The sequence below is a fragment of the Protomyctophum parallelum genome, assembly GCF_964188405.1.
Source record: "Protomyctophum parallelum genome assembly, chromosome: 12".
NCBI classification, from domain to species: domain Eukaryota; kingdom Metazoa; phylum Chordata; class Actinopteri; order Myctophiformes; family Myctophidae; genus Protomyctophum; species Protomyctophum parallelum.
Genome location: NC_139712.1, coordinates 42833975 through 42906063, shown reverse-complemented (window position 1 = coordinate 42906063; position 72089 = coordinate 42833975). Strand labels below are relative to the sequence as shown.

Below are 72089 nucleotides of genomic sequence, written 5' to 3'. Positions count from 1 at the left end.
TTTTAATTTTTTAATTTTTTTCAAATCCTCAAAAATGATGAAAAATGGCGTGCTATAGTATGCCATACGATATGGGCTATAGCCCATGGTCCAAAATGATGAAAAACGAGGATAAAAAAAAAATCTAAATTTCAAAAAAACAATGGGCTATAACCCATCGTTTTTTCATTTTTTCATTTTTTTCAAATCCTCAAAAATGATGAAAAACGGCGTGCTATAGTATGCCGTACGATATGGGCTATAGCCCATGGTCCAAAATGATGAAAAACGAGGATAAAAAAAAAATCAAAATTTCAAAAAAACAATGGGTTATAACCCATCGTTTTTTTTCATTTTTTCATTTTTTTCAAATCCTCAAAAATGATGAAAAACGGCGTGCTATAGTATGCCGTACGATATGGGCTATAGCCCATGGTCCAAAATGATGAAAAACGAGGATAAAAAAAAAATCTAAATTTCAAAAAAACAATGGGCTATAACCCATCGTTGTTTTTCAATTTTTCAATTTTTTTTAAATCCTCAAAAATGATGAAAAATGGCGTGCTATAGTATGCCGTACGATATGGGCTATAGCCCATGGTCCAAAATGATGAAAAACGAGGATAAAAAACAAAACAAATTTTCAAAAAAACAATGGGCTATAACCCATCGTTTTTTTCATTTTTTTCAAATCCTCAAAAATGATGAAAAACGGCGTGATATAGTATGCCGTACGATATGGGCTATAGCCCATGGTCCAAAATGATGAAAAACGAGGATAAAAAAAAAATCTAAATTTAAAAAAAACAATGGGCTATAACCCATTATTTTTTTCATTTTTTCATTTTTTTCAAATCCTCAAAAATGATGAAAAACTGCGTGCTATAGTATGCCGTACGATATGGGCTATAGCCCATGGTCCAAAATGATGAAAAACGAGGATAAAAAAAAAAAAACAAAAAAAAAAAAACAATGGGCTATAACCCATCGTTTTTTTCATTTTTCCATTTTTTTCAAATCCTCAAAAATGATGAAAAACGGCGTGCTATAGTATGCCGTACGATATGGGCTATAGCCCATGGTCCAAAATGATGAAAAACGAGGATAAAAAAAAATCAAAAATCAAAAAAACAATGGGCTATAACCCATCGTTTTTTTTCATTTTTTCATTTTTTTCAAATCCTCAAACATTATGAAAAATGGCGTGCTATAGTATGCCGTACGATATGGGCTATAGCCCATGGTCCAAAATGATGAAAAACGAGGATAAAAAAAATATCAAAATTAAAAAAAAACAATGGGCTATAACCCATCGTTTTTTTCATTTTTTTCAAATCCTCAAAAATGATGAAAAGCGGCGTGCTATTGTATGCCATACGATATGGGCTATAGCCCATGGTCCAAAATGATGAAAAACGAGGATAAAAAAAAAATCTAAAAAAAACAATGGGCTATAACCCTTTTTTTTTTTTTTAACCTCGTTTTTCATCATTTTTGAACATGGGCTATAGCCCCTACCGTACGGCATACTATAGCACGCCATTTTTCAACATTTTTGACGATTTGAAATGAAAAAAAAAAAAAAAAAAATGGGCTATAACCCATCGTTTTTTTCATTTTTTCATTTTTTTCAAATCCTCAAAAATGATGAAAAATGGCGTGCTATAGTATGCCATACGATATGGGCTATAGCCCATGGTCCAAAATGATGAAAAACGAGGATAAAAAAAAAATCTAAATTTCAAAAAAACAATGGGTTATAACCCATCGTTTTTTTTCCCTTTTTTTCATTTTTTTCAAATCCTCAAAAATGATGAAAAACGGCGTGCTATAGTATGCCGTACGATATGGGCTATAGCCCATGGTCCAAAATGATGAAAAACGAGGATAAAAAAAAAAATCAAAATTTCAAAAAAACAATGGGCTATAACCCATCGTTTTTTTTTCAATTTTTCAATTTTTTTTAAATCCTCAAAAATGATGAAAAATGGCGTGCTATAGTATGCCGTACGATATGGGCTATAGCCCATGGTCCAAAATGATGAAAAACGAGGATAAAAAACAAAACAAAATTTCAAAAAAACAATGGGCTATAACCCATCGTTTTTTTTATTTTTTTCAAATCCTCAAAAATGATGAAAAACGGCGTGATATAGTATGCCGTACGATATGGGATATAGCCCATGGTCCAAAATGATGAAAAACGAGGATAAAAAAAAAATCAAAAATCAAAAAAACAATGGGCTATAACCCATCGTTTTTTTTCCAATTTTTTCATTTTTTTCAAATCCTCAAAAATGATGAAAAACGGCGTGCTATAGTATGCCGTACGATATGGGCTATAGCCCATGGTCCAAAATGATGAAAAACGAGGATTAAAAAAAAAATCAAAATTTCAAAAAAACAATGGGCTATAACCCATCGTTTTTTTTTCAATTTTTCAATTTTTTTTAAATCCTCAAAAATGATGAAAAATGGCGTGCTATAGTATGCCGTACGATATGGGCTATAGCCCATGGTCCAAAATGATGAAAAACGAGGATAAAAAACAAAACAAAATTTCAAAAAAACAATGGGCTATAACCCATCGTTTTTTTTATTTTTTTCAAATCCTCAAAAATGATGAAAAACGGCGTGATATAGTATGCCGTACGATATGGGATATAGCCCATGGTCCAAAATGATGAAAAACGAGGATAAAAAAAAAATCTAAAATCAAAAAAACAATGGGCTATAACCCATCGTTTTTTTTTCATTTTTTCATTTTTTTCAAATCCTCAAACATTATGAAAAATGGCGTGCTATAGTATGCCGTACGATATGGGCTATAGCCCATGGTCCAAAATGATGAAAAACGAGGATAAAAAAAATATCAAAATTAAAAAAAAACAATGGGCTAAATGAAAAAAAACGATGGGTTATAGCCCATCGTTTTTTTCATTTTTTTCGAATCCTCAAAAATGATGAAAAGCGGCGTGCTATTGTATGCCATACGATATGGGCTATAGCCCATGGTCCAAAATGATGAAAAACGAGGATAAAAAAAAAATCTAAATTTCAAAAAAACAATGGGCTATAACCCATCGTTTTTTTTCCCATTTTTTCATTTTTTTCAAATCCTCAAAAATGATGAAAAACGGCGTTCTATAGTATGCCGTACTATATGGGCTATAGCCCATGGTCCAAAATGATGAAAAACGAGGATAAAAAAAAAATCAAAATTTCAAAAAAAACAATGGGCTATAACCCATCGTTTTTTTCAATTTTTCAATTTTTTTTAAATCCTCAAAAATGATGAAAAATGGCGTGCTATAGTATGCCGTACGATATGGGCTATAGCCCATGGTCCAAAATGATGAAAAACGAGGATAAAAAACAAAACAAAATTTCAAAAAAACAATGGGCTATAACCCATTATTTTTTTCATTTTTTCATTTTTTTCAAATCCTCAAAAATGATGAAAAACTGCGTGCTATAGTATGCCGTACGATATGGGCTATAGCCCATGGTCCAAAATGATGAAAAACGAGAATAAAAAAAAAAAAAAAACAAAAAAAAAACAATGGGCTATAACCCATCGTTTTTTTCATTTTTCCATTTTTTTCAAATCCTCAAAAATGATGAAAAACGGCGTGCTATAGTATGCCGTACGATATGGGCTATAGCCCATGGTCCAAAATGATGAAAAACGAGGATAAAAAAAAAATCAAAAATCAAAAAAACAATGGGCTATAACCCATCGTTTTTTTTCATTTTTTCATTTTTTTTCAAATCCTCAAACATTATGAAAAATGGCGTGCTATAGTATGCCGTACGATATGGGCTATAGCCCATGGTCCAAAATGATGAAAAACGAGGATAAAAAAAATATCAAAATTAAAAAAAAACAATGGGCTATAACCCATCGTTTTTTTCATTTTTTTCAAATCCTCAAAAATGATGAAAAGCGGCGTGCTATTGTATGCCATACGATATGGGCTATAGCCCATGGTCCAAAATGATGAAAAACGAGGATAAAAAAAAAATCTAAAAAAAACAATGGGCTATAACCCTTTTTTTTTTTTAACCTCGTTTTTCATCATTTTTGAACATGGGCTATAGCCCCTACCGTACGGCATACTATAGCACGCCATTTTTCAACATTTTTGACGATTTGAAATGAAAAAAAAAATAGCCCATGGTCCAAAATGATGAAAAACGAGGATAAAAAAAAAATCAAAATTTAAAAAAAACAATGGGCTATAACCCATCGTTTTTTTCAATTTTTCAATTTTTTTTAAATCCTCAAAAATGATGAAAAATGGCGTGCTATAGTATGCCGTACGATATGGGCTATAGCCCATGGTCCAAAATGATGAAAAACGAGGATAAAAAACAAAACAAAATTTCAAAAAAACAATGGGCTATAACCCATCGTTTTTTTTATTTTTTTCAAATCCTCAAAAATGATGAAAAACGGCGTGATATAGTATGCCGTACGATATGGGATATAGCCCATGGTCCAAAATGATGAAAAACGAGGATAAAAAAAAAATCAAAAATCAAAAAAACAATGGGCTATAACCCATCGTTTTTTTTCATTTTTTCATTTTTTTCAAATCCTCAAACATTATGAAAAATGGCGTGCTATAGTATGCCGTACGATATGGGCTATAGCCCATGGTCCAAAATGATGAAAAACGAGGATAAAAAATATCAAAAAAAAAAAAAAACAATGGGCTAAATGAAAAAAACGATGGGTTATAGCCCATCGTTTTTTTCATTTTTTTCAAATCCTCAAAAATGATGAAAAGCGGCGTGCTATTGTATGCCATACGATATGGGCTATAGCCCATGGTCCAAAATGATGAAAAACGAGGATAAAAAAAAAAAAAAAAAAATCAAAAAAACAATGGGCTATAACCCATCGTTTTTTTTCATTTTTTCATTTTTTTCAAATCCTCAAACATTATGAAAAATGGCGTGCTATAGTATGCCGTACGATATGGGCTATAGCCCATGGTCCAAAATGATGAAAAACGAGGATAAAAAAAATATCAAAATTAAAAAAAAAACAATGGGCTATAACCCATCGTTTTTTTCATTTTTTTCAAATCCTCAAAAATGATGAAAAGCGGCGTGCTATTGTATGCCATACGATATGGGCTATAGCCCATGGTCCAAAATGATGAAAAACGAGGATAAAAAAAAAATCTAAATTTCAAAAAAACAATGGGCTATAACCCATTTTTTTTTTCATTTTTTCATTTTTTTCAAATCCTCAAAAATGATGAAAAACTGCGTGCTATAGTATGCCGTACGATATGGGCTATAGCCCATGGTCCAAAATGATGAAAAACGAGGATAAAAAAAAATCAAATTTTCAAAAAAACAATGGGCTATAACCCATCGTTTTTTTCATTTTTTCATTTTTTTCAAATCCTCAAAAATGATGAAAAACGGCGTGCTATAGTATGCCGTACGATATGGGCTATAGCCCATGGTCCAAAATGATGAAAAACGAGGATAAAAAAAAATCAAATTTTCAAAAAAACAATGGGCTATAACCCATCGTTTTTTTCATTTTTTTCAAATCCTCAAAAATGATGAAAAACGGCGTGCTATAGTATGCCGTACGATATGGGCTATAGCCCATGGTCCAAAATGATGAAAAACGAGGATAAAAAACAAATAAAAAAAAAACAAAAAACAATGGGCTATAACCCATCGTTTTTTTCATTTTTTCATTTTTTTCAAATCCTCAAAAATGATGAAAAACGGCGTGCTATAGTATGCCGTACGATATGGGCTATAGCCCATGGTCCAAAATGATGAAAAACGAGGATAAAAAAAAAATCTAAATTTAAAAAAAACAATGGGCTATAACCAATCGTTTTTTTAATTTTTAATTTTTTTTCAAATCCTCAAAAATGATGAAAAACGGCGTGCTATAGTATGCCGTACGATATGGGCTATAGCCCATGGTCCAAAATGATGAAAAACGAGGATAAAAAAAAATCAAATTTTCAAAAAAACAATGGGCTATAACCCATCGTTTTTTTCATTTTTTCATTTTTTTCAAATCCTCAAAAATGATGAAAAACGGCGTGCTATAGTATGCCGTACGATATGGGCTATAGCCCATGGTCCAAAATGATGAAAAACGAGGATAATTATTATTTTTTAATAAAAAAAAACAATGGGCTATAACCCATCGTTTTTTTCATTTTTTTCAAATCCTCAAAAATGATGAAAAACGGCGTGCTATAGTATGCCGTACGATATGGGCTATAGCCCATGGTCCAAAATGATGAAAAACGAGGATAAAAAACAAATTAAAAAAAAACAAAAAACAATGGGCTATAACCCATCGTTTTTTTCATTTTTTCATTTTTTTCAAATCCTCAAAAATGATGAAAAACGGCGTGCTATAGTATGCCGTACGATATGGGCTATAGCCCATGGTCCAAAATGATGAAAAACGAGGATAAAAAAAAAATCTAAATTTCAAAAAAACAATGGGCTATAACCAATCGTTTTTTTAATTTTTTAATTTTTTTTCAAATCCTCAAAAATGATGAAAAACGGCGTGCTATAGTATGCCGTACGATATGGGCTATAGCCCATGGTCCAAAATGATGAAAAACGAGGATTTTTTTTTTTTTTTTTAATAAAAAAAAACAATGGGCTATAACCCATCGTTTTTTTTATTTTTTCCAAATCCTCAAAAATGATGAAAAACGGCGTGCTATAGTATGTCGTACGATATGGGCTATATATATATATATATATGGTCCAAAATGATGAAAAACGAGAAAAAAAAATAAATAAATAAAAAAAAACAATGGGCTATAACCCATCGTTTTTTTCATTTTTTCATTTTTTTCAAATCCTCAAAAATGATGAAAAACGGCGTGCTATAGTATGCCGTACGATATGGGCTATAGCCCATGGTCCAAAATGATGAAAAACGAGGAAAAAAAAATCAAAAAAAAAAATAACCCATCGTTTTTTTTATTTTTTCCAAATCCTCAAAAATGATGAAAAACGGCGTGCTATAGTATGCCGTACGATATGGGCTATATATATATATATATATGGTCCAAAATGATGAAAAACGAGAAAAAAAAATAAAAAAATAAAAAAAAACAATGGGCTATAACCCATCGTTTTTTTCATTTTTTCATTTTTTTCAAATCCTCAAAAATGATGAAAAACGGCGTGCTATAGTATGCCGTACGATATGGGCTATAGCCCATGGTCCAAAATGATGAAAAACGAGGAAAAAAAAATCAAAAAAAAAAAAAAACAATGGGCTATAACCCATCGTTTTTTTTCATTTTTTCATTTTTTTCAAATCCTCAAAAATGATGAAAAACGGCGTGCTATAGTATGCCGTACGATATGGGCTATCGCCCATGGTCCAAAATGATGAAAAACGAGGATAAAAAAAAAATCAAAATTTAAAAAAAAACAATGGGCTATAACCCATCGTTTTTTTTTAATTTTTCAATTTTTTTTAAATCCTCAAAAATGATGAAAAATGGCGTGCTATAGTATGCCGTACGATATGGGCTATAGCCCATGGTCCAAAATGATGAAAAACGAGGATAAAAAACAAAACAAAATTTCAAAAAAACAATGGGCTATAACCCATCGTTTTTTTTATTTTTTTCAAATCCTCAAAAATGATGAAAAACGACGTGATATAGTATGCCGTACGATATGGGCTATAGCCCATGGTCCAAAATGATGAAAAACGAGGATAAAAAAAAAATCAAAAATCAAAAAAACAATGGGCTATATAACCCATCGTTTTTTTAATTTTTCCATTTTTTTCAAATCCTCAAAAATGATGAAAAACGGCGTGCTATAGTATGCCGTACGATATGGGCTATAGCCCATGGTCCAAAATGATGAAAAACGAGGATAAAAAATAAAAAATAAAATCAAAAAAACAATGGGCTATAACCCATCGTTTTTTTTCATTTTTTCATTTTTTTCAAATCCTCAAACATTATGAAAAATGGCGTGCTATAGTATGCCGTACGATATGGGCTATAGCCCATGGTCCAAAATGATGAAAAACGAGGATAAAAAAAATATCAAAATTTAAAAAAAACAATGGGCTATAACCCATCGTTTTTTTCATTTTTTTCAAATCCTCAAAAATGATGAAAAGCGGCGTGCTATTGTATGCCATACGATATGGGCTATAGCCCATGGTCCAAAATGATGAAAAACGAGGATAAAAAAAAAATCTAAATTTCAAAAAAACAATGGGCTATAACCCTTTTTTTTTTTTTTCATTTTTTCATTTTTTTCAAATCCTCAAAAATGATGAAAAACTGCGTGCTATAGTATGCCGTACGATATGGGCTATAGCCCATGGTCCAAAATGATGAAAAACGAGGATAAAAAAAAATCAAATTTTCAAAAAAACAATGGGCTATAACCCATCGTTTTTTTCATTTTTTTCAAATCCTCAAAAATGATGAAAAACGGCGTGCTATAGTATGCCGTACGATATGGGCTATAGCCCATGGTCCAAAATGATGAAAAACGAGGATAAAAAAAAACAAAACAAAAAAAAAAAACAATGGGCTATAACCCATCGTTTTTTTCATTTTTTCATTTTTTTCAAATCCTCAAAAATGATGAAAAACGGCGTGCTATAGTATGCCGTACGATATGGGCTATAGCCCATGGTCCAAAATGATGAAAAACGAGGAAAAAAAAATCAAAAAAAAAATAACCCATCGTTTTTTTTATTTTTTCCAAATCCTCAAAAATGATGAAAAACGGCGTGCTATAGTATGCCGTACGATATGGGCTATATATATATATATATATGGTCCAAAATGATGAAAAACGAGAAAAAAAAAATAAAAAAATAAAAAAAAACAATGGGCTATAACCCATCGTTTTTTTCATTTTTTCATTTTTTTCAAATCCTCAAAAATGATGAAAAACGGCGTGCTATAGTATGCCGTACGATATGGGCTATAGCCCATGGTCCAAAATGATGAAAAACGAGGAAAAAAAAATCAAAAAAAAAAAAAAACAATGGGCTATAACCCATCGTTTTTTTTCATTTTTTCATTTTTTTCAAATCCTCAAAAATGATGAAAAACGGCGTGCTATAGTATGCCGTACGATATGGGCTATCGCCCATGGTCCAAAATGATGAAAAACGAGGATAAAAAAAAAATCAAAATTTAAAAAAAAACAATGGGCTATAACCCATCGTTTTTTTTTAATTTTTCAATTTTTTTTAAATCCTCAAAAATGATGAAAAATGGCGTGCTATAGTATGCCGTACGATATGGGCTATAGCCCATGGTCCAAAATGATGAAAAACGAGGATAAAAAACAAAACAAAATTTCAAAAAAACAATGGGCTATAACCCATCGTTTTTTTTATTTTTTTCAAATCCTCAAAAATGATGAAAAACGACGTGATATAGTATGCCGTACGATATGGGCTATAGCCCATGGTCCAAAATGATGAAAAACGAGGATAAAAAAAAAATCAAAAATCAAAAAAACAATGGGCTATATAACCCATCGTTTTTTTAATTTTTCCATTTTTTTCAAATCCTCAAAAATGATGAAAAACGGCGTGCTATAGTATGCCGTACGATATGGGCTATAGCCCATGGTCCAAAATGATGAAAAACGAGGATAAAAAATAAAAAATAAAATCAAAAAAACAATGGGCTATAACCCATCGTTTTTTTTCATTTTTTCATTTTTTTCAAATCCTCAAACATTATGAAAAATGGCGTGCTATAGTATGCCGTACGATATGGGCTATAGCCCATGGTCCAAAATGATGAAAAACGAGGATAAAAAAAATATCAAAATTTAAAAAAAACAATGGGCTATAACCCATCGTTTTTTTCATTTTTTTCAAATCCTCAAAAATGATGAAAAGCGGCGTGCTATTGTATGCCATACGATATGGGCTATAGCCCATGGTCCAAAATGATGAAAAACGAGGATAAAAAAAAAATCTAAATTTCAAAAAAACAATGGGCTATAACCCTTTTTTTTTTTTTTCATTTTTTCATTTTTTTCAAATCCTCAAAAATGATGAAAAACTGCGTGCTATAGTATGCCGTACGATATGGGCTATAGCCCATGGTCCAAAATGATGAAAAACGAGGATAAAAAAAAATCAAATTTTCAAAAAAACAATGGGCTATAACCCATCGTTTTTTTCATTTTTTTTCAAATCCTCAAAAATGATGAAAAACGGCGTGCTATAGTATGCCGTACGATATGGGCTATAGCCCATGGTCCAAAATGATGAAAAACGAGGATAAAAAAAAACAAAACAAAAAAAAAAAACAATGGGCTATAACCCATCGTTTTTTTCATTTTTTTCAAATCCTCAAAAATGATGAAAAACGGCGTGCTATAGTATGCCGTACGATATGGGCTATAGCCCATGGTCCAAAATGATGAAAAACGAGGATAAAAAAAAAAAAAAAAAAAAAAAAACAATGGGCTATAACCCATCGTTTTTTTTATTTTTTCCAAATCCTCAAAAATGATGAAAAACGGCGTGCTATAGTATGCCGTACGATATGGGCTATATATATATATATATATGGTCCAAAATGATGAAAAACGAGGATAAAAAAAAAAATCTAAATTTCAAAAAAACAATGGGCTATAACCCATCGTTTTTTTCATTTTTCCATTTTTTTTCAAATCCTCAAAAAAGATGAAAAACGGCGTGCTATAGTATGCCGTACGATATGGGCTATAGCCCATGGTCCAAAATGATGAAAAACGAGGATAAAAAAAATATCAAAATTTACAACAAAAAAATAGCCCATGGTCCAAAATAATGAAAAACGAGGATAAAAAAAAAAAAAAAAAAAAAGAACAATAGGCTATAACCCATCGTTTTTTTCATTTTTCCATTTTTTTTCAAATCCTCAAAAATGATGAAAAACGGCGTGCTATAGTATGCCGTACGATATGGGCTATAGCCCATGGTCCAAAATGATGAAAAACGAGGATAAAAAAAAAAAAAAAAAAATCAAAAAAACAATGGGCTATAACCCATCGTTTTTTTTCATTTTTTCATTTTTTTCAAATCCTCAAACATTATGAAAAATGGCGTGCTATAGTATGCCGTACGATATGGGCTATAGCCCATGGTCCAAAATGATGAAAAACGAGGATAAAAAAAATATCAAAATTTAAAAAAAACAATGGGCTATAACCCATCGTTTTTTTCATTTTTTTCAAATCCTCAAAAATGATGAAAAGCGGCGTGCTATTGTATGCCATACGATATGGGCTATAGCCCATGGTCCAAAATGATGAAAAACGAGGATAAAAAAAAAATCTAAATTTCAAAAAAACAATGGGCTATAACCCATTTTTTTTTTTCATTTTTTCATTTTTTTCAAATCCTCAAAAATGATGAAAAACTGCGTGCTATAGTATGCCGTACGATATGGGCTATAGCCCATGGTCCAAAATGATGAAAAACGAGGATAAAAAAGAAATCAAATTTTCAAAAAAACAATGGGCTATAACCCATCGTTTTTTTCATTTTTTTCAAATCCTCAAAAATGATGAAAAACGGCGTGCTATAGTATGCCGTACGATATGGGCTATAGCCCATGGTCCAAAATGATGAAAAACGAGGATAAAAAACAAAAAACAAAACAAAAAAAACAATGGGCTATAACCCATCGTTTTTTTCATTTTTTTCAAATCCTCAAAAATGATGAAAAACGGCGTGCTATAGTATGCCGTACGATATGGGCTATAGCCCATGGTCCAAAATGATGAAAAACGAGGATAAAAAAAAAAAAAAAAAAAAAAAAAAACAATGGGCTATAACCCATCGTTTTTTTTATTTTTTCCAAATCCTCAAAAATGATGAAAAACGGCGTGCTATAGTATGCCGTACGATATGGGCTATATATATATATATATATGGTCCAAAATGATGAAAAACGAGGATAAAAAAAAAATCTAAATTTCAAAAAAACAATGGGCTATAACCCATCGTTTTTTTTTATTTTTTCATTTTTTTCAAATCCTCAAAAATGATGAAAAACGGCGTGCTATAGTATGCCGTACGATATGGGCTATAGCCCATGGTCCAAAATGATGAAAAACGAGGATAATTTTTTTTTTTTTTAATTAAAAAAAACAATGGGCTATAACCCATCGTTTTTTTCATTTTTCCATTTTTTTCAAATCCTCAAAAATGATGAAAAACGGCGTGCTATAGTATGCCGTACGATATGGGCTATAGCCCATGGTCCAAAATGATGAAAAACGAGGATAAAAAAAAAAATCAAAAATCAAAAAAACAATGGGCTATAACCCATCGTTTTTTTTCATTTTTTCATTTTTTTCAAATCCTCAAACATTATGAAAAATGGCGTGCTATAGTATGCCGTACGATATGGGCTATAGCCCATGGTCCAAAATGATGAAAAACGAGGATAAAAAAAATATCAAAATTAAAAAAAAACAATGGGCTATAACCCATCGTTTTTTTCATTTTTTTCAAATCCTCAAAAATAATGAAAAGCGGCGTGCTATTGTATGCCATACGATATGGGCTATAGCCCATGGTCCAAAATGATGAAAAACGAGGATAAAAAAAAGAATCTAAATTTCAAAAAAACAATGGGCTATAACCCATTTTTTTTTTCATTTTTTCATTTTTTTCAAATCCTCAAAAATGATGAAAAACTGCGTGCTATAGTATGCCGTACGATATGGGCTATAGCCCATGGTCCAAAATGATGAAAAACGAGGATAAAAAAAATCAAATTTTCAAAAAAACAATGGGCTATAACCCATCGTTTTTTTTTCATTTTTTCATTTTTTTCAAATCCTCAAAAATGATGAAAAACGGCGTGCTATAGTATGCCGTACGATATGGGCTATAGCCCATGGTCCAAAATGATGAAAAACGAGGATAATTATTATTTTTTAATTAAAAAAAACAATGGGCTATAACCCATCGTTTTTTTCATTTTTTTCAAATCCTCAAAAATGATGAAAAACGGCGTGCTATAGTATGCCGTACGATATGGGCTATAGCCCATGGTCCAAAATGATGAAAAACGAGGATAAAAAAAAAATCAAAATTTAAAAAAAAACAATGGGCTATAACCCATCGTTTTTTTCATTTTTTCATTTTTTTCAAATCCTCAAAAATTATGAAAAACGGCGTGCTATAGTATGCCGTACGATATGGGCTATAGCCCATGGTCCAAAATGATGAAAAACGAGGATTAAAAAAAAAAAAAAAAAACAAAAAAAACAATGGGCTATAACCCATCGTTTTTTTTCATTTTTTAATTTTTTTCAAATCCTCAAAAATGATGAAAAACGGCGTGCTATAGTATGCCATACGATATGGGCTATAGCCCATGGTCCAAAATGATGAAAAACGAGGATAAAAAAAAAATCTAAATTAAAAAAAAAACAATGATAAAAAACAACGATATAACCCATCGTTTTTTTCATTTTTCGTCTCGCTTTTTCATCACGCTTTTTCATCTCGCTTTTTCGTTTCTTTCATCACGTCTTTTCATCTCGCTTTTTCGTCTCGCTTTTTCATCACGCTTTTTCGTCTCGCTTTTTCGTCTCGCTTTTTCGTCTCGCTTTTTCGTCCCGCTTTTTCGTCTCGCTTTTCCGTCTCGCTTTTCCGTCTCGCTTTTTCATCTCGCTTTTTCATCTCGCTTTTTCATCTCGCTTTTTCATCTCGCTTTTTCATCACGCTTTTTCGTCTCGCTTTTTCGTCTCACTTTTTCATCACGTTTTTTCATCTCGCTTTTTCGTCTCGCTTTTTCATCACGCTTTTTCATCACGCTTTTTCGTCTCGCTTTTTCGTCTCGCTTTTTCATTATGCTTTTTCATCTCGCTTTTTCGTCTCTTTCATCACGTTTTTTCCTCACGTTTTTCGTCTCGCTTTTTCATCAAGCTTTTTCGTCTCGCTTTTTCATCTCGCTTTTTCATCTCGCTTTTTCATCTCGCTTTTTCGTCTCGCTTTTTCGTCTCGCTTTTTCGTCTCGCTTTTTCGTCTCGCTTTTTCGTCTCGCTTTTTCGTCTCGCTTTTTCGTCTCGCTTTTTCGTCACGCTTTTTCGTCTCGCTTTTTCGTCTCGCTTTTTCGTCTCGCTTTTTCGTCTCGCTTTTTCGTCTCGCTTTTTCGTCTCGCTTTTTCGTCTCGCTTTTTCGTCTCGCTTTTTCGTCTCGCTTTTTCATCTCGCTTTTTCATCTCGCTTTTTCATCTCGCTTTTTCGTCTCGCTTTTGATCAAATGGAGCATACATTCTATAGTGAAATATAAATATTTGAAATGGTTCAATAATAATTAGCATGTATTATTATTAACGAAAAACATATACTAGCCTACTATATATATAATATATAATACAGTATACACCTTGCGGCCTTTCTGACATATAGAAACGGCGTTGCGCGCACACACACACACACACACACACACACACACACACACACAGACGGACCCCCGTGGACTACCGTGATCCCCAGGGGTCCACAGACGCGGGTCGGGCCATCCCGTATGTAGGAAGGCCGGCCGTGGAGCTGGTAGATCTGCTATTTTCGGTGGGCAAAAGAGGTGACAGCTCTGGAACGCAGGGTCGCCTGGGGACGGCGAAGGGCTCCACGGAACCGGACCGCCAAGGTGCACGCGGTGGTGGCAGGCCCGGGCGCGTGGGCCGTTCCCCGGGCACGATGCACGCGGAAAAAGGCCTGCTGGAACCCCAGAGAACCACTCAGGCTCGCCTGGAGACGGCGGAGAGCTCCACGGAATCGGACCGGCGAGGTGCACGTGCCGGGCCCCGGGCACGCGGCAATACCACCGCAAATGCATTTTAATTTACTTTGAACTTAAGTTCAGTACACAGTGACATATTAAAAAACAAACAGGCAGTGTGGAGTGACGGTCTTTATTTCAAAGTAGAGAGACAATGGCACGCCGTTTTTCATCATTTTTGAGGATTTAAAAAAAATGAAAAAAACGATGGGTTATAGCCCATCGTTTTTTTAATTTTTGAAAAAAATAAATATCCTCGTTTTTCATCATTTTGGACCATGGGCTATAGCCCATATCATACAGCATACTATAGCACGCCGTTTTTCATCATTTTTGAGGATTTGAAAAAAAAAAAAAATGAAGAAAAAAAACGATGGGTTATAGCCCATCGTTTTTTGAAATTTTAGATTTTTTCTTTATCCTCGTGTTTCATCATTTTGGACCATGGGCTATAGCCCATATCGTACGGCATACTATAGCACACCGTTTTTCATCATTTTTGAGGATTTGAATTTTTTTTTTAAATAACACAAGACGATACTGTCTGTAACATTAATCTGTGAGCCTGAAATAAAAGTCATGTCATGCAACCTGCTTGCTTTTCATGGTGAACATGCTGGAGACAAAAGTATACACATTATAATGGCGGCACTGTTGGCACGTGCATTTTAATTTACTTTGAACTTTAAGTTCAGTACACAGTGACATATTAAAAAACAAACAGGCAGTGTGGAGTGACGGTCTTTATTTCAAAGTAGAGAGACAATGGCATAGCTTCCCCGTAGGCCTGGAAGCCCACAGGCTCTCTGGCTGCATGGCCACCTCAGTGATCAGCCAGCTTAATGAAAACTCCATACATTTTCAGTCAGAATATATACTTTCGCAGAACACAGGAGGGCATGAATGCATAGGGTGGGGTCCAGGGCTCCAGCGTGCGACCTATTAGGTCGCATATGCGACTTAATTTCTTATGGTGATACTTAAAATTTAATGAGGTCACACCGGTGATACTCACTCTGAAAAACGATCAGTTTATTTATTTATTTTTACTCCGTCTCAACACTGAGGCACGGGCGCCGGGCGGCTATTAGTAGTGCGATAATAAAGTATTACTTTCTTTCTGCTCAATCGAATCCCCTCTCTCTCTCTCTCTCTCTCTCTCTTTCTCTCTCTCTCTCTCTTTGCCTGCCTGCCTGCAAAGTCAATGCAAAGACGATAATTGCGCAAACAGGCGCAGCGCGACCTGCCGCGGTACAAACTGGACGAACCGAGGAGAATATATATTCAGGTCTGAACGCAGTTTATCCGACACAAATTAACTAATCTTTCTCAGCTGTACAATTTCACTGGAGCGCAGCGCCCATATCTAACTGCATGATGATCATGATAAACCTGCACTGTCAATCAAAAATCAAAAGGGCACATCGATGTCCTGAGGTCAAAGGGCAGGTTCTCCAGCACCCCCTAGTTTCTATCTGTGCACGCCAATTATGTTTACACCTACACAAGCCTCAAAGGTTTGAATCACAAGTTAGAACAAGGGTCTGGCTGTCGGCTGCATGCAGGAATCTCAAATGTGACACTTCACAGGCCAGCATGTGCTATAAGCAATAAGGGCCTTTCTCGGCCCCACCCTTCTCCCATGTGTTTAGGACCAAGATGGCCGCAGCACCAGGAGGGGGTGGCCTTACTGGGCTGCATTCAGTCATTCAAGACACCTGTCTTGTGTTTGTCTTGTGTCTGTGTTTAATGGCCGCTCCAATGCATTTCCAATGGAAGCCCATATGGTTTGTACAAACATTTTGTTTGATGGGGAGGCGGGGGGCAGAACACATCCATCAAAGCTGTGTTCAGACACAATTCAAGTGTCAGACACAAGGCAAGTGTCTTGAATGTAGCTCAGTAAGGTCATATGTCGACCCCGCCCGCTCACCTCCGCCCCACCCCCTCTTGGTGCTGTGGCCATCTTGGATCCTAAAGGGAGAGAGGTGGGGCCGAGAAAGGCCCTTATTATTGAAATATGTGTACAGATGAATTATGGTTCCAAATATTCCAAAGGGTCCATTTGGTTCCTATATCACTTAGCTGAGGACCCCCTGGAACTCCCTCAAGGACCCTGGGGGTCCCCGGACCCCACTTTGAGAACCACTGCGAGCTAAGTGTATACGTATTTCCATTACTTGGCGGTGACTATGTCATATTGTCTCTTGCGCAATCATGAGTCCAAGAGTTATTGTTGTAACAAAGGCTTGCTATGAATAGCTCCTCCTCAATGTGTCTGGTGTTACTTTTAGCTTGTCTATAAGTGGACAGGAACCTGCAATGGGGGGGTTCCCCTCTTGCTGTATGACAGACATGTTAAGAAAGGAACACAGGATTTGTGTCACAGGAGCCCCTGTATAGCCTGCAGTGTTGATTTCGTCCAAGAATGTCCGTCGACTACGTTTTTTCACTGACGAAAAACTAAATGAAAACTATATGCGCTGGTGGCTAAAACTAAGACTAAATATATTGACAATTTCATCAACAAATAAAAACTAGACAAAAATGTTAGGAAGGGACTATAGTGGACAAGAGATCCAGTATGAGTAAAAGACACAAGCTATTTTACACTTGGTTGCATGCTGAAAATAGCCAATCTACAATCACGACGCGTCGCAGCGCAACGTGTTGTGAGCTTGTAGATCGGCTATTTTCAGCAAGTGTAAAATCTGTCATTACGACGGCATCAAGGCCCGCCAAGATACATTTCAGTCAACTAGATTTAGTCGACTAAAATCTTATGATATGTAGTCGACTACAACACTCCAGGTGACTAAAATGTGACTAAAACCAAATGATAACTATTCAAGAGACTTTGACTAAAACTAAAATCAAAACTGGTAGCATGGCTTACTGTGTTGTTCAGTGTACTCTGTCGTGTCTTTCACTGCAGGGCCCACAGGTTGGGCTATCGGGGTGCCAATCAGGTGTGCATTGGGAGCACCTGGCCAGTGTTTTTTTTTTTCTTTTAAACATTTTACATCAAATATTACTTTTACAAAGCTGTGTTCACATTTAGAAGAACGGAACAAAAAATTACTTTGATTGTATTGTCATTAAGGGCTGGGACTTTAACTGATTGATTGAGATTAATTCATTACAGAAACAATAACGCGATTAAAAACATTTTAACAACGCATTTAAATCGTGCATAGTTTTTCCACTGCACCGAACGGATTTCAGGCCTACCGATCATTGTTACTCCAATGCGAACTGAATTCGGTACAAACACTGTTCAGGTATCTGCCATGAACAATGGTCACATCAAATTAGTCACATACGTGACCTTGAGGGGGCCGCGTCAGGGACCTGACGGCGGAGGAGGTTCAGGGTTTGAGTGGCTTGATGGTAACCGCAACGTTGCTAGTTCAAGCCCTGTGGTCTCCCCCAGAGTTAGTGTCAAAGTGTCCTTGAGCAAGACACTGAACCCCAAATTGCTTCTGATGTGCTGGTTGGTGCCTTGCATGGTTTCCGCTGCCATCGGTGTGTGAATGTGTGTGTGAATGCACAATCTATGTAAAGCGCATTGGATAAAAGGCGCTATATAAATATATGAATGCACCATTTACCACTCCAATGTTGGCACAAACTCTGTTCACTAGGGGTTTGGCATGAGAATGGTCACATTCCAAAAAAATCTAAATTGCACAAATAATGGGGCACTGCCATTCCACAGTGTTACAGCAGTGTTACACTGTAATAACTCAACCGATAGGACTAGATTTTGAGCCTTTTTCCGGCTATTTTGGTCCAACCTAAAGTTGACAAAGCTTGAGGATACAATCTGTGTCATCATCATCACACCTCAACCAAACCTGCACATATATGGACATGGACACATTTCTAGCGTGTGCATGTGTGGGACATTTTTTTCCCCTCGCATGAATCCGCAGTGCAGGGCCACAACAACACCTGACGTCAGTTCCTCTTTCCGTTGCGTTTAAAAGCTCATGGTTCAGTCCCCTTGGCTGCATGCTTCACATCAGCCTCGTCTGGAACTGAAGGTTTAAAGCCTTGTTCTGTGTTCTGTTGTTCAACACGTTGCCAGCCTGGTCTGTTTTTCTGAATCGTCAGTTGGGTTCTTCTCATCAGCAGCAGAGATGTCCACTCCTTTCTCCCTCGTCCGATCCATTTGTCTGCTCACGTTGGTCGTCATGTGGTTTTCTGCATCCAACGGTATGTCGTGTGTGTGTGTGTGTGTGTGTGTGTGTGTGTGTGTGTGTGTGTGTGTGTGTGTGTGTGTGTGTGTGTGTGTGCGTGTGCGTGAGTAAGTGGTGTACAATGTAATCGGTAGCACATCGATATTGGCCATATTGGCCATATAAATGCCATATCGGTATCTGATCGGTCTCAAAATAATACTAATACTAATAATGACGCAATAATAATGTACCATCAATTACTGTCGCTTTTTGTTTGTTTGAAGGGAGCACAATCCATATAATATCGGAATCGGTCAGAATCGGTATCGGCAGATATGCAAAACATTCCTGTTCAGATCTCTATGACAGTTGCTCAATCAAATGTGTACTTGCGTTCGTCTTGTACTGTTGAGTGTTCCAAAGTACATGCTTTAAAAAAATACTGTTACTGTAAGTATTCAAAAACGTATGTACAAATTAAATAGGCTTTCTTTTTTTAATGAATAAATAAGAATAGTAGTGATAATAGCACACCTACAAGCTTGTAGATCTTAGAGATTGTAGTGTGTGTGTGTGTGTGTGTGTGTGTGTGTGTGTGTGTGTGTGTGTGTGTGTGTGTGTGTGTGTGTGTCGTCATACAATCCAGCGGCCAATGCAGTGTCTATAGATAAATTATGTATATGCTTTTCACAGCTCACATTTCAATGGGTTAATAAATGCAGCTTAAAACTCATTCTCTGCTAAAGACTTTGATCAGCCCATTTATACCTGAGGACGATTCTACAAATGTGGCTGCCTTCTAAATCCTAACAGTTTTCTGAAAGACCTATGACCTCGCGGTATACAGCCATATCAGACCTCACGGTATACCATATCAGACCTCGTAGTATACCATATCAGACCTCGCGGTATACAATATCAGACCTCGCGGTATACCATATCAGACCTCACGGTATACCATATCAGACCTCACGGTATACCATATCAGACCTCGCGGTATACAGCCATATCAGACCTCGCGGTATACCATATCAGACCTCACGGTATACCATATCAGACCTCACGGTATACCATATCAGACCTCGCGGTATACCATATCAGACCTCGCAGTATACCATATCAGACCTCACGGTATACCATATCAGACCTCGCGGTATACCATATCAGACCTCGCGGTATACCATATCAGACCTTGCGGTATACCATATCAGACCTCGCGGTATACCATATCAGAACTCACGGTATACCATATCAGACCTCACGGTATACCATATCAGACCTCGCGGTATACCATATCAGACCTCACGGTATACCATATCAGACCTCACGGTATACCATATCAGACCTCGCGGTATACCATATCAGACCTCGCGGTATACCATATCAGACCTCGCGGTATACCATATCAGACCTCACGGTATACCATATCAGACCTCACGGTATACCATATCAGACCTCGCGGTATACCATATCAGACCTCACGGTATACCATATCAGACCTCACGGTATACATATCAGACCTCGCGGTATACCATATCAGACCTCGCGGTATACCATATCAGACCTCGCGGTATACCATATCAGACCTCACGGTATACCATATCAGACCTCACGGTATACCATATCAGACCTCGCGGTATACCATATCAGACCTCGCGGTATACCATATCAGACCTCGCGGTACCATATTAGCACTTCTGACGAAAACGAAAGTATCTCCCACGTCTTCCCCGGAAATGACAGATTGTTACCGGAAAAGTTCACCATATGGCTCCTCCGAATAAGGGCTTACGGTGACAAGTGTGGCGTGTGTGAGGTCAACTTCAAACGTGGAGTTTTTTAATTGTGCAGTAGATGTTCATCATTAATACTGTGTGTGTGTGTGTGTGTGTGTGTGTGTGTGTGTGTGTGTGTGTGTGTGTGTGTGTGTGTGTGTGTGTGTGTGTGTGTGTGTGTGTGTGTGTGCGTGCGTGTGCGTGTGCTCGTGTGTGTGCTACAGTGCACTCCAGGGCCAGCGGTCTCCGTCATGTTGCCTCTTCGCCTCCAAAAGAAAGGTACCGCTGATCAACACGGTGGAATGCTACGAGCAGACGGACTTCTGCCGCATTCACGCTTTCATGTAAGAATAACACACACACACACACACACCCTTATCGATTAAAAATGCAGAGTCTGTTGAAGGTTTCAAGGTCTTGTTAAGACTCACCTATTTAGGTTACATTTTGTCTTGCAAACTTTTATTTTATTTTGTGTTTGCTCCTATGTGCCGTGTTTTAACTTTGTTTATTGTTTGTGTGTTGTTGTTTTTACTGTACAGCACTTTGTAACTTTGTTTTGAAAAGTGCTTTATAAATAAAAATGTACTTACTTACTTACCACACACACACAAACACACACACACACACACACACACACACACACACACACACACACACACACACACACACACACACACCACACACACACACACACACACACACACACACACACACACACACACACACACACACACACACACACACACATATTCGTATTCATGGATACTTGTGATTCTCACTCCACTACATTTCGGAGGCAAATGTTGTACTTTTGACTCCAGTACATTCCACGTGCAGTACAAAGGGACATGTCCTTGAAACACTTAAGCCTTGATTCTGTGTACTGAAAATAGCAGATCTACAAGCTTGTAGGTGTGCTATTATCACTATTATTGTATTTATTTATTTATAAAAATAAAAATAAATGTAGCCTATTTAATTTGTATTTGTACATACTTCTTTGAATACTTAAAACTGTTTGGTAGCCATAAACGTCTAGACGTCTAATTGCCAATTAAGTACCGGATGCACGGACGACAAGATGTATATATTCTTATTCTTATTTTTTTTTTTCATCCATATTTAGAAAATTCCTCTAATCTGGTGTACAGGTGATGACATGCACATTACATGCATAATAGAATTACAAATTATTTCTTTCTTTATAATGGGAGAATTGGCACTCAAAGCCTAAACTGGTGACCACCAGGTGGTGCTAGTATTTTAAAAGCATGTACTTTGGAACAATCAACTGTACAAGACGAACGCAAGCACACATTTTGATTGAGCAACTGTCATAGCGCATTTGAACAGGACCACCACTGAATAATTATTACACATGATGTCATGTGTCGTATCTCTGTTGTCTGTGCTCCCTGTCGATCTGTACAGTTCCACGTGATGTCATGTCATCTCTGATGTCTGTGTGCTCTCTGTCCATCCGTACAGTTTTGTCACTAAGAGTGAGCAGGGCGTTCAGAAGCTCCTGTGTGTGGACGTGAACACCCCGCGACTCAGGCAGACGCTGGGCAGACTGAAGAAGGTGAGAATCTCGTCCTCCAAACGCGTGTATTTTTTGCAGTACAAGTGCAAAATCAGCCATTACGACGCCAGCAAGGCCCGCCAAAATGCTTTTCTGTCGACAAAATCAGCTGTCGTTTTTTAACTATAAAACTAGACTGACGGTAAAACATTTCAAATCAACACTGCTTACGGGTCTGTGACTCTGAGAGGGGGGGGGGGGGGGGGGGGGGGGGTGGTCCGTGGCCTAGTAATAATTCACACCAAATTGGGGGTCCTTGAAATAAAAATGTTTGCGAAACCACTGCTACGGACCAGGGCTTCCGAACAATGTCAATGACTGCAAGGACCCTCACAGCCTCGATCTGGTCATTTCCTTTTGCTGGTTGTCTGTTGATTGGTACTGTATATACGTCAGTCAGTTGTTCTGTCAGCCCCAGAGATTTACGAGTGCAAGCTGCTGGTCACAGTACTGTCCTGAAGTACAGTGAGGAGTTGAGGCATTCAAGTCTTTGTCACATGACATTTTCGCTTGACAAAAAGTATGTTAATTTGTTGTTGTTTTGTGATGCAGCTTGTCGAAAAGTAGTGTTCCCGCCATGAAGTAGTGAACCCCTATATGTATTCTAAAAAAACTAATTAGCTTCTTTAATTGTTTTTCACTCTTTATTAGTGGAATATTTATTTCATTTTAACATTTAACATCCTCTCCTCTCCTCTCCTCTCCTCTCCTCTCCTCTCCTCTTCCTCTCCTCTCCTCTCCTCTCCTCTCCTCTCCTCTCCTCTCCTCTCCTCTCCTCTCCTCTCCTCGCCTCTCCTCCCTCCCCTCCCCCTCCCCTCCCCTCCCCTCCCTCTCCTCTCCTCTCCTCTCCTCTCCTCTCCCTCTCCCCTCCCCTCCCCTCCCCTCCCCTCCCCTCTCCCTCCCCTCCCCCTCCCCCCCCTCCCTCCCCTCCCCTCCCCTCCCCTCCCCTCCCCTCCCCTCTCCTCTCCTCTCCTCTCATCCATCAACAGAGAGGTGTATCTTGCTCTCCTCTATTCGGAATGCTTGACAACAAGGCCAACAACACACGATGAAAACTTTGCAGCAGCAGCTAATCTTTATTTTCAACACTGTCTATTTATTTCATATTTATTTATAGATATATATTTTGTATTTGTATTGTATTTTGTAAGATAAGATACAGTGAAGTTATTTTTTAAACTGGGGTTGTAGGCTATTGTGTTTTTGGAGGGATTATTTTATAATACAGTTGTTCTTTTTTTTTCAATTTACTTTTTATTGAATTTTAATCAGACAAACATGAAAACGAAACAACTGACAATTGACAATACAGACAATACAGAACAAGACAATACACATACAATACACACAAGGGGGAAAAAACTGCCTCTCTTCTCTATTGATGATCATAAATACCTCAAACAGGTGTATCTGCTTCTACAGGTTAAACAAATGAATTTAAACAAAATCAGGTCTCATTGTCGAGATATGAGCAATCCATCTAAACCAGTTATCTGTGAAGACTTCAACCTGGCCTCTAAAGCTGAATGTAATTCTTTCCATAATACATATACAATAGATTAAATCAATCCATTCATTTATAGTTGGTATAACATTTGTAAGCCACTTTTTTGTTAAAGGGACACTTCACCCTTTTTGCAAAAAAATATATGTTAATGACGTTTAGAAGCTTTAGATCACTTTCCTGGGGGTATTTATGTGTGTAATATGTGGTTTTAGTTATTTTAGATTGTAGCAGTGAGCCTGTTGTCTCTGATGTCATGGACACTGGTCTCACTACCTTCCTGGACTACAATTTCCATAATTCTTTGGTGCACTGCTCCTCCTTGCGGATAGGGGGAGAGCTGTCTTACTGAGACAACATGTAGTCCAGGAAGGAAGTGAGCCCAGTGTCCATGACATCAGAGACAACAGGCTCACTGCTACAATCTAAAATATCTAAAACCACATATTACATACATAAAGCCCCCCAGGAAAGTGTTCTAAAGCTTCTAAACGTCATTAACATATATTTTTTTGCAAAAAGGGTGAAGTGTCCCTTTAAGGCTTTTTGGATGCCACCAGCAATACCCTCATTAGATACTGATCTCCCAGAGTCCTCCCAGATCTGCAAAATACATAGTTTTAAAATCAAAAGGAATGACAACACCAAAGACTGCTTCCAGGACACTGTGGGCACTTCTCCAAAATGGAACCACAGAAGGGCAACTCCAGAATACATGAAAACTATTCGCCAATGTTTCCCCACAGAGTCTCCAACAGTCCGACTGATGCGTGTAATGTCTTTTCTGAGTTGGAGTGCAAAAGAAACGACTCACATTTTCCAGCTGAATTCTCTCCATGTGGGGGAACTACTCATTTTCCACTGATGTTGTTTAGCTGTTCTTATGTGAACTTTTACTGATGAATGCCTATATTCACTTAGCATGACCCAAAACGTAGTAGGCCTAGATGTTGTCGTTGGGTAATATTTTGTAATAATAATGTGTATTGACGTGGTAGGAGAGATAACAATCAAAATAACAATTCTTCTGCATTCTGCAATTGTGTAGACTTCTTGTTAACTATATTGATGGAGATGTTTAGCAATGATTTTACTCTTGAGACTGTAAAATATGTATACAGTAGTATATAGTATATCATTTTCGTTCTACAATCCCTTGTGGATGCTGTTGCACTGCCATCATATTTATTCCAAAAGTTGGTTTGGATAGATGTTCATGTTGTCTTTGAATCTGTCATTCATTGAGCTGGTCTCATTTAAAAAAAAAAAAGTGAATTGTCTGATGATTAAAAGTAATATGAAATGATAATAGTGACTAATTATTGCTTTTTTTCTGTCTGTCTGTCTGTCTGTCTGTCTGTCTGTCTGTCTGTCTGTCTGTCTGTGTTTTGTGAACTGTCCATATAGGACATAAGTGGACATAAGTGGAAATAATGAATAGTTGTATTCATTGGGGTTTTTCTCGCACTCACGCGTGTCTGTCTCTCTGTTCACTCACCATGTGTGCCAGTCTACTGCTATTAATGGAACACTCACGCACGTGCGCACGTGCACATACACACACACACACACACACACACACACACACACACACACACACACACACACACACACACACACACACACACACACACATTTGAAGGGGAAGTTTCTGTGGGCGTAGGGGGAGTTCGAGGATGGGGGCATTTATCTTGTGACTCAGACAGTCAGCTAACAATAAGTGCACACTGCAGAGAAACTCGTCTCCCTGTCTCTGTGTGTTTGTTCAGTGACATGGATTTGTTCTCATCTTCATCACCAGTTCCTTTCTAAAGTGAGGGGCCACTGCCTCATTGATTATGCACGATGTTTTTGTGCGGGCACACTTGTAGTTCTGCGCTGTAGGGGAATCTTCGAAGCACCCCTTTAGCAAGGGACTGAAGTGATCCGCCACTGCAAACGGCACGTTGTGTTCAACCGTTGACACAGCCATCTTCACCTCGGCTCTCCTCGTCTGCAACAGAAAGGGGGTAATTAGAACATCATGTGAAAACGAATGAAGTGTTTCTGAATTGAATTAAAAATAATGTATTTAAAGCAGACTCAAGGTCCTTAGAAAAAAGCTAATTACATACGGCATTAAAAAAATCACACCCGTGTGAAGTGAGTGGTGCAACTCCGTGTGGGGGTCCCGGGGGGGGGGGGGGTTCCAGACCCACAGGAACGCACCCAGGGTGCCGGCGCGATTCCGGCAAGCTGCCCCACGTCCTTAACGGTTGAGAAATGACAGAGTTACCGTGTGGGGGTCCCTCTACTGTATACCCTCTACTGTACTGTACTGTCACTGTACTGGCACACCCAAAATCACCATATATGGGTCAGTGACGTGACACCCCAAAAAAAGTGTTTTTTTAAAACCTTTAAATAACAGGAATAAAAATGATTTACTTTTGTTCTACTCACTCTCATCTTTATGGAAACATATTTTGTTTTTAGATATTTTATTGGAATCAGAATTTATTCAGCATTTTGTTGTACTTGTGCCTAAAATCGTCATATGGTGTGACATGACAATAAAAGTTTATAAAATGAAAATGGAGTACAACTTTCTTAAGTTGCTCACTTTATCAAAGTCCTTTATCATAACTAACCTGTGATCCACTATAGTTTTGTGAAAATGTATTAAATCTGTATATTATTTTCGTAATCAACACTCAATGCGAGGCCCATGTTATCAGTCTTTCAATATATTTTGCATTTATTGTGACAAAACTTTCTCTAAAATTACACAAATATTTGTGACTCTTCCTTAGACTATTTGCTATGTAATCCATAAACATTAATGGTTTCATCATTAATAAAGGTATGATTTTCTCACTATTTGGAACGTCACACCAAATTATTTAGTGTCACACCGTATGATCATATCTTCATTTTTCAAAGCAAACTGTGTTTTAACCTACTTATTAGTGAGTACTGAACTTTACAGATTTATTAAACAATTACTCAGGAAAAACAGCAACAGGAAAATTGCTTTAACATTGAATAACATGGCAATGACTGAATAAAACGAAATTAAACACAATTTATTGTGGATAGTTGCAGATTTTAGGTGAAAATGTTTAAAACAAATGTTTAAATGGACAAAAGAAACATGGGCCTTTGCTATTTATTGCTATATCTGTAGGAAATTACAGTTTGTATCATATGGTGTGACAAAAAAGTCATATGGCGTGACAGGAAAACAGTCACACCATTATGATAAAGTGTCACACCATATTACGTTTTCTGCACTTAACATAACCTTGAGGCTACTAGCTACACATTAGCATGCTAACAACATGCTAGTTATAACAAAGCAACATAGATTTACATGTAATTATGACCAAAAAATCTAATACCTTAAGCTTTTTTAATGAAAAAGGTGTCACACCCACTTGGAAGAGTCGCATTTGTCAGCGTTCCAACAAGATCGTATTTTATGAAAATGTTAAAATGATAATTCACCACAGACACCTGTCATGCTATTGTAATGCAAGTGCTGAACAGCCTTACTGAAGAAGTACCTCTCTATCCCAATGGGTGTGTAAACAATTGCCTGTTGAAATTTCCCAAAATGGTGTCACACAATATGATTTTGGTTTGGGGGACAAAATATTTTTGATCAGAAATGACTGAAAACATTATGCTTGGACTTTGAAAAGATTAGGCTCACAAATAGACATCTATATTATATTTATGGATTTTTTTAAAGAATTTTAGCATTTTTTTCCTTAGTTTTATTTAAGTTCCTACTTTGAGAAACAAGGCCAGGACAGTCGCACCATATGAGTTTTGCTGTGTTTGGTTGACAATTCTGAAGAAATGAGGAATTAAATGTTTTAATCTTGAGTATGTTCACATGGACCATAATGTCCTGCACAATATTCAGAAGGTTTTTGACAAATATATTTCTTATTTATACATGAGTGACACTAAGGACAGCCAGGGACACCATGTCACGTCACCCACCCATATACAGTTAATATGTTTGTGTGTGTGTTAGGTTGCGCACAGGTGGTGAAACACAACCATGCTGTTTCCGTGCTCAGACACACCCAGCCAGCCAGCCACCCACACACACACATAGCTCCGTAAGGGAGTGGTTGCACCACTCAAAAATAAAAACAGTCCAAAAGAACATTAGACAAGGCATTTGTTTCATTTAATATCATTCATGCTGACAGAACCTTCAAGTGCAACTCAGATACTGCCAGTGTTCATGACACATTGATCCGTTTCGTAGGACACAAACCAAAACCGGAGGAGATTTCCTCCAATGTAATCAGGTTTTGTGATGTAAGGCATTAACTTTTACACATTTCCTACTATACTCATTTGTTGAAATGTGACTATGGTCTATCATTTTTCATTGGAGGCACTGTTCCACAAATACCTCAGCCCAGAGTATGGGGCGTTGTGCACTGTTCCAAAAGATGTCAGCCCTAGAGAGGGAGTCTGCAGGATATGACACCGGTTTTGCAGGGCAGGAGACTCCTGCAAACGGAACCAAATGGACCAATCCGTGTACAAAAATCCACAAGTTCCTGCCTTACCGAGAGTCTCAGTGTGAATGAGTTGGATGGACATTGTGTTGTTGACTTGTCACCTTGAGTGTCTCAACGTTTATAGTCTGTGTCTGCATGGATCAAATCAAGAGATGATAGGCTACCTCTGAACCACAATGGCACTGCTTTTGGTCATGTCTTTTATACATTGATTGATTGAATACTTTATTAGCAGTTTGCAGAAACAAAGCACAGGAAAGTACAGTTCAATACAAGGTCTGCTAAGAGGATTTAAACCCAAGAAAGCCTATTGGCTTGTTTCCATTGCAAAATGACAACTGTTTTAAAGTATTACTCAGTGACAACTAAAGTCTCTGTAATGTTTATGTTGTACTATTACTAAAAAGCAATCTAAAATAAATGTATTTAATATAATTAAAAGCCGAACCGGGGCTGTTGCCTTTCACTCTTCCAGTCACTGAAGTGTAGCCTAATGGCCATGAGCCACTAGTGCTGTTGTTCACCAACAATGAACGTGGCAATACATATTTGATTTTCTTTTACACGCCATTATAATGTTCTTATTTTGATCATAACACCCACTTTAATACTGAAGAATATGTACGACAATTATTTACTATGACACTATTTTAGTTTAGTTTAGTTTATTCGCACAATAAAACAGTACAAAAAAGGTAACATCAATAAAAGAGAAGTGTGTGCTAGTAGTCTAGTGCTTCTCAAATGTTTTATTTGCAAAGACATGGGTCCATTCGGTTCCATTCGAACACTACACATGTGTTATGGTCAGGGATATCTATTCATGTGTTTCTGGTAATATTTTTGTCCACTCATTTAGTAATTGTGTATGTCCATGGCAAAAATGGAATGTTGGCAAAAATGTCCACCACAATTAAGCCAATGTGGATTGTATGGTATGTGAACATTATCACTGGCAAAAACATTGATCAAAGTAATAATTCTTCCACATTCTCTAATTGTATAGACTTTAGTATAGACTAAGATCAGTAATGCAGATGTTTAACAACAATTTAACTCTTGAGAGTGTAAAATGAAACCGAGCCAAATCAACCACGTCCATTTGGTTTCATTTTACACTCAAGAGTTAAAGATCTACATGGGTTCATTTGGTTACTGTCATGATCTGGCTCACATCATGACAAAGAGGGAGACGACACACAGGATTAAACTTAACATTATTTTATTTATAACTAAAAGAAGGCTTGAAAGGTGCAAAATGTATGAGGTGTGAGTGGTCAGTGACATCAGTAGTGTAAAGTGTGTATGGCTGTGTGAACATGGACTGTAAGTGCGAGTGCAGAAAGCAACTGAACTGAAACTACTTCAAACAAACATAACCAAACAAGCAGTGTGACCTGTGCAAGGGAGAGAGGGAGAATGGCCTCAGCCAGCCTGCTTTTATACCCAAAGGGATAATTGGGACCAGGTGTGTCAATCCCCAAGACACACCTCAGCAGGCTGGCACTCTCCTCCTACACAGGGACAGAGAATAACAATTAGTATCCAACCAAACCAACCCCACAGGATGGGTCATCACATCCCCCCCCATAAGAGAGGAGACCAAACAGGTACGTAATATTAACTCAGCGTTAGTTACATATGACCATATTACCAATACCTGACCCATCCCACCAAACACCACCTCACCCCCCCTGCAACCTTGGTACCTGTAGTATAGGAGCATATTTAAGGGGAGACTGAGAGACAGCAAGGTGAGACTGATGCAGGCACAAACATAAGGTACTTCAGAGTTCAGACAGACTAGAATGCATGTAATAGGGCCTCAGCCACTACATTTCTAGGGCCTTTGTCTTGTTGCCCAACTCTCAGAGATGGTTTACCAATTTGTACTGAACGAGCGTTGCATGTTTTAATGAAAATAAACCAAACATCCCTTTTCAACCGGGGCCAAAAGTAATGTTGCCGGATGTGCTTGTACACGTTCCTACATCCCATATGCCCAACTACCTCATCATATGAGGCCTTCAACACCATGTCCCTGAACTTAGCCGGCACCACAATCTGCAAAATGGGTTTCTCCAGCCCATTCTCGCCCTGTACACCCCACTTACGGACAAGAACTTCATTTTTCACAAAATAGCCCTTTGTAGCAATTTCCATGTCTTCCGCAGGAGACACAGATTCAAACAGAGGCTTCAAAGAGGGATCCAACCTTTGTTCTTGAACTAAGTCAGTCCTGGAAATGGACTTAAGCGGCACAGGTATTGAAAAGGATTTGGCATCAGCTTTTACCTGTTGACCACACGCTTTCCTAGGACTCATCATGCACTTTAAAGTCTCAGACACCCCTATTTTCAACCTTTCTGAACGTAAAGGCTGCGAGTCAGGCCACTGTGTGCCCACAGGTGATTGAGCCTCAGCCCACACTTTATCACCTGCAAGGTCATTGCCAAGGATTATATCAACCCCCTCCACAGGCAACTCATGACGCACTCCTACCACCACCTCCCCAGAAACAAAACCACAGACTAACCTCAGTCTATGTAAGGGGACGGGGCTGATTTTCATCCCCATACCTCGCATTAACATGAAATCACCCGTGTCTGAAACTGAGGAGAATGGAATTACGGCTTGACGGATGTATGTTTGTAGTGCACCTGTATCTCTCAAGATCTTCACTGCAACTGCCTTTCCACCAGGCAGAGACACATAACCCTCTGAAATAAATGCTGAATAAACAGCTTCATTTAAAGGAATGACAGGGGCAGCCAAAGCGACAGGTTTTATTTGTGCACCACCTGACCACTTCTCTTTAGTTTTAATAGCAGGGCAATGCTTTTTCCAATGCCCTTTACTATGGCAATAATGACAAGTGTCAAGGTCATCCTGTTTCCATGAACCAGGCTCAACCTGAGCACAATCTGAAGCTCCCTGAGCCACAACAGGTTTTACAGTAGGCCTACATCCTGGACCACTGGTCTGGTGCATACCCCAGTCCTCTCCAAATGCTTTGTGAGTTAAACAATACTCATCAGCCAACACGGCTGCTTCCTGAGGTGTTTCAACTTTTCTCTCATTTATGTAGGTAGCAATAGTAGCTGGAACACAGTATTTAAACTGTTCCAGAGTTATCAAGTCAGACAGCTCTTTAAAGGTTTTAACCTCCGACGTCAAACACCATCGGTTAAAGTGGACCAACATCTCTCTCACAAATTCGACATGCGTTTGATCTTCATTTTTACTCCATTTCCTAAAACGTTGTCGATATGCTTCTGCTACCAATTTATATGCCCGCAATACTGCACTTTTAACAATGTCATATTTTGCACTTTCTGAAACTGTTAAAGCAGCATAGGCCTCCTGGGCCCTACCTGTGAGGACACATTGGAGCAGCAGAGTGCGCTCACCATCAGACCAACCCCTGGCGTCTGCCACACGCTCAAACAGGGAAAAAAATAGATCAGGATCTTTCTCTGAAAACTTGGGAAGTAACTGCAAGTTAGAACCAACATTAAATTGTTGTTGATCTTTAACACTCAAATTAAATTTCTCTTGCTCCAATTCCAACTTTTTCAATTCAATAGTTGCAATAGTTCTTTGCTTCATTTCTTCAACCTCTTTCTTCATCTCTTCAATCTCTTTCTCATGTTCAAGTTTAATTTGAAGCAATTCCTTTTGTTGCTCAAAGGTTAATTGACCTGAAGAAAAAGAAAAAGTTTTACCAGACCTCAATTCAGTTGGATTCTCATCCTCCGATGGGACCTCCTCCTCCTCTGGTAACACTTGCTTTCCCACCAAACCGTTGATCAGAACTATCTTTACCCTAACCTTTGACTGTTTGGCACAAACAACAATGCCGTAGTGTTCTGCTAGTTTTAACAGCTGCTCTTTTTTGCATCTATCCAGCAGCTCCATAGATGGAGCCTGAACAAATTCTTCAACTACCGAACTCATTTTTTTTTTTTCAAAAAACAAACAAACAAAAAAAAACTGTGCAAAGGCTTTAACCAAAAGTAGCAATAGATCCCAGAGCCCAACTCCCCTACCTAAACTGCCTACCAAAAACTGACTGACTGTCTCAACCCTAGACTTCAGTGGCCCTCCCGAGTCCCCCCCTCCAACAAGGGCCGCTCAGTGGTACCACCGCATTCCAGCTTTTGTGGAACACAGTCTAAACCCAGAAACAAAAAACAGTGAGTCCCATATGGAGACCCACTGTTAAAAAGCTATCCGGGAGTTGGAACCCCAAGGACTAAAGCACTTTAAAAACTCAAAAACCTGCACAGAGAGAACACAAAAAAACCGAAAAGTTCCTAATGCTCTCTCCCTCTGCCCCAAACAAAATACCAATTCCCATGTGTGTCCCCCAAACACTTTGTTCCATTTAAGAACAATCAAACAAAGCCTAAGTTCATCAAAACACTTGATAGAAAAACTCCAATAGGAGGTAACAACCAAATCTACCAACAAACTAGACTAGAGTGGCGAGCCCCCATCTTGTCATGATCTGGCTCACATCATGACAAAGAGGGAGACGACACACAGGATTAAACTTAACATTATTTTATTTATAACTAAAAGAAGGCTTGAAAGGTGCAAAATGTATGAGGTGTGAGTGGTCAGTGACATCAGTAGTGTAAGGTGTGTATGGCTGTGTGAACATGGACTGTAAGTGTGAGTGCAGAAAGCAACTGAACTGAAACTACATCAAACAAACATAACCAAACAAGCAGTGTGACCTGTGCAAGGGAGAGAGGGAGAATGGCCTCAGCCAGCCTGCTTTTATACCCAAAGGGATAATTGGGACCAGGTGTGTCAATCCCCAAGACACACCTCAGCAGGCTGGCACTCTCCTCCTACACAGGGACAGAGAATAACAATTAGTATCCAACCAAACCAACCCCACAGGATGGGTCATCACAGTTACCAACTCTCCATTTAGCTGGGGACCACTGGAAATGATATTGGTGCAGTGTTCAAGGCAAACTAATAAGCTCACTGTTTTGTTCACATTCACTTAGCCCAAGGACTGTTTTTTTTTTGGCAAAACTAATGCTTGGAATGGATTCAGCATCATGAAAACCCGTTTGACACATCGCATGCTACTTAAAGCATGATGACATTTTGTTTTCCCCCCCTTGTTGTTACTGGTAGGGTCACATAATATGAAATTTGCTCAACATATGCAAGTTAGCATCCGGCAGTTTGCTACATGCTGGGGACCCATACTCATTTCTAACACAAAACTTTGGTGTACTCAACAGGCCTAGGTTCACATTCTGGCAAGGGCCCAAATTAGAGCTGGCATACTTGGTCTGCATATTGTAGATATGTAGGCACGGTTGAGGAAGATAGATTATCTAGTCTGTGTGATCTAAAGGAAATTGACTACAAATATATTTACTTAAAATATGCTAAGAGTGCATTTAAAAAATACAATCTACAAATATATTTAATTAAAATATGCTAAGAGTGCATTTAAAAAAATACAATCTACAAATATATTTACTTAAAATATGCTAAGAGTGCATTTAAAAAAATACAATCTACAAATATATTTACTTAAAATATGCTAAGAGTGCATTTAAAAAAATACAATCTACAAATATATTTACTTAAAATATGCTAAGAGTGCATTTAAAAAAATACAATCTACGAATATATTTTGAATTATTATATTAAAGTATATCTTACAATAAATGCATGTTCAGGAGAACTTGCTATGAATATATTGCTAATGGACTTAAAATATAATAATCACAAATGTATTTTTAATATTATGAAAGTACATCTTACAATAAATGCATGTTCAGGAGAACTCGCTATGAATATATTGCTAATGGACTTAAAATATAATCATCACAAATGTATTTGTGATTATATGTATTTAAGTTAGACAAAAGTAATAACATAAAATGAATGCACTCATGAAAAGCATATTTTCATACTATTTAAAATATATTTCTCATTTAGTACACTTATCACAAATGTGCTAAATCACAAATGTATTTATGTTCACTTATATTATATTTAGCAAAAATGTACTATTAATATGATTCGAGACACTACAGTGTATACATTTAACATACTTTCTGTGCTAAAAGTGTACTTAAGTATGGAATAAATATATTTCTTTTTCGCCTGGGGTGGCCCAGAAGTTGGACATTTTTTTAATCTGGGACAATCGCTGTATACATTTTGCTCATTGTCCACACACAGATGGGGGAAGGTTTTCCGTGACACAAATGTCAAGCTGACACTGAATTCATTGTCGTCTACGCGGTGGCAGACTCCAGCAAGGCACTGTGGATGCATTACGCACAGCTGAAAGAGGCATTTGAAAGCATCTCCAAAGATATGGATGAAAAACGTGCAACACGAGATGAGGCCTCTGCACTCTGTGCCAAACTGAACACATTGGAGATGGCATTCATGGCCAATTTGTGGGACACAATATTGGAGAGGTTTCAAGACACAATAAGTGTGCAGTTACAGAGGCATGACATTCACATATAGCCACAGCCTCGGCACTGCTTTCATCGTTGAGCAATTTTGTGGCAGCACAACGAGACCTGTTTGATATATTTGAAGCAAAAGCAAAGCATATTGCTGGTGTCTCGCAGTCCGCAAAGAAACGCAAAACCATGTTCGATGAAAGCGCAGAGCCAGATGTGGTATTTTCTGGAAAGGAGAAGTTTCATATAGAAACATTCAATGTTATAATTGACAAACTAGTGTCCTGTCTAAACGAGCTATTTGGTGCTCTTTTTGCGAAAGAGCCCAGAGACATAATTTCAAAATCTAAGACTCTCTTAGAGGCATATGATATGACTCTAAGAGCGTCTTAGATTTTGAAATTTTGAAAGCGCATACGTAGACGCCAAGGGGTGCTTGAGCATCACCTAGTGGCCCTCTCTGGACCAACATGCCCTTTTGTCACGTCCATTTGGTACTTTTTTGTTGTTGTTTTGTATTATTTGTACGTGTATTATACTGTATAGTATGTGGCCCATGGTGACATCGATCAATTCTGGATTAAAAGCTTATAATATATTTATTTATAAATTTGTCATGATGTTGTATGTGTGTGAGACTGTCCACACACACACACACACACACAGGCTGTGAATACACTGGCAGGCGTGAAAGCGTCAGAAGTCCGTCGCGTCAGGTCTCACTTTAAATCCTTCCGGGGCTTTGGGCGGTTCCTAGAGGAGACGCACACGGAAGCCTATTTAAACGCCTGTAGTCCTCTATTTCTTCGTTAGCGAAGTGGGCGTGAGAGGGACGTTTGAGTGACAAGATGTTGACACAGACAAAGGCACATTCTAATGTAGGCTATAAGTTGCTCTGTTGCTACTTCAAAACGAGTCAAGGCTGTTTAGTCGACTGGTTAATGTACGTGCCTTTGGAACGGGGGACCCGGGTACGCCTCCCGGCCGAGGAGTTTTAAAAGTTTTGTTTTCGCCGACGACTTGCGCGACGGACAACTTACATCTGACGCTCTCCTCCGCGTGGCGTCAGATGTAAGCTGCCGACAAGCGTGTGTCACCCGGCGGTGAGAAGGAGAAGGAGATTTTTGATTGATTGATTTAAATATTTATTAACAGTTTGCAGAATTACAATACATTTCAAGCACAAACTCAATACAAAGACTGTTAACTGTGAGTGGACGAACCAATTAAGCATTACACTTGTTTACAACAGGGTCCACATTGTTCAATTCATCAAAACATTAAAGACGTACAAATAGACACTTCTATATAGTTAAAGAACAGAACAGGAATTCATCATAAAACAGTGTTCCCTGACCGGGAATCGAACCCGGGCCGCGGCGGTGAGAGCGCCGCACCTTAACCACTAGACCACCACGGAGATGGATAATGATGATGAGAAGGGCAGCACATGATGAAGAGAACGGGCTATTTTATAAAGTATAAAAAAAAGTTATTTTCAATGTCATGGATCAGGGTTACAGTAAATGACAATGTAATTCAGCCAGGGGTGCCATGGATGAAAAGATTACAGGGGTGATCTGAAGCAAACATGAGAACCAATGCTTTACTTTATTTCTTCAGACGATTTTTCAATGTTTTGTTAACAATTTGGACATAATGTTACTTCGAGCAGTTCGAGCTGCCCACTGCCCAGATGTCTTCCTGTATCCCTTGACATGGCTTCACAATTCCCTCCCAGGGGGCGTTTGACAGCGTGAAAGAAGACAACTACAAGTATAACTCCTCCCAGTGGATGGGCTGCAGGCTGCATCTGTTCCATTGGCTAGTGCCTATCACTGCCGGGTGACACGCTTCATTTTCACGCTTGTGCGCGGCTTCCATTTGAGTCTGTCCGTCGCGTCCATTTGAGACTGTCCGTAGCGTCCGTCGGGCGCGGAGGTGGAGCTTATTTTCCATCCACCAGCTGTCTAAAAAACCCACAAAGAAGAAAACTTGAGCTTCAAGTTCACGCCTGCTGACGGCTAGATGTGCTCACAGGGACACACACACACACGGGAGGCATCGTGGCCCTCCCTCCGCGGCTCCGCCTCCGTTCACTCTCACTCAACGTGAACGCTGCACAGGGCAGAATTTCTCAGAAAGGGCTTCTGACTTCTTACATTCTCACAAATGACGGACCCGGTCCAAAAAGTTGGACGGTCGTGACCACAAGCAGCCAGCCAGGTAAGAATAAATAAAACGACCCACCCAGGCACTTGGACCATGTCCATGCCCTTAATGACCAGGGGCCTGTTTCACGAAACTTGGATTAACTAATCCAGGATTTAGGCCAAAACCAGGCTTTTTAAATCCTGATCTTTACAGCCTGGTTTATTCCGTTCCACTAAAGCCAAGCGAGGCTCAGAATTGGTGGATTTGGCGAGCCGGGATCAGCAAGCCTGGCTTAATAGACAGTCTGGCTTTTTGTCTCTAGACCCCTTATGTGGATCACAGATTTACTGATCCTTCTTCTTCATGGGGTATTAAGGCAGTTTGCATCCTTAATAGTTGCATTACAGCCCCCTTCTGTATATCTCATTATCTTTACTAATCTATTCAAGACTTACTGATACAAGGACTTAAGCTTCTAAAATAAATACTGCTGCTGTAATTAAAGAGAGAACATACTCTCAATAGTGGATAGACTGAATGATTAACTACCCCAAAAATATAGTTTACATTTTACCACTACTATTAACTTAAAACAGAATTCTTAATATTGTAAGCATAATGATATTGTCGCATTGTGATATTTGGCCATAACTCCCTCCTCTGAGGGAGCTACCTTTGGGGAAGGGGGTCTCCACAGTAAGCTGAATTTTACAAAGTGTGAATGGAGTTTCTAGGTGAAAGTGATTTTTTGAAGTGCCACTATAAATGTCTCAAATTTGAAAGCACTATATATCTAAAACTATGAAACATTTCAAAGATTCCTTTTCAGGCACACATGTCCACCGTAGGATGAACCTAAATAGGTTTGAATGGGGTTTCTAGGTGTAAGTATGTAGGACTAGTAGTGGGTGAAACGTTACAATGGTAATATGTTGTAAAACAATGAGTAATGGTAATATTTAGTGGTTTTCACTTTTACAAATAATAATAATAATAATATAATATAATATAATAATTCTTTTTAACCGTGCACTGCACTTGCACGACAGCAAACCTATTCATGGGGAACATTCACCAAAAGCAGCTGATCTACAAGCTCACAAGCTGTCATGATGTTGTGCAGCCTGTATATTTTGGTTATTGGATTTTATATAGTGCTTAAATTAGTCCTTTAATGCAGACCGATACAAATAAGGCAACATAAACCCATAATAATTGAATAAATCTGGAAAACATCATTGGTTTGTGATCAGTTTGACTGCTTAATGAACAGTAAAGACATCAGGATTAGGTTAAACCTGGCTGTTAGCCTGTTCCGGAGCAGGCTAAGTCCAAAGCATTAGTTTCCATGGTAACTAATGTAGCATCACTTTCATGAAACCGAATCAAGCCTCAACATATCCAGGTTAACTGGTTAAATTAATCTGGCAAGATCAACCAGCTTTCATGAAACCGGTTAATCACTGATCCAGGATATATTAAGCCAGGATATGTGTTAAAGCCCGGCTTAATCTCTAATCCAAGTTTCGTGGAACGGGCCCCTGGTCTGTTGAAGAGGGGCGCAACAACAAAAAAAAGCTATAAACAGAATCCAGGTCTGGTGAGTCGTGGGCGTGTGCATGTGCATGTAACAGGCGTGTTAGTTTTTGTGTTGTTAAAATGTTTCATTCAAACATATTCCACATTTGTCACTTTCCCCCCCCCCAATATTGTTATTTGTATAATAATAGCAGATGTACAAGCTCACTGTGAGCTTGTAGATCGGCTAAATAGCTGCCCTAGTCGCTTATTTTGGGCTTGTTTTCATAGATCTGGCTGCTTACATAATCTGGCAACATCCCAGTCAAAAACCTTTGGGATAAAAGCTTCAGAAAACGTTTTAATATATATATATATATATATATATATATATATAGGCCTATATAGACCGATTCCGTAGCGGTTTCATGGTCGCAGCCTACGTATTTCCTGTAGGCGGACTCGACGTAGCTGCGGGGATAAAACCCTCACCAGGCGCACCTCTTCCACTACAGTGAACGGCAGAGTGACTGATGTTAGTTTGCCTCAAACTTTACTCCTTTACCTGCTTTACTAACACTAACATTACAAAGATGCCCAGAACATCGAGATGAACCTGTGTAGTTTATTTCTGCTCCAACAGTAGTGGCAACATAAAAAATAAAATAAAACGGAATGTCTAATATCCACCACGGTGGCTGAGACCAGAGCCATTGAGTAATGATGGTTGAGACGAAGCAGGGAAAGATACATATCGCCGGTCTTACCCAATACCAAATCTTTCTGTTTTATGAACACAAGGCTGCTGTATTTTATACCTCATACTAAGCATTTAAAGTATGAGGTATAAAGTACACTGCAGGCGTTATGTATCTGTCACTGCTTCGTCTCAACCATTACTCAATGGCTCTGGTCTCAGCCACCACGGTGGATATTAGACATTCCGTTTTATTTTATTTTTTATGTTGCCACTACTGTTGGAGCAGCCATAAACTACACAGGTTCATCTCGATGTTCTGGGCATCTTTGTAATGTTAGTGTAATGTGATGACCCATCCTGTGGGGTTGGTTTGGTTGGATACTAATTGTTATTCTCTGTCCCTGTGTAGGAGGAGAGTGCCAGCCTGCTGAGGTGTGTCTTGGGGATTGACACACCTGGTCCCAATTATCCCCTTGGGTATAAAAGCAGGCTGGCTGAGGCCATTCTCCCTCTCTCCCTTGCACAGGTCACACTGCTTGTTTGGTTATGTTTGTTTGAAGTAGTTTCAGTTCAGTTGCTTTCTGCACTCGCACTTACAGTCCATGTTCACACAGCCATACCCACCTTACACTACTGATGTCACTGACCACTCACACCTCATACATTTTGCACCTTTCAAGCCTTCTTTTAGTTATAAATAAAATAATGTTAAGTTTAATCCTGTGTGTCGTCTCCCTCTTTGTCATGATGTGAGCCAGATCATGACAAGATGGGGGCTCGCCACTCTAGTCTAGTTTGTTGGTAGATTTGGTTGTTACCTCCTATTGGAGTTTTTCTATCAAGTGTTTTGATGAACTTAGGCTTTGTTTGATTGTTCTTAAGTGGAACAAAGTGTTTGGGGGACACACATGGGAATTGGTATTTTGTTTGGGGCAGAGGGAGAGAGCATTAGGAACTTTTCGGTTTTTTTGTGTTCTCTCTGTGCAGGTTTTTGAGTTTTTAAAGTGCTTTAGTCCTTGGGGTTCCAACTCCCGGATAGCTTTTTAACAGTGGGTCTCCATATGGGACTCACTGTTTTTTGTTTCTGGGTTTAGACTGTGTTCCACAAAAGCTGGAATGCGGTGGTACCACTGAGCGGCCCTTGTTGGAGGGGGGGACTCGGGAGGGCCACTGAAGTCTAGGGTTGAGACAGTCAGTCAGTTTTTGGTAGGCAGTTTAGGTAGGGGAGTTGGGCTCTGGGGTCTATTGCTACTTTTGGTTAAAGCCTTTGCACAGTTTTTTTTTGTTTGTTTTTTTGGAGAAAAAAAAATGAGTTCGGTAGTTGAAGAATTTGTTCAGGCTCCATCTATGCTGGATAGATGCAAAAAAGAGCAGCTGTTAAAACTAGCAGAACACTACGGCATTGTTGTTTGTGCCAAACAGTCAAAGGTTAGGGTAAAGATAGTTCTGATCAACGGTTTGGTGGGAAAGCAAGTGTTACCAGAGGAGGAGGAGGTCCCATCGGAGGATGAGAATCCAACTGAATTGAGGTCTGGTAAAACTTTATTTTTCTTCAGGTCAATTAACCTTTGAGCAACAAAAGGAATTGCTTCAAATTAAACTTGAACATGAGAAAGGGGTTGAAGAAATGAAGCAAAGAACTATTGCAACTATTGAATTGAAAAAGTTGGAACTGGAGCAAGAGAAATTTAATTTGAGTGTTAAAGATCAACAACAATTTAATGTTGGTTCTAACTTGCAGTTACTTCCCAAGTTTTCAGAGAAAGATCCTGATCAATTTTTTTCCCTGTTTGAGCGTGTGGCAGACGCCAGGGGTTGGTCTGATGGTGAGCGCACTCTGCTGCTCCAATGTGTCCTCACAGGTAGGGCCCAGGAGGCCTATGCTGCTTTAACAGTTTCAGAAAGTGCAAAATATGACATTGTTAAAAGTGCAGTATTGCGGGCATATAAATTGGTAGCAGAAGCATATCGACAACGTTTTAGGAAATGGAGTAAAAATGAAGATCAAACGCATGTCGAATTTGTGAGAGAGATGTTGGTCCACTTTAACCGATGGTGTTTGACGTTGGAGGTTAAAACCTTTAAAGAGCTGTCTGACTTGATAACTCTGGAACAGTTTAAATACTGTGTTCCAGCTACTATTGCTACCTACTTAAATGAGAGAAAAGTTGAAACACCTCAGGAAGCAGCCGTGTTGGCTGATGAGTATTGTTTAACTCACAAAGCATTTGGAGAGGACTGGGGTATGCACCAGACCAGTGGTCCAGGATGTAGGCCTACTGAAAAACCTGTTGTGGCTCAGGGAGCTTCAGATTGTGCTCAGGTTGAGCCTGGTTCATGGAAACAGGATGACCTTGACACTTGTCATTATTGCCATAGTAAAGGGCATTGGAAAAAGCATTTCCCTGCTATTAAAACTAAAGAGAAGTGGTCAGGTGGTGCACAAATAAAACCTGTCGCTTTGGCTGCCCCTGTCATTCCTTTAAATGAAGCTGTTTATTCAGCATTTATTTCAGAGGGTTATGTGTCTCTGCCTGGTGGAAAGGCAGTTGCAGTGAAGATCTTGAGAGATACAGGTGCACTACAAACATACATCCGTCAAGCCGTAATTCCATTCTCCTCAGTTTCAGACACGGGTGATTTCATGTTAATGCGAGGTATGGGGATGAAAATCAGCCCCGTCCCCTTACATAGACTGAGGTTAGTCTGTGGTTTTGTTTCTGGGGAGGTGGTGGTAGGAGTGCGTCATGAGTTGCCTGTGGAGGGGGTTGATATAATCCTTGGCAATGACCTTGCAGGTGATAAAGTGTGGGCTGAGGCTAAATCACCTGTGGGCACACAGTGGCCTGACTCGCAGCCTTTACGTTCAGAAAGGTTGAAAATAGGGGTGTCTGAGACTTTAAAGTGCATGATGAGTCCTAGGAAAGCGTGTGGTCAACAGGTAAAAGCTGATGCCAAATCCTTTTCAATACCTGTGCCGCTTAAGTCCATTTCCAGGACTGACTTAGTTCAAGAACAAAGGTCGGATCCCTCTTTGAAGCCTCTGTTTGAATCTGTGTCTCCTGCGGAAGACATGGAAATTGCTACAAAGGGCTATTTTGTGAAAAATGAAGTTCTTGTCCGTAAGTGGGGTGTACAGGGCGAGAATGGGCTGGAGAAACCCATTTTGCAGATTGTGGTGCCGGCTAAGTTCAGGGACATGGTGTTGAAGGCCTCATATGATGAGGTAGCTGGGCATAGGGGATGTAGGAACGTGTACAAGCACATCCGGCAACATTACTTTTGGCCCTGGTTGAAAAGGGATGTTTGGTTTATTTTCATTAAAACATGCAACGCTCGTTCAGTACAAATTGGTAAACCATCTCTGAGAGTTGGGCAACAAGACAAAGGCCCTAGAAATGTAGTGGCTGAGGCCCTATTACATGCATTCTAGTCTGTCTGAACTCTGAAGTACCTTATGTTTGTGCCTGCATCAGTCTCACCTTGCTGTCTCTCAGTCTCCCCTTAAATATGCTCCTATACTACAGGTACCAAGGTTGCAGGGGGGGTGAGGTGGTGTTTGGTGGGATGGGTCAGGTATTGGTAATATGGTCATATGTAACTAACGCTGAGTTAATATTACGGAGTACCTGTTTGGTCTCCTCTCTTATGGGGGGGGATGTGATGACCCATCCTGTGGGGTTGGTTTGGTTGGATACTAATTGTTATTCTCTGTCCCTGTGTAGGAGGAGAGTGCCAGCCTGCTGAGGTGTGTCTTGGGGATTGACACACCTGGTCCCAATTATCCCCTTGGGTATAAAAGCAGGCTGGCTGAGGCCATTCTCCCTCTCTCCCTTGCACAGGTCACACTGCTTGTTTGGTTATGTTTGTTTGAAGTAGTTTCAGTTCAGTTGCTTTCTGCACTCGCACTTACAGTCCATGTTCACACAGCCATACCCACCTTACACTACTGATGTCACTGACCACTCACACCTCATACATTTTGCACCTTTCAAGCCTTCTTTTAGTTATAAATAAAATAATGTTAAGTTTAATCCTGTGTGTCGTCTCCCTCTTTGTCATGATGTGAGCCAGATCATGACAGTAAAAAAGCAGTTAAAGGAGTAAAGTTTGAGGCAAACTAACATCAGTCACTCTGCCGTTCACTGTAGTGGAAGAGGTGCGCCTCGTGAGGGTTTTATCCCCGCAGCTACGTCGAGTCCGCCTACAGGAAATACGTAGGCTGCGACCATGAGACCAGCTACGGAATCGGTCTATATGTGTGTGTTTGTTTTAACCCCTCCTCCTCCATATTTCGAGGATGCTGAATCTAATGGTCTAGTTCTCGATTTTCTATGACCTTTAGAAATGTTAAAGATCATCAAAAAACTGGGATTTTACCTTAAAAACAATATGTTTTTATTTCCCTTTTTGATATATATAATTATATATTATAGTGTGGATTTAAACTAAGAAATGTAGTTCTTCTTCCACCACTGGCAGTCTTGCATCATCATGGAAAAAGTATTATCAACCTGTTGTGATGATCATGATCAGTATCTATTATCTTTAACCACAAGGTGTCAGTGTCTGTAGTGTCTGTGTCAGTAGTGAAATCCATATAAGGGCACACAGAGACAGGAAGTCAGATCAGATAGAGTTCATGTCAAGAACAAACATTTGTATACCTGTTTGATTGAATAAAGAAGCCTTGGAGTCAAAGTACTTGTTCATCATTGAATCAACAAACAGAACATGGTACCAGGAGTAAAAACTCAACTATAAAGCAAAGAAGAAATTGCCGCAATCAACATGGATATAGATAAACCGGAGCGTTTGAAGCTGACTGGGAATGTCGACAGCAACTGGCGTGCCTTCAAACAGCAATTCCAGCTGTATATTGCAGCTATGGGACTGGAAGAAAAGTTGGATGCAAGGAAAGTAGCATTACTTCTTACAATGGCAGGCCCACAAGCTATTGAAGTGTACAATACGTTTGTCTATGACGAGCCGGATGACAAAAGTAAATTGGATAAAGTGCTCGAGAAGTTTGATGCACATTGCTCTCCAAAGAAGAATGAGACATACGAGAGATATGTATTTCGTTCTCGAGTGCAGCAACAGCGTGAGCCTTTTGATAGTTTTCTCACTGATCTGAAGCTAAAAGCTCAGACATGCAACTTTGGTACTCTGAGGGACTCCATGATACGGGACCAAATTGTTTTCACTGTGGAGGATAAGAAACTCAGGGAAAGGCTACTGAGGGAAACTGAGCTGACGCTGGATGGAGCAATAAGGATCTGTCATGCAAGTGAACTGTCCCAGATGCATGTAAAGACATTCAGTGAGATGGGGACATACGGCGCAACCAGCGTAAGTGACAGCGCTGTGTGCGTAATTTCAAGAGGAGGAAATAGACGCACACAGACACGCCCTGCACAGCAGCAAATGAGCGATGCAACATTCCACTGCAAAAGGTGTGGTTCACAACACAGACCCAGACAGTGTCCAGCGTTTGGTAAGCAATGCTCTAACTGCCATGGCAAGAACCACTTTGCTAAACAGTGTTTCTCAAACGGAAAAGAGAGAAAGAAAGGGAAAACTGTAAATGTAGTGGATGACAGTGATCAAAGTGATGATTTGAGTGACACATTTTTCGTTGGCATGGTGAACTGTGAAGATGAGCCTGTAAAAGAGGTTAATGCCATTAAGCAAGATAAATGGACAGCACCACTGCAGATAAATGGAACTTTGGTCACTATGAAACTAGACACTGGTGCAAAGGCAAATTTAATCAGCATGTCAGATGTCAAAGAAATGAAGGAAAGGCCAAAAATACAGAGAAAGACACTTGCACTGAAAGACTATAATGGAAAAATAATTGACAGTATAGGAACACAGAAAGTAGGAATCGACTTGTTTCATCTGAAGGGGAAAGATTATCTTGTTGTCATTGACTACTATTCCAACTTCCCTGAAATGGCATTACTCTCAAACACATCATCAAGCTGTGTCATTACACATGTAAAATCCATCTTTTCCAGACAAGGGATACCTAATGTGGCCCAGAGTGATAATGGACCTTGTTTCAATAGCAAGGAGTGGCAGAGATTTGCAGAACAGTATGACTTCAAGCACATTACATCTAGTCTTCTGTATGCACAGTCAAATGGGAAAGCTGAAAAGGGAGTCCACATTTTAAAGCAACTGCTGAAGAAAGCTGCTGATAGTGACTCAGACCCTTACCTAGCTTTACTCACCTACAGAGCAACACCACTTGAATGTGGACTGTCACCTGCTGAGCTGCTGAACAACAGAAAGCTTCGTACTACATTGCCATGCATCTCAAATCAGCCAAATAAACATCTGGAACTGAAACTGGAGCAGAAGATACTACAACAAAAGATGAAGCAGAAGTCATTCTATGACAGAGCAGCAAAACAGCTTCCACCACTGTCAAGCAATGACACTGTTAGGATTGAAGAGCCTGGTGGATGGAAAACAAAAGCCACTGTTCTTCAAGAAGTAGCTCCACGATCGTTCACTGTGAGGACAGAGGAAGGACAGATCTTCAGACGCAATCGCCGCAGTCTTCTTAAAACACCAGAGACTGTTGAGGAGCTCAGTGAAGGACCGACTGAGTCTGAGTCCATCTCTCCACCTGTCACAGATACACAAACACATACACAACCCACACCATCTACTCCTGTACTTAGGAGATCCACAAGAGAAAGCATAAAGCCTGACAGACTGATCTTGTGAAACAGACTGTTTAAAAAAAAAACTGCATTAAAAAACAAAAACAAAAAACATTGTAAAAAAGAAAAAAGAAAAAGCATTGTAAAATTGAAAATATTGTCCAAGGTTTATTGCAGGAAAGGAAAGTCAAATGATAATTTATGCTGACTACCTTAGAGTGTATTCGTTTTATACTTACTCTATGATTATTGCCTTGTGATGTGCTTAGAGAGAAATAGCATTATTAGATATTTCACAGAAAGGGAGATGTGATGATCATGATCAGTATCTATTATCTTTAACCACAAGGTGTCAGTGTCTGTAGTGTCTGTGTCAGTAGTGAAATCCATATAAGGGCACACAGAGACAGGAAGTCAGATCAGATAGAGTTCATGTCAAGAACAAACATTTGTATACCTGTTTGATTGAATAAAGAAGCCTTGGAGTCAAAGTACTTGTTCATCATTGAATCAACAAACAGAACACCTGTGTCGTCAGAAGGAAGCACACACACATGAACATGCACTCCACACGTGCACACACACACACACACACACACACACACACACACACACACACACACTTGAACACGCACTCCACACGTGCCTGTAGCACAGCCCCACCCCTTGGGGAATATCCATCTATTTTTAGCACATCAACGTAGGTGATATTTTTAGCCAGCGTGCTATAAATATCCATCTATTTTTAGCACATCAACGTAGGTGATATTTTTAGCCAGCGTGCTATAAATATCCATCTATTTTTAGCACATCAACGTACAGTAGGTGATATTTTTAGCCAAGGGCCAGCTGCTATAACTATCCATCTATTTTTAGCACATCAACGTAGGTGATATTTTTAGCCAAGGGCCAGCGTGCTACCTATAAAAATATCTTGCGTACAACCATCAACATGCTCTTTAGCACAGTGTCAGTGGAATCGTTTTCCTATAGATGAGCAGATAAACCTTTATTAAGTTATTGAAGTTATATAAACAGGGGGCACGGTGGCACAGTTGGTAGTGCTGTCGCCTCACAGCTAGAAGGTCCTGGGTTCAATTCCTGCTCGGGACGCTGTGGGTGCTGGCGGCGTGCTTCGTCCTCCGCATCATCAGTGCCCATACCCGAAGGCGGGGTTGGCGAAAGGGCCTTTGCATGTTCTCCCCGTGTCCCCTAGGGTAGGTACACTCACAAAAAACATGCAGTAATCCTGGTCACTGAACTGCCTCCCCCTGGCCAGCCGGGGCACCTGATGGAGGGGAAAGGAACTGGTTGAAATAACGTGTTCCTTCCATGTGCTACGTCCAACCAGGGAAACTCCCCCCCTTTCAGGTGTAAAGGAGCAACTTGGACACTCAGGCATGAAGGAAGCATGAGTTCAAGTTTGTTGCTCTCCCCTTGTCCCCCATATATGGGGACTAGGTTGTGGTACACTAGGTGTGTAGAGCCCAGGATCACATTAGATAATTGACAGACACAGGGGTGAAAAATGGGTTACAAAATCGTGGGATACTCTAGTACTCTATGTGCAAGAGAGATGAGGCATATTTTTTCTATTATTTTTAAATGGTTTTTTTTGTGGCTTTCGCCTTTATTTGATATATTTTATGGAGGGACAGACAGTAGGCTGACAGGAAATGGGGAGAGAGAGATGGGGGGAAGACATGCAGTAAAGGCCGGGATCGGGAGTCGATCCCGCGGCACACTGCCAGACTGGATTACCAGCCAAGGTGCCTGGACCGCTGAGCCACGGCCCAGGCCCTTTTTTTTTCTACTATAAATTAAGTTGACCGCTTCCATAAACCTGTTACACTGACCAATGTGCTATAAAGATTTTTTTTTAAACAAATTCTGGACTTCCCCAGAATCCCCACAGTGGAACAGTAGGCCTATATGCGTGTGTGTGTGTGTGTGTGTGTGTGTGTGTGTGTGTGTGTGTGTGTGTGTGTGTGTGTGTGTGTGTGTGTGTGTGTGTGTGTGTGTGTGTGTGTGTGTGTGTGTGTGTGTGTGTGTGTGTGTGTGTGTGTGTGACCTCATGCCTCCATCAATGCATGAGCCGCTTCACATGTATGAATGAATGGATAGAAAAGTGCTATAATAATATAATAATATAATAATATAATACATCATGTGCGTCCCAGCCACTTAACAAAACAAAAACTAGGGAAACTATTATTTTCCCTTGCGAGAGAGAGAGACACAGGTTCAAGTTCAGGTGATTGTGTGAAGGTGGTGTCAGCTCCCATGTCCATTTACCGCACGACTTTCTCATATACGCTGAGTTGGCGGTGCCCGACATCGTACCCGCATGACCTAGTGGTTGAACTCTGACTTACTTACTTAAACCAGTAAATCCTGAAATGTATCATAGGCTATAGTTACAACGGAGCAGTTTAACGTCATGCCCAGGACACACACACACGCGCGCATACATGCACGCACACCACACACAATATGTGACCTGCCATAATGTAGAAGCACAACTATATGCATTGTCAAGGAGATGGATGATTAATTACTGGAGGAAGTAAAATGCTAAAGTGATCCAACACGCACACGGCCGCACACACGTGCACGCACACACACACACACACACACACACACACACACACACACACACACACACACACACACACACACACACACACACACAGGCACACGCTCGCACACACAATAAGACTGATTTTTTCTGTTATGGAAATATCCTAAAAAACTGGGTCGTACTATCATCGGGAACTAGACTATTCTGGTCTTCAATGTTATTTTTCCACAAAAATGGGGGTCGTCTTATAATCAGAGTCGTCTTATATTCGGCACAATAGAGTATTTGTGTTCAAATAAACAAGAAGTACAAGAATGCCTTGTACAAACTACAAGAATGCCTTGTACAAACTACAAGAATGCCTTGTACATAGACAAACATGCCATTGCATTCAGCAGTAGGAAAATGGCCAGTTACAATGAGGCAACACTTTCTATTTACTGACAATACAGTTTGCATATAAACTGTCAGACACAGCAGACATCAATCATGGACAAAAGAAACCGCCTCCTCCACAAGCACACATGCACGTGACGCCCGCACGCACAGTATGCATTCTGCGCGCGCACACACACACTTATTCCAAAATGCATTCCTATGCACTTATGCAAGAGTATACGTGCATACAACATACAAACCTCTCTCTCTCTCTCTCTCTCTCTCTCTCTCTCTCTCTCTCTCTCTCTCTCTCTCTCTCCTCTCTGTACTCTCTATTACACAATCCTGCCCTGGCATGGAAAACCCCAGCTACAACCTACTTAAGGAACTGGTAGAGGCTGTCTCTCAGCACACCGCAGGCAGCACACACACACACACACACACACACACACACACAGACACTTTGGGCCCTAGAAGCTTTGTAAGAAGAGAAACCTGACACAGTCACACACCTGCACAGACAGACCCTCACTCAGAGACACCTGACAGACACACACCTGCACAGACAGACCCTCACTCAGAGACACCTGACAGACACACACCTGCACAGACAGACCCTCACTCAGAGACATGGGCAAGCCGACCAATCATTGTGAAGGCAGGGCAAGACTCCTGGCAGCTCTGAGCATCCTCGTCATCCTCTCTAGCCTCATCACCGGCACACGGTCAGGTGAGTGTTGTGCACAAACCTTTTTATTCATATTATTGTTTACTTTTGCTTTACTGTATATGGTCAATGGGAAATGTGTGTGGCCAGTGAACAATTGTAACTAAGTATTACTACTAAGTTGTTAGATCCACATCGTTACATCGTCACATCGTTGTAGTTCTACAACGAAAAGCCTTCTAGGTTGAAAATCTTTTTAAAGTAAAACACGAGTACTTTGTGTGTGTTCTGCAGCCAGCTGCTGTGTGCGGTACCGGCGGCAGCCGCTGCGGTGCGGCCGGCTGTCCGCTTACACCCTGCAGACCATCAACAGGTCCTGTCACATCTCTGCTATCATGTGAGTATACATCCTCAGTTCACACACATATAGTAGCCCGGTGGTTCTCTTCTGAACCTGTTTAAAAGAAGAACAAAAGACCATTACATAAAAGTATTCAACAAACTATATGTGCTATAAATTAAATAACTGGCAAACATTGTCAAATTGTTTGTCGAATAAAAAGGGCAAGCCCCGTTGAATTGATTGGTCCTAAATAACATGGTTCTGCCACCTGTTGGCTTGCGTCCGCCTGTGCCTCTGGTCCTTCCAGGTAATTCTGTGCTGAGTCATGTTGTGACACAAATAAATAAAAAGATAAATATGCGATTTTGGAGGGAGATAAGCGCTTATCTCCCTCCAAAATCGCATATATATATTTATTAGAGCTGGGACTCGATTACAAATATTAATCTAATTAATCAGAGGCTTTGCGATTAATTAATCTAGATTAATCGCATTTTAATCGCATATCAATATTCAACCCGAGAACAGCGAGAAACCTTTTTTTTTTTTAAATGTTTTTTGGTATCCCAGTGAATCAACGAATAGTGACTACAGGATACCACTCATTTTCAACATTTTACTGTCATTAATATAACTGTTGTGGAAATAATAATAAAAAGTCACCCCATTCTGTGTTGCCTAGAACTGGAGGTCTGAAAAAAAAATAGTAACAGTAACAAGTACATCTCAGTGACATCACAAAGCTGTACTTACTTCATATTGTTACTGTTTTTTGTCAGACCTCCAGTTCTAGGCAACACAAAATGGGGTGACTTTTTATTATTTCCTGTTGGTAGGGCGTTCCACATTTTTGTAGCATATAGAGTGAAATGATTACAAATTTTGTTTGTAGATCTGCTATTTTCACATTATGTATCTGTATCTGTAAGCCCTTCAAAACTGCTCTCAAAGGGCACCTATACGGCTGCGATTCAAAACTGGCCCCCGCAAAAACTATATATAGCTATATAAAAGAGTATATTTGTACGTCTCTAATTGTTATGATGAATTGAACATGGTGGGCACTATTGTAATGAATTGAACATGGTGTGCTGTGCCCTATTGTAAACAAGTGACACGTTGTTAGCTTGTAGATCGGCTATTTGTACTGTTTTAAAATAGTAAAAAATAGCAAATACGTTTAGGCATAAGGGGTAAGGGGTGGCGCAATATATAGGGCTCCATCTTGCGGCAGGGGCCCTTTTTCCTTAATTTGGGGATTTAGTAATGTGTGAGAGGTGTGGCCCCATAAAATGTGTTATCTTGTGCCACAGTCCCTAAAACACCTCCATTACCCCTTCAATTATGCATAGGTATGGTTTGGGCGTTACAATGATTAAACCAATCACTGTGCCACCTGCCATTGCCTTTAAGAGATCCATTATCCATTTAACATTATGCCCAGTGATTTACACTATGGCCCATGGCCATGGAAGAGCGACACATGTTGCTGCCTTGAAATATAGCCTAGTTATATTTGATACAGCGGCCGGGTTGTTTTGTGTCCAGTAGCTCCAACACAGCCTCACTCGTGCAAATATAATAACTTATTTGACTAGACAATTAAACACAATAAGCACAAGGAATTGACACTGCTGATTATAGTAAAATTACAACCACAGATATTTGTGGAGAATTAAGACCTCTGAGCTGTGAATGTTGTGCAACATGACTCAAGCCGAGGCAGCTCCAACTCAGGTCTCACCGTCTCAGAGTCAGGAGCTCATCCTTTTATCAAACAGAATACGCATTAGGGGTGGTTTGAAGAGGCACTTTCCATTGTCCTAATCCTGTGTGCATAAGATAGCAAATATAGGGAAAGCGCATCAACACGCCTACAGACACACCTCCACCCGCAAATAAAGGAGTCGGCAAAATTAATAGTGGGTTGTGTGGCCGCAAGATGACGTTTACGCATAGTGGAAGCTCCTAAATGCGTAATTCACAGAAAATGTTTATTACTTGAGGATAAAGCATGGCATAAGATGGAGCCCATAGGGCCTAGATCTACAACAGCAGTGCTATACTTTTTTTTTCTTTTCCTGTGAAGGACCCCTAATGAATATGTATATATTTGCCTCCCCCCCGCCCCCGTCTCATCCAGATTCCACACTCACACAGGTTTCGAGTGTGCTGACCCTTCCAAGGACTGGGTTATTCGCAGAATGCGCTGTGTTGAGTGAGTACAAGACATGTTCCTCTCTTTTGGTCTTCTTTGTGTGTGTGTGTGTGTGTGTGTGTGTGTGTGTGTGTGTGTGTGTGTGTGTGTGTGTGTGTGTGTGTGTGTGTGTGTGTGTGTGTGTGTGTGTGCGTGCGTGTTAAATGACACACGTGCGTGTGTCATTGTAATGTAACATCTCATTGAATATAATGTCTGTCTCTCTGCTGTTTCCTTACAGTGAAAAGAGGAGAAAAGAGAAAAGCTACTCTCCACTACTGTAGCTGTGTATCTGTACTCTGTCTGCACTACAGTAGCTGTGTATCTTCAGAATCACATACCTACCTTTTACCTGCACTATATACTTGTACTTATACCGTTTAATACTGTATTGGATCATGTAGCCTATTGAGGGCATCCTATGCCCCGCTTTGTGTGTACCCCATAGCAATGATTTGATTGACTGAGCAATGTGTGTACCCCATAGCAATGATTTGATTGACTGAGCAATGTGTGTACCCCATAGCAATGATTTGATTGACTGAGCAATGTGTGTACCCCATAGCAATGATTTGATTGACTGAGCAATGTGTGTACCCCATAGCAATGATTTGATTGGCTGATTCTCCATTCATTGTCAGTGGCAATGGTTTGTGTTAAGGCAGAATCTACACTATAGCTGTTCATAGGAGGGGCTAGCGCCCCTCAAAAATCTATAATTGATAGCTTGATAAAATGCTTAATTTACAATTGATCAGTGGGCAGGTGAGAAATGTCAAAACGTAACAAAACAAAAGTGAAATCACAATGTGAGCTTGTATAGATATCTGTTTTATAAACAGAAAATGAAGTACTATTAATATGTACAAAACTGTAGCTTCGATTGATTGAAGAAGCATGAAAACATTATGTTTTATTATTGAGTGACCACACTCTGCTGTCGGGAAGAAACCACCTAACTCCAAAATGGTCATTTTTTTCAGAAAATGAAAAATATGCATTTTTCAGGACATTAAGAAAACCTTATGGCAATACTGCCTCGTCAAAGTCGATGGTGGGACTTTATATATTGTGATTGTCAATTACTTCTTGGATGAGAGGGGGAGAGGTGGTGGAGTTAACTGCAGACAGTTTGAGGGTCCAATGGAGTTGTACTTTCCAATGGTTCAACATGTCTAACCAACACACAGACGTGAATGGTGTTGAATAGCACTGATGTATGCACAAAAAGAAAAACCTAAAAAATTAAGTTAGGTGGGTCCCGACAGCAACAATATGTACAAACTGTAACTTAGATGAATTAAAGAAGCATGAAAACATAATTATTATGAAGTTGACCACACACAAATGAGTATTTGTTTTGATACTGAGCCTCTCTGAGGAGATTAAACACTTTGTTCTGAAGACGAATATTTAACTGATACTACCAAATAAAGTAACACGTCTTCAAAAATATGTGTGCTTCTTCATTCTGTTTGTCTAAAATAAAGCTGTCATTGAACCATATGAATAACCTAATAAGCTGCTTTCTCAGTTCAGATAATAATGCAATATCATTCAAACAGACCAAATTTCTAACTGGAGTAGTCAGCTGTGGGGTGGGGGTAGGGAACTGTGATGGACATTGTGCATTTTTTTTTAAAACTAATGTGTAATTTTTTGTTTTTGTTATATATTTTTTTTAATTTGTTCTGTATTTATGGACATTTCCTGATGTTTCTTCTTAGATTTTGTTTTGTATTTGTGCTGCCATGGGAATGTGGGGGGGACTAGCCTAGTCTCTACTGTATGGTTGCTAGGAAGCATTCTGCACAAAGCTGCAAGGTGTAATGATAAATGGTCATATAATGGTCTCTTTCAGTTATTGCCTATACAAATGGATTCAGGAGTGATTGATTGAACATTGTATCCACAGTTACTGTTCAAAGTTCAAATGAAAGTACACGTTGATACAAACAGGATACAAAGGTTAAAACCAGAAAAAGCTGCCTTGTTACACGTATTGTGTACCCCCCCCCCCCCCCCAACAGCAATTGTGCCAATTGTGCACGGGTGAATTCGTGGCAACACATGTAGCTCGTCTCTTCCTCGTCTCTGAGTTGTTGTTTTTCTGTGTATACTCTCTCTGGTCCTGCTCTGCTGACGGCGCCATGATACAAACAAAATAACAAATGCATGTGGGGGTGGGGTCAACGAAGGCTGTAGGTAGGTGGAACAAATCTTAGGGGCACCCCAGTATCCGTGACGACTGTGTCGGGCTGGTCTAACTGTAGTTTGAGGAGACAAATGTACTCCGGAAGGTAGGGAGAGCAGTGTCTCTGACGTCAGAGCCACTCAGAAAATCTAAAATATCTAAAACCACAGATTACACACAAAAATACCCCAGGGAAGTGTTCTAAATCTTATAAACGGCATTAACATGTGTTTTTTTGCGAAAAGGGTGAAGTGTCCCTTTAACTTAATGGCAAGATGGCCGCTGTCTGCATAAGGTCAGGCCTCTTCCTCCTTACTTAATCCTTCACAGGTGTTACCAATGATTCTAATGAAGGCATGTTCTATATGTAGCAAGTGGCACAGTGTTTTTTTTTTTTTTTTTTTACTTCTTTCAGTGACCCCCATAGTGTCCTGAGAGTGTACTGCGGGTAAAACGCAGATGTAGATTGGCTGTTTTCGGAGTGTTTTGGAAAAAAGGAGCAAACCAAGTGCAAAGCCAGAGGTCAGGTTTACCACATATTGAGTCGTTAAGTGGTGAAATGTCTGTGAAATCTTTAATGAAACCAGTGAAAAAGTTCCATCTGCAAGACAGTTGTAACTTGTATACAATAGTAGTGTAGTGGGAGTCTCTGCTTCTTCTCTCTCTCAGCTAAGGGGTCATCTCTCTCAGCTAAGGGGTCCCTGCTTCATCTCTCTCTCAGCTAAGAGGTCCCTGCTTCATCTCTCTCAGCTAAGGGGTCCCTGCTTCATCTCTCTCAGCTAAGGGGTCCCTGCTTCATCTCTCTCTCAGCTAAGAGGTCCCTGCTTCATCTCTCTCAGCTAAGGGGTCCCTGCTTCATCTCTCTCTCAGCTAAGAGGTCCCTGCTTCATCTCTCTCAGCTAAGGGGTACCTACCTGCTTCATCTCTCTCAGCTAAGGGGTCCCTGCTTCATCTCTCTCTCAGCTAAGAGGTCCCTGCTTCATCTCTCTCTCAGCTAAGAGGTCCCTGCTTCATCTCTCAGCTAACTGGGGTTCTTGGCCTGAAAAACGCTGAATACCCCTGAATATGGTTTGGGTGTGTTGCTGCTGCCATCTCCTGGTCAGAACTGGCTTTATAACAATTTCTTCAGCAGGTACTTCTTGGTATTTGGTACCTTTATCACTTTTAGAATGTAAACATCTTTGTAGTTAACACACTGCTTCCTGCTAATGAACAAAATGAAATACTACTACTACTACTACTACTACTACAACTACGACTACACCAATACTTTACATTCTAAAAGTGAGTGGGTCAATACATACATAATCAAAAAATACTGTTACTGTAGAAACAGTGTGGGGTCGAATAGCTCTATCAGATGATATGATATGATAGTGACAATAAAGTATCATATCATATCATCTGATAGAGCTACTCGAGCCCACACTGTTTCTTCAGTAACAGTATTTTTGAGGAGCCCCTCCTATAATACAGGTTTAATGTTTGTTTTTAGTTCAATGTTTGTTTTAAAACGCCATTGACAATGAAGAGAGAAATTACGTAATTTGTCCCTACAACAATAAAGATAATTTAATGTTTGTGTTGGCACAGTTTGTTTTAAATCACCACTACAATTTTTCCTCCTATGCCTGCCTTTGAGTGTTTGTGTAAACACATTGAAGACAAAAGTGAGGACGCAAATTGTGATTGGCCAGGCATGATTGGGTGGGATGATGATACAGGAGGAAGAGTGGGGTGGACATTAGACAGTCTTTGATGGACAGCAGGTGATGATGATATAGGAGGAAGAGTGGGGTGGACATTAGACAGTCTTTGATGGACAGCAGGTGATGATGATATAGGAGGAAGAGTGGGGTGGACATTAGACAGTCTTTGATGGACAGCAGGTGATGATGATATAGGAGGAAGAGTGGGGTGGACATTAGACAGTCTTTGATGGACAGCAGGTGATGATGATATAGGAGGAAGAGTGGGGTGGACATTAGACAGTCTTTGATGGACAGCAGGTGATGATGATATAGGAGGAAGAGTGGGGTGGACATTAGACAGTCTTTGATGGACAGCAGGTGATGATGATATAGGAGGAAGAGTGGGGTGGACATTAGCAGCTGGAAGGGGCCCAGCAGCCACACTGTATGACCAACGCAAGATCCTGACCCGCGTTGATGCTCATCCACAGCCTACAATAGAAAAGTGCAAACATTATGAGTGATAATTGATTAGCAACAATTAATTTAGCATTTTGTTGGCCATTTACTATGTTGTCACAACAACAATATATAATGTTTTACTGTGAATCCCCTGACATATGCATGTATACTTCCAAAGTCCTGTAACATAACAGAGATTAAGAGGACCTCCGTTATACTCTACTAAGTCTACATCAAAGAAAAGGTAGCACATCCAAAAATTAAACAAGCGGGGGACAAAGTACTCACATTTCCATTTCTTTATTGGCAAACACCAAAAAGGAACGCTAACGCGTTTCGGCTATGCAGCCTTCATCAGAGCTTGATGAAGGCTGCATAGCCCAAACGCGTTAACCTTGTCCCCCGCTTGTTTAATTTTTGGATGTGCTACCTTTTTGGAAATTTTTATTCCTATTTTTTGATGTATACTTGATTTGGGTTCACTCCACTGAAAGCCATTGCTGATGCAACCTCTTTTTCTCATTTACTCTACTAAGTCTATTCACATAAAATGGCTGATATAACTCACAAAATGTTTCACTGCAATAAGTTGTGAGCTTGTAGATCTGCTATTTTCAGCAAATGTTTGCCGATATTATAATATGCCCAGGATAGGGATTCTAGGGTTCATTTGATTAAGATTACCTTTGCAGAGTGGAACCCACAAACGCATCTCTGCAGGCCTCCAAACAGTCTGTCCCCTCTTCAGAACTGGACACTTCTCAATCTGTAAGAAATCCAAATTTGACCTACATTTACTGAGATATGTAAGGGTAAACCACTGTGACAGAGCAGTGGTGAGGGCGAGTGGATACAATTGGAAAGACTGTGCCATTTGGGCTGCTTTCAGTGCTAGGACCTAGTTCCCGGCATCAGAGGGGCACACCCCTGTGACATCAGCTCCCAGATTATGCCCTTGTGTTCATTTCGTTTTTAGAAGGCATCTGCAACATTATGACAACAGATTGTTATATGCTAGTGTGGCAGGATGGACGTGCAATGACACGGCCCATCTCCCATCCTTGTTGGTGGATGGATCAGAGTCACAGCCATCCTCCGCCCACTTATTAGTGGGCTGATTGGTAGCGTTATAAGACAGTGTGTCTTCTGCTTTGCGTGAGCTGTGTTGTCTCTCAGTCTGCTGTTTGTGGGTGCCATACCACGCTCCGGGAGCTGCTGTGTCCACAGACTCGACGGCTAAACAAAACTGTCCCGTCGGGCGACGGCATGTTAGTGAGCACCTTGGTGCAGCCTCGGGGCTACAATTGACTCACTCACTCCTTCGGGAGGTCGGCTTGCGTTGACGCTTCACCACGCCACCCAGTGACTTCCCTACCTGGCTTCTGCTACGTGAGGCACTACAACGGTGCACTCGTCCCTCCTTAATGCGGGCCAGCACCACGGTGCCGTGTCATTAGTCAGAAGGTTCATTGTTCCGAAATTACTATCCCTATCTCTAACCCTAACCTAAACCTAACCGCAAGCACGGGAGCAAACCTAAACCTAACCGCAAGCACGGGAGCAGTGCATGTTCGGACTAACGGGACTTCGGATCTATGGGCAGTTTCCAGCACCACACCTGCTGCTTTGCTGGGAGTTTACACACGGAAATCATCCAAGTGATCTGTCCACATTCCTCCACTCAACTGGAGAGCAACTGGTTTTATTCCTTATGGGTTGTTTCTGACTAGTATTTATTTGATCCATGCTGCCCATCCTACTGATTCCCCTTGAATAACACTTAATGAGAAGTGATACATGTTTACTGTTCCACAGTGACTTATTGGCCTGTGTGCATATATATTGTATATTATTCCTCCCTCTTATTATAATGACGGTATATTTTATCCCCCAGTGAATGCATTTATTATGGCCAGTGAAATGTTTTAATGAATGAAGTTCTAATTAAATCCTTTTCGTACCTTTTGCAACCACGTTTCTGCCTGCCTCATTACATGTAAAACGAACCTGTGTTGAGGAGTCATTAAGTGCTCTGGGTGTTTATATCTTAGTAAATATCTCTTGGGGCGAAACTCCCCTCGTGGCGTAGTCTGGCTTAGTTAATTCATACCACCCTGTCACACAAGCTTCAAACAGTTAGAACAATAGGTGTGAAGTGGAAACATTCCTGGCTCTGAGTTTACAGAGGAATCCATGTATCTCAAAGTAGTTTGATGAGACAGTCTACTGACTTATTGATAATAGTACTTTTGGTTCATGGAATTATACGACAGTAGTACTAACACTGAGTTCTGGGAACCTATGGGCGGGGCCAGCAGCACTGCTGCTCTCGATTGGTTGAGCTGAGGTGACAGCACTGAGCCTGGGGACCAGAGCGAGGAGAAGCGCACACCGCACAGCCACACAACACAACACCGCACAGTTTAAACTCCTAAGTGCGACACAGCGGACACACAGAAACATAACCTCTAAAAGCACAGAGGCCACGAGAGAGGGAGAGACAGAGCGTGTGTGAGCGTGAGGGAGAGAGAGAGCCATAAAGATGTTGCGACGTGTTGTTTGCTTGCAGTTGTTCTACAGCTAACAGCTAGGTGTGTGTGTGTGTGTGTGTGTGTGTGTGTGTGTGTGTGTGTGTTTTTCTTTTTCAGGGCAAGGCATTAGGCATATCATTACTAGAAATGTGCTGTACACAATACTACACATTGGAAGAATTCAATTAAACTAGCACAATGGTTAAATGATTTGTATTTGCACATTTCTTGATATTGACATTACAACTGGACTGGATGTTATGGCACAATTTGCTCAATCTGCTCAAGAGGCAAGTATAATTACAACCCACACTCATGTTAAATGCTATATTCAAAAGGTGGGTTATCATTTAGCATCATATGAGCTTTACGAGATATTTTTTTCTCTTGCAGTTTAAGCAAAATATTGTAGACAGGTAAAGGTTGGAGAACAACTGGTCTAATTGCATTTAAAACCGGTGTTTTACTGTTTTCCCACTCCGCACATGGAAAGGAAATCCATATCAAAATACATATAGCACATTAAAAAAAAAACGGAATGTAATTTCCTATGCTGCTGGTTTTTGTTTTTGTATTGTAGGCCTACTGTCCTTCTTGTTTGTGTATCTATGGTTGTCTGTATATGTTGAGTATGAACTAAGACAAATTCCCATCAAATTATTTTAAAATGGTTGAACTATAGCTGATCTACATTTGACACATTGTGAGCTAATCTCCGGCACCGTCGTGGCGAAAACACACACACACACACACACACACACACACACACACACACACACACACGACTCGTAGCGACTGGCTAGACTAAACTAGTAGATTCAGCATTTAAATGGGGATGGATTGGGGGAACCAAAACAAAGCGCCGCCGAAAAATACGGAACCCTTCAACTGGGACCCAATGTTGATTTCGTCTACTAATACTAAGACGAAAAATGTTCGTAGACTAGCTTTTTTTCACTCATAAAAACGAAATAAAAATGAAGCCATGATGACTAAAACTAAATACACTGTCAATTAATTTAGTCGACAAATAAAAACTAGACTAAATGTTAGGAAGGGACTAGCGGACAAGACATTGAGATCAAGCTGCGACGCGTTGTGAGCTTCTAGATCGGCTATTTTACCACACACACACACACGCACACACACACACAATGTTGTTATCCACCTCGTCGTGTTTGTACTGTGAATGGTTGCGATTGTCCAAAGAGCGTCACATTGTTTGTCTTGGCTTTTTCTCAGGCCATGTCATTTCAATGACATCATTTAGAAATCTTACATTCTGTACTTCTTTCATAATCTGTAAAAAGCGAGAAAACTGACTATCGTAAATGATACAGATACAGGTAAATGATCCCGATAATATCGCAGGGACAGTTATTTTTGGACCACAATTATTATATGAGACGATTCTAAGATGACCCGATATTGTTCTCCATATAGAAGAACTTCTGCAAACTCTCAGGATCCTTGACATTTAAAAGTTTGAGAAACCTTCAACCTACATTATAACAAAAAAAAAAAGAAAAGCATAACTGGGGATAAAATGGCATTGTCCAAACCTACTATACAGGTTTGGACAATGCCATTGCCACTGCAGATGGGCCCCTATCTTGCTCCACCCCTTCCTTATCCCTAAACTTATTTGCCATATTTTACTATTTTTAAAAACATAATACATATAGTTCAACTAGCCGATCTACATTGACTAGTTGTGAGCTTGTATTTCGGCTATTTGAACCATTAAAATGTTTTACAAAATTGTAAGGAAATGGCTGAAAAGCCTAGATTTGTCACGTAGGTACAGAAAACACAGGAAGAGCGGGCAGGCGCTCCACTCTGTTACAGCTCTCTGTTAATGTTGATGTGAATGGGCCTTTATTGTACCTAATATGGTGTGTGGGCTCCATCCATCTGATTGTCAATGTGAATGGGCTAGTAGTTCCGGTCATTTTGTGGGGGCACTGGGGCCACGCAGTAAAGTAAATTAATTCACAAAACTAACTTCATTTGTATTGTTGACCTATTTCTAAGGCCCCTTTTCCACTAGCAAGGTGGAACCAGAACTTTCCAGAACCTGAACCTATTTTTTTAGTTCTGGGTTTGTTTTCACAGCGCACAGCGCGATACGGCACGGTTTCAGACCAGGTTCTCAGAACCTTTTTTCGGCCCCTGTGTTTTTCTTTTTCATGGCAAGGCATTAGGCATATCATTACTAGAAATGTGCTGTACACAATACTACACATTGGAAGAATTCAATTAAACTAGCACAATGGTTAAATGATTTGTATTTGCACATTTCTTGATATTGACATTACAACTGGACTGGATGTTATGGCACAATTTGCTCAATCTGCTCAAGAGGCAAGTATAATTGCAACCCACACTCATGTTAAATGCTATATTCAAAAGGTGGGTTATCATTTAGCATCATATGAGCTTTACGAGATATTTTTTTCTCTTGCAGTTTAAGCAAAATATTGTAGACAGGTAAAGGCTGGAGAACAACTGGTCTAATGCATTTAAAACCGGTGTTTTACTGTTTTCCCACTCCGCACATGGAAAGGAAATCCATATCAAAACACATATAGCACTTCAAAAAAAACTGAATGTAATTTCCTATGATGCTGGTTTTTGTTTTTGTATTGTACTGTCCTTGTTTGTGTATCTATAGTTGTCTGTATATGTTGAGTATGAACCAAGACAAATTCCTATCAACTTGTTGACATGGCAAATAAATTATTGAATCTTGAATGTTGAATCTTGAATATCGGCAAATATAGCCTATATGCAGAATGTATGCTGCATAAATGCCATATCCATATACACTACAGTATGTGCATATACAGTATATGCATTATGTATATGAAATACATGTGACAGCTGTGGCATGTGGCTGTACAATAAAACAAATACATTTGAAAATAGACAATCTACAAGCTCACATCGAGCTTGTAGATTGTCTATTTTCAAATGGCCGAAATGTATTTAAATACAATACTATATAAATAGCTACTTTCCACCACTGTTTTTTTTATTTTTTAAGATTAGTTTTTTGCGGCTTACGCCTTTTATTGGTTTTTGAAGGGACAGACAGTAGGCTGACAGGAAACGGGAGAGAGATGGGGGGATGACATACAGTAAAGGCCGTGTTGGGCTCGGGAGTCGAACCCGCGGCACACTGCGACTGGATTACCAGTAGGGTGCCCAGACGGTTACGCCACCGCCTGGGCACTTTCCACCACTGTTGAATAATAACCAGTCATTATTTAAACCTGAATATCTCTGTATTCCGGGACCCCCCCGGCCGTGCCAAGGGGGGGGTCCCTGCCGGCCGAGCTACTCAGCAGTGGGGGAATAGGGGTTGTGGGGGGGGCAGACTTAACAGGTTCTTGGAAACGTATGGAAACAGAAGCAGAACTTGGTTCTGGAACTTCACAGGTTCCTGGTAGTTCTGGGATCTGGAAAGTTCTAGTTCTGGTTCTTGTTCCACCCAATAGTGGAAAAGAGGCCTAAAATATTAGAACAACTTTCGTTCAACTTTGACCCCTCTGTCACATGGAACTATGTTTTGGGCGTAGTGACATGGACACAAAAAAACATAGTGAAACACAAACAGTGTGATAGAGGGGTCAAAAATGAACAAAAGTTGCACTACTATCTTAGAAATCTAGTAATCAATACAAATTACATTAGTCTTGTGGATTCATTTACTTTACTTACCCCCCACAAAATGACCGGAACTACTTAATATTTCACCAAAACCAGAGCAGAACACCCACCACGGGGCTCGGTCAATCAATTAATACAGTTGCAACCACTATATTAATGGCAAGTATTCAGGGCGGGACTGGCCATAGGACGTACTGGGCATATTCCCGGTGGGCCGCGACCGTAGGGGACCGCCATGATATGATTTTTTTTGACAGGCAGGCAGGCCAATAGGCGGCAGGTCACCAGGAATGGTCCGTGTATGCTGCCATTCTGCCAGCCAGCCAGCCCTCTACAAAGGCTTGTGTAGTTGTCTGTTGGTTTGTATCATTCATGTTGTTCAGTAAAAGTGGTGGTATTAGGGCTTGTTTGTTTGTGTGTGCCTCGACGGAGTGGGCGGTATAGTTTCTGCTATCTGCACGCTGGTTGTGGTGGGCTGGTCGGGGCCAAATCCGCGCGAAAATGAGTCCAACCCTGCAAGGATTTCATACAGCTTAAGTTAAAAAAATCTGAGCTATCCCTTTAAGCTGACAGATCAGACAGTCAATCAATCAAGTCAAACATGCCAAACATTATATATATTTAGGGGCAGGTCATGTGGTTTATACCTGCACAGCCTTTGTACATTTTGGGCACCCCTGAGTTAGGCCTACTGAACCTTGTGGAAGACCATGTTTCATATTCCTATATTGCAAAGTCACCGTTATTCGTTGAAACAAACTTGCGTGCGGTCACTAGTACTGTTGAAATGAGGATTACATATGCCTGTCCATGTTTGATGTTTCCTCTAACCCTTTCCCCACATCACTGCGTTAGGGCCTATCTTGTGATGTTTTCATGTGCTGCAACCTTTGAGGCCGCAGTCACACCTATCAGACAGCCGTCTTATGGCTGTCTGATGAAAAGCATCAGACAAGACAGCTCCCAATTCATTTCCAATGAGAGTCACGTGGTTTAATCAGACACACTTGTTTCAATAATGATTTTATTGTTAAGTAAAGTAGTTTGGTCTGTTCCAGTAAGCAATTCAACAGGAAAATATAATCCCTGCCCGTCGTGGCCGAACAGAAAATTAAAACAAACGTTATAATTCAAGGTGCATGCATTTTATCATTCACTCCTAACCTAGCAGCCTCTGGTCCATATAGCCTAATGCTTATATGATTCTGCCCTGTGTTATGATCTGAGTGCCCATGCTGTGTAGCCTACTTGTACGACTGTACGTGAATATACAAATGTACTAGATATGTATTGTGTACTGCCTGAACTGAACTGTAACAGACTTCTTGTTAGCCACTGGAGACATCTCGAGCAAGATCAACTTGCTGCTATAGCCGATTGTTATCGTTATGTCTCAGTGCCACGTCATGAGGACATGAGGATCCAAAGCTATATATATAATTCTGTATGTGTATAATAAATTGTGAACCCTTGGCGAGATACTGTCTGAGTGTCCCGTTATTATCGTTCTCCCGGGCCCGCTGATCGCCGCCGTACCAAAGGAATAATTCAGCTGGATTATCACACACCACCCAGCCTGCACACACACACACACACACACACACACTACCGGTTTGCCAGAACCGGACGAGGGTCCAGTACCTAGAGAAACACAACACCCTGCATTGGCAGAATGGACTGGAGCTACTCCTAACCTGCAGAAATAGTATAGTACAGTGGAGTTCCATTCCTTTCTGCCGGCCTGACACCTAGAGGTTTCTATAGGTACCTAGGGACCTCTGGAAGGCACACCTCTGATGGGTGTGGTTTAGTCTTAAGGGGTGTGTTTTTTTCACCCACTGTGTAATATAATAAACGGACAGTAGGACAGAGGCCAGAGCAACTATACATCCCAGCTTGCAAATTAACCAAGTAATAAAAAAACAACATGCTGCAAAACTCTTTTAATATATAGATACCACCCCCATTTGAAGAAATATGGCAGGGACCCCCCATTTGGAGAGATATGCCAGGGACCCCATTTGAAGAGATATGCCAGGGACCCCCCATTTGGAGAGATATGCCAGGGACCCCCCATTTGGAGAGATATGCCAGGGACCCCCATTTGAAGAGATATGCCAGGGACCCCCATTTGAAGAGATATGCCAGGGACCCCCATTTGAAGATATGCCAGGGACCCCCCATTTGGAGAGATATGCCAGGGACCCCCATTTGAAGAGATATGCCAGGGACCCCCATTTGAAGAGATATGCCAGGGACCCCCATTTGAAGAGATATGCCAGGGACCCCCATTTGAAAAGATATGCCAGGGACCCCCCATTTGAAAAGATATGCCAGGGACCCCCATTTGAAAAGATATGCCAGGGACCCCCATTTGAAGAGATATGCCAGGGACCCCCATTTGAAAAGATATGCCAGGGACCCCCATTACCCCCAGTTACTTTGTAGATTTTTGATCACATCACAAACACACACATTAACTTTAGCCATATAGCTACACAAGCTTGTGAGCTTGTAGATCTGCTATTTTCTAAAAATTATATATATTTGAAAATGTGAAATGATACATTATGCATAAAGTGTCATTTCTACTTTTGTTACTTTTGTACTTTTACTCAAGTAAATGTTGCATTACGAACTTTTACTTGTAATTACCAAAGTAGTACTTTTAGTACTTTTTCCAGGGGTAGGGGAGGATGGGGGAAGATGAACCTTCGGGTAAGTTGAACCACCCCCTGTATCTTTAAAACTACACACATGAGTTGTCATGTGACCTCAAAATCAGGACACACCCACCATTTCAACCTGACTATGAAGATGAGAGACACATGGACAAAGTGGAAAGTACATTTATACACAAAAAAGTGTTTTTTGCTGGTCAAAGTAAAAAAATAAACTTTTCTGGAATAATCATTTTTATATTAAAGCAAAAGCACCCAGGTCTAAACTTATATATCATGCATGTTGGTGATATACCAATGTATAAAACCCATGTGAATCATTTAGCTAAACATTAGCCTGGAGCATTAAGCTAGCCATGTTTTGTCAAAAAGTTGCCATGGGGCAAGTTGAACCAATTCCTTGGGGTAAATTGAGCCAATTTTCTTAATGTGAATCACCATTCATATTTTTGTATTAAGTATTAGCTACTCAAATTATACTGAATGACTTTTAATTTGGATGTTTGCAAATGTTTGCAAATTTGCTATATTGTATTAACAATATTGCAAATATTATAAGGTTCTGAATAACAAACTTTATTTAATTGTCTTTATATTGTTTAAATAATAAATAAACAGATAAATAAGACTATTTGCAAAAGGGAAAACTGTTATTAAATTATTTTCAATACATGAATACATTATCTGTTCAAGTTTAAGCTCTTTACATTAAAATATCATGTGGTTCAATTTTGGATCAACTTACCCCTTACCTGGGGCAAATTGAGCCACTTTTTTTTTTTTTTTTTAAAGGTCATATTTTCATGGCCCTTTGTCATAGCTGCTTACTCATCATTTCAATTGATAGAGGACATCCTGAAATATGTGTAGATCATTAGATTTGACTGCCATCTCATTTTGCCTTGCTTCCAGGACAACTTAAGTAAAAAGTGGTTCATCTTCCCCCATCCTCCCCTATTTGTTTTCTCTTTAAAACAATTCTGGGGTCTACTCAGGTTTTTGAGTGAAGCCCATACAGTTGCTCAAGTTAATTATTAAGGTGCTAAATGAAAGAATAATTACATATCTTTCTTGCAAGGCAGTTCGTAAAATATTTTTATATATTTTATATACTCTCTCTCTCAACCCCCCTCCCCCTATATGCCCGGTCTGTGAGGTGTGAAGATACGAGATCTGCTCCCAGGCCTTTTCAGTGTCTATTCTTTGTCCAGAAAGAGAGAGAGAGAGATGAACAAGGTTCCTTTTCAAGCAAAAAAGTAAAAAGACTTTCACTAATGCTTATTGTAGAACTTTACACAAATGTAATGTACTTATTCTTCAGTGTTGTAAAAAGTACAAATGTTTTACTTGAGTAAAAGTATCAATACTGCAATAGAACAATTTTGTTACAAGTAAAAGTTTGTAATTCACCATTTATTTGAGTAAAAGTAAAAAGCCAGAGGTGCCTGCATGGTGGGGGTGGGGAAATGTTTTTTTATTTTATTTTTCTATCAACTACAAATTAACACTGGCATAAAATAAACTACAAACATAATTGCTCACTCTTCACCAAAGATAGCAAATTATCTCTCTCTCCCTCTCTCTCTCGGCTGGAGACTGGCTGTGTTCAGTGTTCAGCAAAAAATAAAATGCCAGTGAAATAGTGTTGAAAGGAGCGTCCCATATAGTAGTGGCGTTTCCTACACAATGAGCAATATTCTCAATTATGATGTTTTAGTACGGGGGCGGCGGTGGCTCAGGGGTAGAGTGCCTGGATGGTAACGTAAGGTTGCCAGTTCGAACCCGGGCTCCCCCAGAGTTACTGTTGAAGTGTCCTTGAGCAAGACACTGAACCCCTAATTGCTCCCGATGTGCTAGTTGGTGCCTTGCATGGTTTCCGCTGCCATCGGTGTATGAATGTATGGGTGAATGTAATGCACAATCTCTGTAAAGCGCCTTGGATAAAGGCACTATATAAATGCACCATTTACCATTTTTAGTATCCTAAATAGTATAGCTGCTGTTCTACATTCTGCCAGCCAGACAAAGGCCTGTGAACCAATAGTTCAATCCACCTAGTGTGTCAAGCATAGTAGTGCCATTAGGTTGATATTGTTAACCAATTCAGGACGGAAACCCCTTTTGGTGTTTTAAGCATTATGTTACACTTTAGCTATTGAAAAATAGCAGAACTACAAGCTCATAACGAGACACTTGGTGCTGTGCTACATGCTTGTTGATCTGCTGTTTTTGAAAATTTGTGAAAATGTGTCGCAAATTTGGAACACGTTTTTAACTCAAATGTTTGCTTCTGGGGGGTCCCTGGAACAACATATTTTGAGATGGGGGTCGGTGGCCAAATACATATAATTCTAGGGGTCGTTGACATGAAATAATTTCAGGACCACTGACATAGAAACATAGGTTTTTCAGAAAACTGTCATGATTTAGAAAACATTTTGTAGAATCGAGCTGAAGTCTTAATGGGTTAATTTGCAAGGAGTGCACATATGACAGCACAGTATCACTGTATCTCACCGAGGCATGGCCAGCTTTGTGGCCTGCAGGCTGGAGAAGGCTGACTGGTACTGGGAGATCCACTGGTCAAGGTCAGAGAGCCTGGAGAAGGCCGTCTGGTACTGGGAGATCCACTGGTCCAGGTCAGACAGCTTGCCCTGGATGGCCTCCTGCACCGTCCGCTGGCGTCTGCAGCTGGGTGTGGTCAGAGTACCTGCACACATGTTCACACATATTTTTATAATCTCAGGACATACAGTAGCATATCTGCAGTGGCTAGGGAGGTGGTATCCAACCACAGCAGTATATCCAATCTTACTAACAGAGTTACACAGGCAGACACATAATTTCCTGACCTTTGCTCTAGAGATCAGGTGGTCTGGTCCCTCCAGGAAGGCCTCCTCTTTGAGCAGCTTGGCCTACATCTTATCCACTTGGCACAGCACTTCCTGCAGGGCCAGGTACTCCTCCACTGACTCCTTCAACATTCTGCAGAGATAGGTGGACATGAATCAAAGACAGCAGATGTACATGTTTGCACTGAGCAATGACAGTGGGGAATCAGATAATACAGATTATTACATTACATTTAATAGGGACGTTACCTCGGATGATAGTTTATTTTGTAGCTGCACTAGGATTCCTTTGGTTTGTCAGCGTGACGTAGGTCAGCTGTGGAAGTAGGAGGAGTAGTGTGTAGCTCCTACATGTGTTACTTGCTCATGGGGACACTGCTCACTGTAGAGTGTAGACTGATCATCAACTTCTCGTGTCAACTCAGCTGTGATGAGGGACTTTGGTATGTGGACGCTTTTGCAAATGTAGTGATATTAATTACCAGTGACATGGTGTCTGGATAAGAGGAAGAGAAAAATCAATCGCAATGTTAACACACAATCATAAATGACATGTAACAACTTAGTTCAGGTATATATATTCTCTGGGAACCTCTGCATGTGTATACTGATTTCAGTGATAGGTGGACATTAAGCAAAGACAGTATATGTCCAAGCTCAGTGTGTTCAATGATGACAGTGGGGAGATTGAAAATGCATACTATTACATGTTACTACTGCTTCACAGGGACATTTACCTGGGATCGTGTCACTGCATCCATTGGTCAATCCTACGGTTCACTGCAGCTCAACAATCAGTGTGAGGGGTGGTCAGGAGGTGTCTATGAACTCCGTGTTTAAAGGCTTGAAGGCCATTGGCTGTGATGGATTCAACTACATGCTCTGGTAGGCTGTTCCACCCACAGACAGCTGTGTGGAGAAAGGTTCTGTCCAATGTGCATGTATTGGAGCCTAGGAAGGGGGGGGGGGTGGTGTTGGAGCTGTGCCATATAAGGTGGGTGTTTCACCATCTGATCTGTAGCAGCAGCAACGTGTCTTCTGTGGCTATGGCTGTCGATGGAGAGTGTTGTACTGGCAGTGTTGTACTGGTCAACTCAAATTATTTTGAGAGCCTTCCTCTGAATAGTAGACTGAGATTTGTAGGTGGAGCACTCATCCAGCTGAGTGAGGCGTACTCCATGACACTGTGGACCTGTAGCTTGTAGACAGTTGCTCGGCTCTCGTGGTGAGTTTACTGCATGGCCACTGTCCTCAGTGCTGTTAGTTTCTAACCGGGCCGGATAGAGATTTTGGTCAGGTGTTGTTGACCAAGACAGCTTTTGGTCTATTTTGACACCCAGGATGTCAAGCTCATTTGTGGTCATCCACTGTCAGGTGAAATGAGGGATGTCATGTGTACATTCACTTTCGGGAGGATACCTTTGCGTTTGCATCACATGGGGAGACGGGCACACAGACAGTCATTAACAGATGTGGGTCAGGATCCAGTCGCAGGAAATAGTAGGGGCTCAATGCTACTGCAGCCTTCAGATCCTCATTCCCAGCTGTTGTGATGCTCCTGGAAAGTCAGCATGTGTCTGGTCCTCCGTAGAGGCATTTGTTGGATCGCACTTCGTCTGGAACCTCCCCATTGAGCTTTCCGCCATGGGTGACCCTACCAGGAGCAAATAGCTCTAGGTTCATTGGAACTCACAAGCTTCTCCACCACTACAAGGTGACGATCCAAGGAAAAGACAAATTAAATGGAGAAGAAAATGGAACCTCCCCCTTGACCTTACCGCCATGGGTGACCCTGGACGGCATCGCTCTCAGGTTCATTGGAACTCACAGGGCTGTATTTTGCGTGTCTTAAGTACCAGGTCTTATTCCCTAACTTGAGTAAACTAAAGACCTGGAGGCGTGATCAATGCTCTCTGGCCACTCAGAATAGCCAAATGGCATTGATCACGCCTCCAGGTCTTTAGTTTACGCAAGTTAGGGAATAAGACCTGGTACTACACTGGTAAGACACGCAAAATACAGGCCATAATCTTCTAACTAAAAAAATAATAATAAAGACACAGGGGATTCACAGGGCTCACCCTCGCCAACAGGAAATCGAACTGTTGGATAGACATTCTAAATTCCTGGTGGAAACGGGTTTCATCCCGACGTAGCTCCCAATAAAGCTGGTGACTGTCACCGAGCCGTTTCCGAACTTGAAAGATTGGATCGACCCACACTCGCCTCCTTCTACGGACCGGAGGGGCCATTTGAATCTCCCTCGCTCGCATTCTCTCCTCCTCCTCCTGCCTCAATCTCCTGGCGACAAGCTCTCTCTGGCGCGTCTCCCTTTCCCTCTTTCTCCTCGCCACCAAGATCGCCAGGACAAGAGCCCTCTTTCTCCTCCAAAAAATAATTTTGTCACCACAAACGAGTTGAAACAACCACCAAGCTACTAGCTACTGTGTCCCGCAGCTAACAGCGTAAGGACAACAGGCAACACGTGGATCTGTTTCCGCATGTCCTCGCACCGCCCACGCACCGCCCAGATTGCGCAAAGCATTGTGGTAAATTGATGCGACAAACGGCAAGACAGATAAAACCATAAAACATTGAGAAGAAGTGTCTTCAGAGACAATCGCCGTCTGTGCATTAAACACAAAAGTGTAATCCGATTTATAAACTTCAAATATACAGTACAATTACATTACATATATGTTACATTTAGGTTAAATACAAACCTGATCAGACTCTGTGAATGTCAGTGGAGTGGTATCTTCTGTTTCTTGTAGCCTTACATCAGGCGCCGGGGCTGATGCAGTAGATGCATTTGCTATAAGGATAGCATCCTAATAGAACAAAAACATATCACACATACATACAATACAAAATCTCTCCAAATACAAATCGAGTTAAATAAAATTGATATGCCTCAATGGCGGCACAAAAATTAATGTAATAAATGGTTTCTTACCATGCCCAAAACATGAAAGGTGCACAAACACAGAGAACGTCATGTGTGATGTGGTGAAAACGTGGCAGGGGAATTCATGTGCCACTGCAATTTATCAAGACAAACGTTTACCTTTGTAGGAAACAACATCTCTGGAGCCTCTGAGCTTTTGTGCAGTCCAGAAACTGGTCTGTCAATAGCCTTCTGAAATTACATATTATGAAATATAACCACAAAGACATAATTTTTAATAATTCAATCGTATTAGTAGTTTATTTTTCATGCTATTAATCAAATACCATACAGTGGCAATCTATTCTCTACACAGGAAAAAGACAAACCTGAGAAGACTTTGTGACTGTCGTGTCCCGTTGCTCCACAGCAGGCGAGGGGCCTGATGCAGTAGGTGCCTTTGTTAGAATTCTCCCAGCAACACCCTAATAGGAGAGGGGGGGGGGGGGGGGGGGGAATACACACACACACACACACACACACACACACACACACACACACACACGCAATTCTCACCAACTATGCAAATAAAGACTAAAAGTGTTTTTTAGGAAAGAGAAGGGAAAACGTGGCGGAGAATTCATGTCAGTGGCACATGAATTCTCTGCCACGTTTTCCCAAATCGCATTATGTTGAAATTGTATATATGTACAGCGCTTTGGATAAAGGTGACAAACCTTTACCGTTCTCGGAGACCACATCACTGGAATTGTTGAGCTTGTCTGCACTCCAGAAACTGGTCTGACGTCAGCTTTCTGAAATGTTGTAAGTCTTGGCTTTCTAATAGAACAAAAATATGATATTACACATACAATAAAAAATCTCTCCAAATACAAATACAGTAATATATTCGATATGGCTCAATGGTGGCACAACACACACACACACACACACACACACACACACACACACACACACACACACACACACACACACACACACACACACACCTGTTACCTGTCAGCTGCTGCCATCCTCACTTCAGTCCATGACCTCCATCCTGCCTCTTGTCTCTCCTTCT

At 40.0% G+C, this 72089-nt stretch overlaps 2 protein-coding genes across 2 annotated transcripts; both read left to right on the top strand.

Annotated features, from left to right (window-relative positions):
* The first annotated feature begins 18901 nt into the window (after positions 1–18901).
* cxl34b.11 (CX chemokine ligand 34b, duplicate 11) lies at positions 18902–23421 on the top strand. The gene is made up of 4 exons (XM_083778050.1): positions 18902–19020; positions 20985–21094; positions 22242–22335; positions 23325–23421. Exons 1-4 carry the CDS (start codon positions 18934–18936, stop codon positions 23385–23387), a joined length of 354 nt encoding a protein of 117 aa, XP_083634176.1. The 5' UTR covers positions 18902–18933; the 3' UTR covers positions 23388–23421.
* A 25871-nt stretch (positions 23422–49292) lies between these two features.
* Positions 49293–52410, top strand: LOC310867945 (C-C motif chemokine 20-like). Its single transcript, XM_083778116.1, has 4 exons — positions 49293–49561; positions 49793–49895; positions 51985–52059; positions 52280–52410. The coding sequence occupies exons 1-4, from the start codon at positions 49462–49464 to the stop codon at positions 52320–52322; spliced, it is 321 nt and encodes a 106-aa protein (XP_083634242.1). The 5' UTR covers positions 49293–49461; the 3' UTR covers positions 52323–52410.
* Positions 52411–72089: the final 19679 nt, after the last annotated feature.

What these genes read in the sequence shown, in the direction of transcription:
- LOC310867945 (XM_083778116.1), top strand. Translation starts at nt 49,462, where the DNA reads ATGGGCAAGCCGACCAATCATTGTGAAGGCAGGGCAAGACTCCTGGCA. An exon ending in TGTCACATCTCTGCTATCAT is followed by an intron (nt 49,896 to 51,984) that starts GTGAGTATACAT and finishes CGTCTCATCCAG; the next exon opens with ATTCCACACTCACACAGGTT. An exon ending in CGCAGAATGCGCTGTGTTGA is followed by an intron (nt 52,060 to 52,279) that starts GTGAGTACAAGA and finishes GTTTCCTTACAG; the next exon opens with TGAAAAGAGGAGAAAAGAGA.
- cxl34b.11 (XM_083778050.1), top strand. Translation starts at nt 18,934, where the DNA reads ATGTCCACTCCTTTCTCCCTCGTCCGATCCATTTGTCTGCTCACGTTG. An exon ending in CATCCAACGGTATGTCGTGT is followed by an intron (nt 19,021 to 20,984) that starts GTGTGTGTGTGT and finishes AGTGCACTCCAG; the next exon opens with GGCCAGCGGTCTCCGTCATG. An exon ending in TGCCGCATTCACGCTTTCAT is followed by an intron (nt 21,095 to 22,241) that starts GTAAGAATAACA and finishes CCATCCGTACAG; the next exon opens with TTTTGTCACTAAGAGTGAGC.